This window comes from Periophthalmus magnuspinnatus, chromosome 6, assembly GCF_009829125.3.
Source record: "Periophthalmus magnuspinnatus isolate fPerMag1 chromosome 6, fPerMag1.2.pri, whole genome shotgun sequence".
Classification (NCBI taxonomy): domain Eukaryota; kingdom Metazoa; phylum Chordata; class Actinopteri; order Gobiiformes; family Gobiidae; genus Periophthalmus; species Periophthalmus magnuspinnatus.
The window spans coordinates 9,898,999-9,964,753 of NC_047131.1; the positions used below are offsets into that span (position 1 = coordinate 9,898,999).

A 65,755-nucleotide genomic window follows, 5' to 3' on the forward strand; every position below is an offset into this window, starting at 1 on the left:
GAACTCTAAATGAGCCACACCCACAAACTGAAGAGCTGTCCAAGCACTACCTGAAGGAGATTGAGTACCACCAATAGTACACAGACCACATTTTGAGAAACACTGATCTGATGAGTCATTATTAATATTTTTGTCATTTTTAAGAGACATGTGGGCATCCTCTTTGATTATATTTAGTGTTATTTGTTTAATTTTATAATAGTTTGTGCCTGTTTTGTTTCCAGTGTTTCCAGGTGTCTGTGCGGATGATGGAGGCTTGTTCTGGAGGTGCGGCTCAGCTTCAGAAACACGACTTTGATCGAGAGGTTTTCCACCAGCTCAGAGAGGAGGCGCCAGAGAGCAGCAGCAGCCCAGTGAGTGTGGAGACTGGTACAGAGCTCCAGTGCCGCTGCTCTGAAGCTAAGGAGGACTGTTGTTGTGTCCTTAGGCAAGACACTTCACCACATTTTCTAGTATGAATGTGGCGTATGAGTGTTGGTGGTGGTGGGTGGGGCTGATGGTGTAGATTGACAGCCTCACTTCTGAGTATGGAGTGAATGATCCACTGTAAAGCACTTAGGCCCAAGCTGAAGGACAAGACTGGTTAAATATAAAATTATCAAACTTTTATATAGCCCTCTTCCAACTTCAAGGCTCAAAGCACTTTACATTTACAAGGAACCACTCACCCATTCACACACCCATTCATGCACCAGTGTACACAGACACAGGGGGGTGAGGTGGGTTAAGTGTCTTGCCCAAGGACACAACAACAGCATTCATCTGTGGAAGCTGGAATTGCACCGCCAACCTGGGGGTCAGTGGATCTGACCTCTTGACCAATGGTGTTTATGTTGAGAGCGGCATTTGAACGAGCTACTAACTGATCTCCTGTCTACTGTCTTTTAAAATTGCATTTGGAGCCTTGATAATTGCAAAAATATAAATTTGTTTTGATTGTCTTAGATCTTATTTCTGATCACAAGTCACATCAGTTGAGCTTTTCTTTGTTACAGAAGAAAAATATGGTCTAAAACTAGTTTTCTAAGCCTGAGCCGAAGGACAAGGAAGTACAGTGCATACACACAAAGAGACAGGGTCATGCAGGCGAGGATGAAAGGCTCTTTGTCATGGCATGTAACCCGCGGTTGCAAGGAAGGTGGGAGCTTTTAACGTGGACTGCAGGTTTAATTATTATTATCATTATTAGAAGCTGGCATCTCAGAAGTGAAACAGCATTTTAGCAACACAAATGGCATAACAGAGTGTGTCCTCATTTGTTCTGAACTCACTCTGTACATTTTGTGTCTTGATCTAATTTTGTCCCATTAATTTACACAGAACATTCCACACTTTCATTATCACTGACATCCTGGAGACTGATTCAGTAACACTTTGGTCCTGAAGTGAGGAGAGGTCATTTTAACCACATTACAAATAATAGACCAGCACTGAAGGATGAACTAGGACTAGACTAGATCAGGACTAACCCAGATGAGGTGGAGCACTATTCAAAATAGTTCTTAAATTCTTACAATACTTGAAAACTCACAATAATCTTGTACTGTAAAACAGGACTAAACCAGGACTAAACCAGTAATAAACCAAGAGTATGCTGGGTCTAAACCAGAACTAAACCAGGACTGAACCAGTGCTAAACCAGTACTAAACCAATAAAAACAAGGACTAAACCAGGTCTAAACCAGGACTAAATCAAGACTAAACTAGGACTAAACCAGGACTAAACCAGGACTAAACTGGGGATAAACCAGGTCTAAACCAGTACTGAACCACAACTAGCACTAAACTAGAACTAAACCAGGACTGAACCAAGTCTGAACCAGAGTTAGACCAGGACTAAACCAGAACTAAAGTAGAACTACACCAGGCCTAAACCAGGACAAAACCAGGACTAAACCGGGACAAAACCAGTTCCTAATCCTGCTCATATCCCCTCTCTCTCAGCTGCGTCGGACCGCGTGCCTGGCTCTGTCTAAACTGTGGGCTGACTCCGAGCTGCACTCCTCCATGTTGGAAAAGGCCTGTGAAGAAGGAGACACAACGATGGCCGAGTGTTTGATTGAGCTGGGAGCAGATGTCAATGCCAAGACCAAAACAGAACCACTGATATACCAGGTCTGTGGCGCAGTGGTTATCTGGCTCCTCCCTTTAGTAAGGAGCTTGTGAGTTAGACTCCAGATCTCTCTGAGTGGAGTGTGCATGTTCTCCCTGTGACTGTGGCAGATTGGTTAGCCTGTCTCCTCAGACCGGCACCTTGTAAAAGACATGAAACCATAAACTGTATAAAGAAGTGAACTAAGGGAGTCTGATATTGTGCCGCTCTAACGAAATGAAGCTAATTGAAGCTAGCAATTATAGAGGCTAATTTCTTAGCAACCAAAAAAAATCAAAAGTGAGGCTGTTCAAGGCACTGTCCCCTTCCCTTAACAATGAGGTGCGTTACCTGTTCATTTCACTTTCTGTTGGATATCAAGACATGAGCATTAATAACAGACAAATCAGGCGCCATCTTTCCCCAAGGTTGCTCCTGCTAGTGTTGGCAACAGGTTTGATTGACAGCGTTAACTTCATCAGCCTCTCTCTGAATTGGCTCTCGAAATTCCAAATATGGAACTTGGTTCCAGATTGGCCCCTATAACTGCTAGCCTCGATGAGCTTCATTCGACTGGAGCTGAAATCCATGGGCAACGTCACACTCACTTAGTTCATTCCTTTATATAGTCTATGGTTAAAACGAACATCTTAAGGTTAGAATGATGAGTCTGACAGCAGCAGTTACAGAGAGAGGGGTGATGGCTTTTCAGTAGAGAGTGAACTGGAGTGCTCTCTCTCTCTAGAGAGAGAGAGAGAGAGAGACTCTAGACTAGATTCTAGTCATTTCCACTTTCATTCACCCTCTCCTCTCTCCTCAGGTCTGTGACCGTGGAGGCCCTCTGGATCTCCTGGAGCTGCTGGTGAGTCGAGGGGCCCAGGAGCAGCACTTGCGTCGGGCTTTGGGGGTGAGCGTGAGGAGAGGGGACGGAGCGGCGGTGGTGCAGCTATTGAGCAGGCTCGGGCTGGACGTTCACAGCGCCTCCTTGTGTTTGGGGGGATTCAGACTTGGGCGGCTGGACGCAGCCTGGCTAAGCGCACTATTGGCCGAGAGAGGGCGCAGTCACAGCTTCAGCTCACGATTCAACAGTATGTGAAAACTTTTCTAAAATTCAAATATTATAAGGTTGTTTACGTAATGAACAAAGATTGAATGAATTATTTGTTATAATGTTGTTTCCTTGTTACAAACATACCTGGAATTGTGTTTTGTTTCATTCACACATGTTTAATACACAAACCCTGCATATTTAGGCTTGCGAGTTCTTCTCTCAAACAGAAAACACTCTGTGATAACACAGGAAGTGCTCCACTGTGTTTTTAAACTCCATAAACCTTCACTAGAAGCATTTGGGCAATTTCAGCCCTGGAATTGCCAATCTCTACTGGACTAAAGGTAAAAGGAGCTAGTAACTTGAAAACTATCACTTCATGACATCACAAGGTGGAACAGAGCATATTGAGCTTTGGAGATGTTTTGAAGGGTTACTCAAAGATGTGTGAATGAATCAAAACACAACTCCGGGTAAGTTTTTGAGGAGGTAACAACATTATAACATGACTTAAAGCTCACAAGAGTCAACGCTGTGTAATACAGGACCGTTAAAGTTGCACTGTGTAACTTTTCAGGTTGATGAAATTAAACATATTATTTATGGGACAAGATCTCGCAACTCCTAGTTTGTTTACATGATAAAGTGTGAAAGTGTGGCTATGGTTTACAGTCTCCTGTCTGAAAGCGCCATTTTGAGGACTTTTGAATAATACTTCTGAACTTTTGGTTGCTATGGAAATTGTGCTTATTTATCATCTCATGGATAGAGATCTGGATTGTGTCACCATAGTTACCCTCAGGTCAAACTGAGATGGCAGATTGAGCAATTCATGAATCTTCTGTTATATGCAACATTTTGAGGACATTTTCCCTTTTCTAAACATGTAATAGTTTGTTTTGAGTCTCCCTCTGATGTGTGAATGGCTCCCAGGGACTTCTGTTCTGTAGCTTTGCACCGAACAACACTTGTACATTGAAATAGAGTTTTAAGATTGAGCATCTAATCCAAAGTATATACTTCTGAAATGATGAAATAAAAATAACGTGTTCTGACCATGACTCTTCTCTGTGTCTCAGGTAAAGGAGTTATCCTAGCACGCAACGTTCTGTCTCTGCAGCGTCTGAAGAGTGTCTCTGGGCCTGTGCGCTCCCACACTGACCCCTGTCTGACCTCCGGGTACATCTCCGACGAGAGCGACGACTCCTGTTTCAGCTTCATATCTATGGACGAAGGACTGGTGCTCTGTGATGATCTGGAGAGTGATGGTAAATACTACTACTACCACTTCTATTACTGCTACCACTACTACACGGATGAAGAGCTACCTTGTACTACTAGTACTGCTACTACTATTAATACTATTACAACTAATAATAAAACTATTACTCCTACTCTTACTACTATTACTAATACTACATAAAGGGTTGGTCCTCATGACGAGTTGTTACGACCACAGCACATTTCCATTAACAGTGTGATATACTGACTGAATGAGTGATCTTTGATTGACAGATGGTAAACGTGATGTCATTTTCTCATTATCTTGTTTCAGGCAGTGACTCTTTGGCTGGACCTTTGTCCCCTAAAGCTCAGAGCGACTCTTCAGAGGAGGTGAGGAGCAGGAAGCAGAGCCGCCGCAGACACGCAAGTGCAGAGGTCATTTCTTTTTCTGTAGACCTTTTGAAAAAGTCTTTTTCGAATTTTCAATTCTAAAACGGAGGGTTTGTGTTAACTATTGTCCATAACGGTGGTTTTCACTCTAAACTCATTTAAAAGTTGTTGTTTTGAGAACTCTCCAGTGTCAAAGGTTTTATAAAAGTCTAAATATATATTCTCAAGACCAAAACCAGCCAAATCTCCATTCCACAGTGTTTGTGGTTACATGTCCACTCAAAATCTGATTAATATCAGATTTTTGAAATTACTATATAAAATGAAATGTAAACTGCAACATCATCTGGTTTCTTTCTCATCATGGTCCCTCTGATTACACAGATCACATTTAGCAGTTTATGTCATCTATGTTAATCTTAAAGGTCCAGAAATCAGATTATAATCAGATTTTAGTAATTCAAAGTGCTTTACAGAATAAGAAAGACATTAAAATCACACAAATCAAAACGTAAATAATCACAAATAATCATCATAAAATTAACATTAAAACAGAAGAGTGCTGAATAAAAAACCTTTCAGTCATATGCACCACTAAACAAAACAGTTTTGAGCCTGGATTTAAACATTGTCAAATTAGAGGCCTGTCTCACATCTTTGGAAGATTGTTCCAGGTCTTAACTGCATAAAACAAGGCCCTGACAGACAGGTGTATCTATATTAAACATAAATATAAATCTCTGTTTGTGTTTTTCAGAGCGGAGCCATAGAGACAGATCACCCTGAACCTTTACAGAAGAAATACGGCCGCACTGGATCTTTGCAGAAATGTAGGATTTTTTTCTTATAAAAAACACATTTTATTTTTAATAATAAGATGCATGAACAAAGGCAAAGAATATATTTTAAAAATAAACCCCTCTGCTGTTTAGCAGACAACAGACAAAATAGTCAAATTTGTCTGCTCCTAACCCCACATTTATACTTTTATACTCACAGTAAAAACCTAACATACATACATACATATATATATATATATATATATATATATATATATATATATATATATATATATATATATATATATATATATATATATATATATATATATATATATATATATCCTGAGGACTCCTGAGCCCTTTATTAACACCCCTTTCTGTCCCAGTGCTGCTTGAGTCATCGTCCCCCAGAAACCGAGACAGGATCCAGCTCCTAGACCTGTCCGGGAATGAGCTGGACTCTCTGAGCTGTTTAATGGATGACGACTCGGTTCAACAACAACTGGAACATCTGCAGAGACTGGACCTGAGTCACAACAGTCTGCTGGAGTTCCCCTCACAACTCTGCCAGGTATGTACTGGGTTAGACCTGGTTTAGACCTGGTTTATACTTGCTTTAGTCCTGCTTTAGTTCTGGTTTAGACCTTGCTTAGTCCAGATTTAGACCTGGTTTAGACTTGGCTTAGTCCTTGTTTAGACCTGATTTGGACCTGGTTTAAATTTAGTTTAGACCTGGTTTATTCCTGGGTTCGTCCTGGTTTAGTCCTGGTTTAGTCCTGGTTTAGTCCTACATTAACCAGGTCTAAACTAGGACTATTTCCACGAAATACATTCTTACAGTGAGTGGGCTCACCTTTCCATAGATCTGACCTGTAACTTGGACTGGCAGAATAATCCTCCTCATTCTTACACGTTTGAGTAATCTGTATTCTGTTGTAGTAAACGCTTAAAGTTAAATCTGTCAACTGGACAAAAAGTTGTGAGGGCTTACACAGACATCTTGTATTCTCCTGTATGGAAAACGTTATTGCTATTAAAATCTATGAATCAGTGCCACAGTTTTCATCAGGAATTAAGCAGACCTGTTGGGACCTGTGGTTTTAGATGAATATTGCGATTTATAATGTGTAAATTATAACATAATGATCCACAGGTGTCAGCGATTATGACTATAGAGCACACACACAAGCACAATAGGTCTGTTTTAACCTCGTCATCTCTTTGTCCAGAGCCTCAGGAGCCTAACTCGTCTGGACCTTCAGGGAAATCAGCTGGACTGTTTCCCTGTGGACCTGCTCACCCTGCCCTCATTGAGCATGCTCAATGTGTCCCGGAACTGTGTCCACACCCTCTCTCTGCACCTCAGCCAATCAGCTGTCTGTCCCTCTCTCAGACACCTGAACCTGTCCTTTAATAAACTGCAGGAGTTTCCTCTAAACATTGGAGAGGCCATGGGCAACTTGGAGGAGCTGCTCTTAGAGGGGTAAAACATGCAGAAATAGGACCTCAACTCAATGTTTTTTATTACTGTAATGTGTGCATATGTGCAACTAGGGATGTCACGGTATCAAATGTTAGTGTTATGATCATAGACTCTATAAAGAAGTGGACTAAGCAAGTGTTACGTTCAGCTCCAGTCAAATGAAGTTCATTGAGGCTAGCATAGCGGCTAATTTGGAGCAGCATTAGGGTTTCATAGCAACTGAAGAGCCAATCCGAAGGGAGGCACTTGAAGGTTAACAAGGAGCGGGATCAATGCTGTCAAACCTGTTACTAATGCTAGTGGGAGTGACCTCAGGGAAAGAAAGTGCCTGATTTGTCTGTTATTAATGTTCATATCTTGATTTACAGACACAATAGTGAACTAAAAACACCAGGATCAAGTACAGCGGGTTAATACAAACTTTAGCAGCAGCAGTTACAGAGTGAGGGGTAACAGTTCTATAAAGTCAATTGGAGACAGAGTCGATGTAGCCGGAAGAGCCCCCATGCTCCCTTTCTATTTGGAACGCCTAATTTATATATACAGTCTATGGTTAAGATTTTTGTCAGAAAAAACACCATGATGGGCTTTTTAAAAGCTTGTCATGTTCCTGTCTACCAAACCTATTTAACACATATACAGATATAGAGGATGAAAGTAACTGCACACACCACATTAAATTTGAGACTAAACCCTGTCAGTACCGGTACATGTTTATACAGATAGCAGTTTTATGCAGAATAAGACCTCATTGAGACACAGGAAGGCCATCTGACACACAGGGGCATTTCAGAACATGTTTGTAGAGATCTCAACTACAGGGTTAGCAGCTTTTGTTGTTTGTGGAGGAAATTATATTACTTTAAAAACTGCAGTCTTTTCAATTTGTTAACAGTGCCCCCTCAAATTGTAATTTTGATTTGATTAATCCTGCAGCTCTGTTACTTACATATGTTTTTTTTGTCTATAGGAACAGTGTCGTCTCTCTCTCCACTCCTCTCTCTTTACTTGAGCTCAAACTCCTGGACATCAGTAAAAACAATGTGGAGGAAATGTCCAAAGACTTTCTGAGAGACTGCCTCAAACTGGAGGTGTTCAGCGCCTCCACCAACAAACTGAGTGAGTCAAACCAGACATGTTTAAAATGTTAAACTGTATAAACAGGTTTTCATGTTTTTCTAATTCTAACTTGGTTTGGTGAGATAGTACCTGATAGTATATTGTATACACAGCTCTTGGGGTCAAAATAAGTCCACTGTGTACTGTCTGTCATCTAATTATGAAGAGGTTTATTATCAGATAATCAGGAAGTACGCGTTAGCATGCTAGTTGTTGTTAGCTTTACCGTGAGAATTGTGAAAAATGCTTATAAACTCATGGTGAATAATTAGGATGTTCTGAATGCATAAGGTAAGTGAGGAGTAACTTTGGACCACTGCAATCTGTTTAAAATGAACAAATGAATGTGCAGTTTTTCATGTTTTTAAAAATCAAGTACATCGCCTTTAAGTGGCAGTTTGCAGAAAAAAATTGTGTGAAGAATAGTACAAAAATACAGGAAGTAGTGCTGAGTTGTCAAACATAATTCCTCTGCCTATGTCATCAACAGAGAAAACTCCTTCCAAAATACAGAGATCATTTACGCACAAGGAAGTCATTTTTCTGACAGTTTCAACCTTCATTTAACTAAATAAAGGTTTTTATTTTTTTGTATAATAACTGTTGTGTAATTTAGACAAGGTTTGTCTTCTCTTGTTAACATTACGGTTGCTAAGTAATGAAGTAAATTACTCCACCAAAATTGTTGAACTGAGGAAAAACTAGGCAAGTCTTGAGTATAATTTTTCTAGCTACTTTTCAGTCAAATATGTAGTCTAGCCTATCAAATGCACCTTTTATGGGTTATTGTCACAGGGATTTGGTTGATTACATATCAGAATAATTGTATAAATAAACCATATGTTCTGTGTTTCCTGTCTCTTCTTTCAGCTGATCTCCTTCTCCTGCCTCTGAAATTGACCACTCTGAAATTAGCAAACAACAACTTCAGCCATGTCCCTGATGCCATCCTCCAACTGCCAAAGTAAGAAACTCACTCGGACTAAGTTCTGTTATTGTGTTCTTAGGCAACACACTTAATCCCCCTTGCCTAGTATGAATGTGAAGTTGGTGGTGGTCACTTTTGACAGTCTACCTCAGGGCTTTTTTTCAAATTCAAATTCTTGTATTAGCTTACTGTTATAAAATTGTTCCCTCATCAAAAACATGCCTGAAGATGTTTTAGATGTCATCCATGCATGTTTGAGTAATCTAGCGATCTCTCCCTGGCTCTATTCAAGCCTCCCCTTACAGTTGGCAGTACAAGCTTGTACAAGGCTCCACCCACAAGCATACGTCACCCATGCTCGCACACGACGATTAGCAGGATGCACGCTGAATGTGTCAGAGCATCAAAAATGAAAGGGAAACTTCTTAAACATGTTTATATGTTGTTTTGGGCGAATATAGCATTTTGAAAACAATAAAAGGTAACACAGTGATCTAAATGTTATGTTAGCAGTAAATACCCCATAGAAGTAAAATACCCCCTCTGTAACACCCCATAGAACACCCCATAGAAATAAAATAACCCCTCTTTAAGTCCATAAGCCATCACCACTCACTCTCTATCTCTCTCTCTATGCAGCTTGCGTTCAGTGGACTTGCGTAACAACATTATCTCCTCACTCCCTCCTCCTTCTCGCTGGTCGTCCTTAAACCTCCGTGAGCTCATGTTCAGTAAAAACTGCATCGACTCTCTTGACCTGAGCTCAGACGTGTTTAGATGGTGCCGACTCGAAAAACTGCACCTGAGCGACAACAAACTCACACAGGTACAAGGCTGTTGTCAGATGCCCTTCCAGTGTGTCAGAGGCCCTCCTTGTGTGTCAGATGCCCTCCCTCTGTGGGCTCTTATTCTGTGTTAAAGCTGCTAACCCTGCAGTTTAGATCTCTACAAACATGTTCTGAAATTAAATATGTTCTTCTTGTCCAGTTGCCAGCGGAGATCGGGCTCCTGGAGGGCCTCACCTCTCTGGATGTGAGTAGGAACCTTGAACTGCGCTCGTTTCCGGATGAGATGGGTAAACTGGTGCGCCTGTGGGACCTTCCTCTGGACGGACTCAAACTGCAGCTCGACCTGAAGCTCATCGGCTCCAAGACCAAAGACATCATCAGGTACAAGACAGGGAAGTTCAGATAAATACAACTGCTATACTGTTCAGGTGTGCTCAAATTCGCAAGTCTCTGGTTTAGTCCCGAAAGCCCTCCCTATATGAGCCATTCTTCAGTGTCTGTGGGTTACACCTGTGTTTGACCTATCCTTCAGTGTCTCTTGGTTCAACCTCCATTTGACCCATTCTTCAATGTCTCTGGGTTAAAAGCCACCTCCAGATCTTGAGCTAATTTTGATTAGGACTACCCTGGCTAGAGGACCCAGCACTATAACAGGATTAACCCAGGACTATCCCAGGACTTAAAACAGATCTAAAGTGAGTCTAACCCAGGACTATATGTTTGCAGGTTCCTGCAGCAGAGGCTGAAGAAGGCCATGCCGTACTACAGGATGAAGCTCATTGTTGTGGGAAACTCAGGCTCCGGTAAAACCAGTCTGATCCAACAGCTCACCAAGGCCAAAAGGTCACAGGTCACAGCCAAACGGAACACTAGCATCGACGTCTGTGATTGGACCATTCGTGAACGAGACAGGAAGAAGATGATATTCAGCGTCTGGGACTTCTCAGGTCAGAACAAAGCACAAACTTCTCTTGGTGTGACTGAAGTGGACTCTGGCTCCATGGAAGTGTTATCGTGTTGCCTGGGATGTTTCACAGTACAGCATTGGGCTGCCTTTTTGACTATAAGAGTGTTTTACAATATACCTGTACTGAAGCTAAACTCAAAATTGGGTACAGTCTCTTTAACTTATAGAATCTAGTGAAATAATAAGCAGCTGTAGTGGCCTGAAGCCTCAGATGATGTTGAATAGTGAAATGTTGTGTCCAGGTGGAGAGGAGCTAAGTGGAGCCCTCCCTCACCTCATGAGCTCCAGAGCTTTGTACCTGGTGGTGTACGACCTTAGCAAAGGCGTCACTCAGGTGGACGCACTCAAGCCCTGGCTCTTCAACATCAAGGTAACACGCTATGGTTTCATTTAACACTTAACTATTCAAATATATCAAGACCTGGTTTAGTTATGGTTTAGTCTCGTTTTAGACCTGGTTCAGACCTGTTTTAGTTCTGGGTTAGATCTGGTTCAGTCCATTTTTAGACCTACTTACATCTTTCATTATCGTTCATATCCTTGTTTTCAGGCAGTGGCCCCTCTGTCCCCTGTGGTCCTGGTCGGGACTCACTTGGACCTGAGCTCTGAAGACCAGGTCCAGTCCAGTCTGGTTACAATCCGAGAGGAGCTCCTGCACCACCAGGCCTTCCCCTCCATCAGAGACTACCACATGGTCTGTGCGTGCGAGGACTCGGATGCTCTGAGCCGACTGAGGAAAGCCATTGTCCGAGAGGCCACCAACTTCAAGGTAACACTGAGGAACCTGGGATTTATGTGGGGCTTGGTAAAAACATTTTTATAACATTCTCTCTACCAAATTTTTACAGTTTTAAAAACATGAAAAACAAAACAAGTTCATTTTAAACGGCTTGCAGTGGTCCAAAGTTACCTCTCACTTACCCTATGTATTCAAAGCATCTTAATTATTCACCACAATGAGTTTTTAAGCACTTTTCACAACTTTCAGAGATGAATTTTGCCTTTACAGTAATCCTAACAACAACTAGCATGCTAACAGTGCATCATATAATAATAATTGTCAATAATTTCTATGGAGATGCACTGTTTCTGAAAGAAATATCCAAACTTGTTCTTTGACTGTAGTCACTCGTGTGGCTCAACTAAAATATGTTCAAAGTTTGACAATTCCAGCACAATCTTGTTTGACCAGAATCATCAAACTTCTGTTTTACTGAAGTCAGATTTTACCCAGCTCTGCTCTGTTTCATAACCTTTATAACAGTTTAAATACATGATTCGCTCTGTCTATCTCTCTCTCTCTGTGTCCCTCAAATGTAAAAATCTTTCTCTCAGATGTTAGTCTCTCTCTCTGATGACAGTCTCTCTTTCAGATGTTAAAGTGTCTCTCTCTCTCTCTCTCTCTCTCTCTCTCTTTCTCTTTCTCTCTTCGGAGTTTAAAGTCTCTCTTCCTCTCCCTGTCCCTCAGATGTAAAAGTCCCCCTCTCTCTCTGTACTTCAGATGCAGGGCCAACCGGTGTTGGGGCAGTTGGTCCCAGACTCTTATGTGGAGCTGGAGAGGAGGATTTTTCAGGAGAGGAGCAGAGTCTGTCCTGATTTTCCGATCCTGAGACGCAGAGACCTGGTCCAGTTCATCCAAGAGGCTCAACTTCAGCTGGAGGAGAGCGAACTGCCACACGCCATCCACTTCCTCTCAGAATCAGGTCAAAGACGAGACTCCCGTTTGGACCTGGGTTACACCTGGTTTAGTCCTTAGTTTAGTCCTGGTAAATTTAGCCCTGGGTTACACCTGGGTTAGACCTGGTTTAGTCATGGGTTTAACCTGGTTTAGTTCTGGTTTAGTCCTGGTTTAGTCCTGGTTTAGTCCTAGTTTAGTCCTGGTTTAGTCCTGGTTTAGACCTGGGTTAGACCTGGTTCAGACCTGATTTAGACCTGGGTTTGACTTGGTTCAGACCTGGGTTAGAAATTATTTAGACCTGGGTTAGACCTGGTTTAGTCCTGAGTTTAGTCCTGGTTTAGTCCTGGGTTACACCTGGGTTAGACCTGGTTTAGTCATGGTTTAACCTGGTTTAGTCCTGGTTTAGTCCTGGTTTAGTCTTGGTTTAGTCCTGGTTTAGTCCTGGTTTAGTCCTGGTTTAGTCCTGGTTTAGTCCTGGTTTAGACCTGGTTTAGACCTGGGTTAGACCTGGTTCAGACCTGATTTAGACCTGGGTTTGACTTGGGTTAGACCTGGGTTAGACCTGGTTTAGACCTGGTTTAGACCTGATTTAGACCTGGGTTAGACCTGGTTTAGTCATGGTTTTAACCTGGTTTAGTCCTGTGTTAGACCTGGTGTATACCTGGTTTAGACTTGGGTTAGACCTGAGTGAAACTTGGAAACTAGACTTGCTTGTGCCGTATTGAGTTTGACCATAAACCAGACGCTCCTGAGGCAGCGATCTGAACACAACATAACACTGTGCAGTCTTAACACTTTATAAGAGTTACTGTTTTTATGTTTTTATGATCTGTTTATCTCTGGTGTTTGCACTTTGTCCTGCTGTTTACACTTGATACCTCAGCTCCATACCTCCTCAGCTGCAGGAGTCAGGATTTACCCAAAGTGGTAGAGATGGAGCAATAGTGAGTAAATTAAGCCAACTAGTCTTAATGTTCTGTTTTCTACAGGAGTTCTGCTACACTTTGATGACCCTGCTCTCCAGCTCCAGGACCTGTATGTCATCCAGCCCCAGTGGATCTGTAACATCATCTCTCAGGTACCAGGCCTCTGCAGGATTAACGCATTCACACTGTTTGTGAATGCAGACATATTGTGTACTCTTTATCTTTGTGTTTTCTTCAGAAGCTGTCTGTGAAGAGCTCTGGGTCCCGGGAGCATCCTAAAGGTGTGCTGCAGCGCCACACAGTGGAGAAGCTTCTATCTGACACCAAATGTTTCCCAGAGTCTCACAGCGCACAGCTCTTCAAACTCCTCGAGAAGTTTCACATCGCTCTGCCCTTTGGAGATGACCAGCTCCTAGTGCCCAGCAGGTGGAGCTCTCCTCTGCTCCGTCTGACCCTGTCCATCCTCTGCTCCTCTGACCCTCCCCTTGAATAATAATTATTCGTGTAAATAATTATTCTTATTTACACGAATAATTCTTGTTTTGTAATATTTGTGTCTTTTCTGTCCCCAGTCTATCGAAGCATCGTCCCGTGATAGACCTGCCTCACAGTGAGAACTCTGAGGTCATAGTTCGTTTGTACGAGATGCCTTATTTTCCGATGGATTTCTGGTCCAGACTGATTACCCGCCTCCTTGAAGTCTCCTCTCTGCTGCTCAATGGACGAGGTACAATTATTATGCAACAGAATATAGGCCTCCTTTTTGATATGGAGGAGAGGGTCAGATGGAGCAGAGGAGAGTCATTTATTGTTACACTTAAATGTTGTTTAGAAAAAAGCTCTCGTCCAAACCGGATCTATTGGAGGAGAGGAGTGTATCTGTGCTGGTCTCCTGAAGCCTACTGTTTAGTGGAGGCAGCATCTCTGGACCAAAGCTCCTCTAGCTACGTCAGGATAACTGTTCCCTCCTCACACAAAGGTAAACAGCTCTGTGCTTAACAGTGCCCCCACTGGTCACTAACAGAATTATGGTCTCCTTTTCCACCCTATTACATTCCTATAGCCATTTCTGTAGGTGAAATAGCTTTTGAAGTAGGTGCAATTGGGCTGAGCAATATGTTGATCAAATTATGGTCTCATTCTTGGGACAAGCAGGAGCTCTATGTGCAAACAAAGACACTTTTCCCACACATCCCGTTGGTCAGCCTCAGCAATGCTCTGAGAGAGTGACATTTAGGTTTAACCAAATTCAATATTGGGTGCTCCAATCTGGCTCCAAGAAAATCGTGATATAATTTTTTTGGTATATCGCCCACCCCTGGCCATAGACTGTACTGTATATATAAATGGACATAGATAACCTCGTAGCCGCCGTCTTCCAAATAGGAAGGGAGCATGGGCACGCTTTTGGCTTCATCTTCTCTGATTGCTGTAGCTCCAAATGCTGCAGTGAGCCTCGTCATTTTGGTCTTAAAATGTTTGTATTAAACCTCTCTACATGACCCCTGGGTTTTTATTTTGCTATTGTGTCTGTGAATCAAGATGTCAACATCAATAACAGACAAATCATTCCCCAGGTTGCTCCTGCTAGTATTAGCAACAGGTTTCATTGACAGTATTGCTAAGCTCCTGCTCCCTGCTAAACCAGCGGTGCAGGTGAGAAGAGACATTACCTTCAACAGCCTTGCTCCGAATTGGCTCTTTAGTTGCTATGATATTCACCGCTAGAACTGCTAGCATCGATGAGCTTCATTTGACTCGAGCCAAACACTCGTTATGCAGTGACATCACACTCGGCCCACTTCTTTATACAGTCTATGCCCCTAGACAGCTAGACAGCTTGTTTTAGCCTTGTTTAAACTGCCTCAAGCCATTTTTAAAAAGTAATAGCATTGTTAATCAAATCTGCAGTTTTCAGTAGGAAGTCAGTGGACCATTTTATGTGAGACTTAATCACTAAATACTATGAAAATGCATAAAAAAATGAAAACACATGAAACACAAAATTGTCCAAAATGTCCAAACTTATATGCAAAACCCTCCTTATAGTACAGCTGATTCATGCGAGTGCTCTCTGTGCTGCCCCCTTCAGGCCGTGTGCTTCTGGGGCAGGTCGTTGATCACATAGACTCTCTGTTGGAGGAGTGGTTTCCAGGGTTATTAAACACAGACATGCACGGCAGTGGAGAGGCGCTGGTGAAGAAGTGGGCTCTGTACAGCTACGAGGACAACCAGGAGTTTAAGAGGGTCCTCCTGGAAGATCTGTTCAAGTACTTCGACAATGGTACCACAAATACACTGCATACATGTACTTATACTAGTGTAGTCATGATACTAACATTTCAAACTCAATTTGGATACTAAGGAATAGACTCGATACTCAATCCCGATTCCGATACCACAACAATAATAAAAAACACTCTGTCTTTAGGCAATAGAATGTGATTTTTAACATTAAATGGTGCTATTTTCTTTTATATTCGCATGTGGCCTCATATCTGTGTAATCCCTCAGTGGTCCAGGTAGGTTCCATAGTGGTCCATGGGTGTAAATGGGCACTTTTTTTTTTTTTACCAACAGAAAGTTTGAATGGTGACATCGGGTGGGCATCTGACACATAGGGACATTTCAGAAAATGTTTGTAGAGGTCTAAACTACAGGATTAGCAGCGTTTACACAGAATAAGACCCCATGGAAACACAGGGAGGGCATCTGACACACAAGGAGAGCATCGGGTACACAGGGAGGCCATTTATATTACCTAACTAAATCCATTCTTTCTATTCAAGTTTTAGTTTAATTTTTGGTTTAGAGCTGATTCTATTCCTATTCCACTCTTATATTTCTATTTTTACCCATTTTAGATTAAAATTATTGAAATATCTATATACTTATTTTCAGATTTCTTGATGGTGAACCCGGAAGACCCACGATGCACTCTCCCTCTCTCTCAAATTGCTCCTGACCTAGTTCTGAGTGACCAATCAGCAGCCACAATTTTGGACAGTGAGGAGCTGGAGGTGGATATGTCTGTGGAGAATCGTTTGGGTAAGACTCCTCTGCATCCTCTGCTCCATCTGCCCATCCTCTACTTTTCTGACCCTCTCCTCTGCTCCTATCACCTGTTCCTCTGCTCCATCTGCTCATTCTCTGCTCCTCTGACCCTCTCCTCTGCTCCTCCTGCTCCTCTCCGCTGCTCCTCTGACCCTTTCCCTTGTATATTTATTGTGTTCCAGGTGATGGGGGCTTTGGTACAGTTTACAGAGGGATGTACAGGAATGAAGAAGTTGCAGTGAAGATTTTTAACAAACACGCGTCTGAGCTGTACGTCTACAGACTCCTCCGTCAGGTAACACCAGACAGTCATTTTCAGTTTTAGCCATAGCTGCTGTGTACCTGATGCCCTGTATTGTGTTGTTTCCAGGAGTTGGCGGTGCTCGGGCGGCTGCGACACCCCAGTTTGGTGGGTCTGTTGGGGGCCAGCTGCTGCCCTCAAGTGCTGGTGATGGAGCTGGCTCTGCGCGGGTCTTTGGACGCTCTGTTGGAGCACGAGTCTTGTCTGAGCCGCAAACTGCAACACCGTATTGGCCTGCAGGTGGCAGACGGACTCAGGTAACACTGACAATATCTGACATCTTTAAGTTAAAATGGGACTATACACATAAGCGCCGCCTACAACCACATTTCAAATAGATTTGCTAAACTGAGCAATACCTGGACTAAACAGGAGCGTGAGGGGGGAGAAGGGGCAGGATCTGGAGGACTAAAGGGGAGAGGAGGTCTGGGGTCTGTAGGTATTCTTGGATTTCAAGCTATGGCAACCGTCCTCCCTGGTCATAGCAATTAAGCAATTAAAATTAAAATATTATATCTTTTATATTTTAACAGAAAACTATCCAGAACTCACATGAAGTTAAACTGGACTCTTTTAATGGGTTGTGCATTTACAGGTACCTCCACTCATCCATGATCATCTACAGGGACCTGAAGCCTCATAACATTCTCCTGTTTAACCTGAGGACAGATTCTGAAATCATCGCCAAGATCACAGACTACGGCATCGCACAGTACTGCTGCAGCATGGGAGTACGCAGCGGTGAGGGGACGCCAGGTGAGTTTATAAACAGGTGACACATTTACAGGTGAGGCACTGTGGCTGAGTGGCTAGTAATCACACCTCACAGCAAGAAGGTTCCAGGTTTGATTACCAGGCATGTTTGTGTGGAGTTTGCATGTTCTCCCTGTGTCTGTGTGGAGTTTGAATGTTCTCCCTGTGTCCGGTGTCATCCATCAACCCAAAACATGCACAACAGGTCACATCCTTCAGCTAAGGTAGTCCTGACCTAGACGTCTTTTTCTCTGTAGGTTTCCGCGCTCCTGAGATGGCTCGTGGAGGACTGACCTATGACTTCAAAGCAGACGTCTTCTCTTTCGGGCTGCTCATGTTCGACCTGTTCACCTGTGGAGAGAGGATCATTGAAGGAGTTAAGTTCCCCAGCGAGTTCGACGAAGCAGCTGTGCGCGGGAAACTACCAGGTACACACAGTCAGGTTAAACTCACGATTCACAAGTTCAAAGTTTAGTCTTTATATAAATACATATGTTCCTAGTACGTTTTTCTGCATAAATAGTACTTCTTGCATGAACTCCCCCTGCAGGTGTTGTCTTGTGATTGTAGTTTGGGTCAGATACATAGAGATACAGAAGGCAGCATGTCTTTAGTCGACTACAGCCCTATAAGTGAATATGAATTATAGAGTTAAAAGGAACCAGTTCTGTTTGACATGTTTTAATACAGAGAAAATTAGGTACAGCTCCTTTAAAATGAATGTGTATTCTCTTCTTTCAGACCCGGTGAGGCACTACGGTCTGAGTCCTTGGCCCCGGTTCCAGGATCTGATGAAGGACTGTCTCAGAGAAAACCCCAAAGACCGACCCTCCTCTGCTCAGGTGTGTCCCCTCCTCCTCCTCCTCTGCACAGCTGAGCTTTACCTGTCCCTAAATCAATGTTTGAAATCATTATCAGCCGAACATCAGGGCACCAAAAGTACAGTAAATCTGTGTAAATGTCTCACCTGTTTTGTTTTTATTTCAGATTTTTGATCGTTTGAACTGTGGAGACATGCTGTGTCTGCTCAACAAGCTGGTGCTGCCTTTAAATGCGGAGTGCCTCATTCTCAGCTCTGGTCCTGGTCCGGTCTCTGGTCCTGATTCTAGTCCAATCTCTGGTTCTGGTTCTAGTTTGGTCTCTAGTCCTAGTCCTGGCTCTGGTCCTGGTTGTGGTCCTGGTTCTGGTCCAGTCTCTGCTCTAGGTGGTGGTTCTGCTCCAGTGGTGTGGCTCGGAGGGGGGAGCAGCTCCAAACGACTGGGAAACCTCAGTGCAGTGAATCTGGAAACTGTCAGTGTCCAAACTCGGGTGAGATTCATTCACTCCACATGTGGGTGAACTGTCTTGCCCAAGGACATAACTTTATATAACATAACTTTGCCCATAACCATAACATAAGTGTGAAAAGTTGACGGATGAGTGCTCTGACCCCTGAACACAAACTTTTAAACAATTTGGCATTATTCATTATTCGTACCTTGGAGACATTTATCCTGGTGTTTGATTTAACTGAACTTAAAATATTTTATGTGCATAGAAAATACCTCTGTGGCTCTAGTTACAATGAGGGATACAAACAAAACAGCAAAACGTCATCTCTCCCTCTCTTCCTCCTCTCCTTTCTCCCTCCTCTTCTCTCCCTCAGGTGGTAGACTCAAGTCCAGTGTTGTGCCTGGTTCTGGTCCCGAGCCCACAGGAGGCGAGCTGTGATTGGCTGGTGGGTGGTACTCAGTCCGGGTCCCTGTTTGTTCAGAACACTCAGGACTGGACCCAGAGGCACCATCTACAGAGAGTGTCTGACGCCGTCACCTCAATGTACTTCCACCTGCAACCCAAACGAACGTAAGAAACATTTAAGAGGGGGTATTTTACTTCTATGGGATATTAAAGGGGGGTATTTTACTTCTGTGGGGTATTAAAGAGGGGGTATTTTACTTCTACCAGATATTAAGGGGGGGGGGGGGGGTATTTTACTTCTACCAGATATTAAGGGGGGGGGGGGGGGTATTTTACTTCTACTGGGTATTAAAGGGGGTATTTTACTTCTGTGGGGTATTAAAGAGGGGTTATTTTACTTCTATGGGGTATTAAAGGGGGGTATTTTACTTCTGTCAGGTATTAAAGAGGGGGTATTTTACTTCTACCAGATATTAGGGGGGGTATTTTACTTCTACGGGGTATTAAAGGGGGTATTTTACTTCTGTGGGGTATTAAAGAGGGGGTATTTTACTTCTACAGCGTATTAAAGGGGGGTATTTTACTTCTGTGGGGTATTACCTGTAACAATTAACATATTTAGATCACCATGTTTCCTTTTATTGTTTTGAAAATGCTATTAAAATTAAAATATAATTTCACCAACAACATATTAACATTTAAATGAGTTTTACTTTCATTTTATGCTCCGAGCCCCCCCTCCCTGTGCTCCCCCTGCTCAGGGCACTATCACAACAGTTATGGGAACTGTGCAATATTTTGGATGGTGCAATAATGGGAACTGAGCAGCGAGTGTAATGTGCAATTTTTATTTTGACCCTTTTGTGACCCGAGCCCTTGGGACATGAGATGGAAATTAGCCTTTGGCAATAATCTGGGGTGTTTACGTAAATACAATAAAAAACACAATCAGTGTGTCATGTGCATGGACGATGTAGGCTTGTGGGCAGAGCCTTGCACAGAATCTTACATATAACTGTAAAAAGGGTTTGAACAGGGCAAGAGAGAGATCACTAGATTACCCAGACATGCATGGATGCCATCTAAAACCAGGTTTTTGATGAGGGAACAATGTTATAACAGGGGAGAAAGCTAAAAAATGTCACTTCAACACACGTAATGTCTTTTTCAGGCAGAGGAGGAGCTATTTGCTGGTGGGGACAGCAGATGGCGCTCTCACTGTTTATGAAGACTCAGTTCTCCTGGTGAGTATGAATCATAGTGGGACTAAACCAGGACTAATAATATGATATAGACCAGTTCATTTTTCTAGCGTTCTTGTTGTTCTTGTGTCAGGAGGAGAATGGTGAGCCGGTGAAAACCTTGTGCTTGGGCACTATAAACACTCCAGTGCTGGGACTGGGACAGTGCAGTCTCTGTATGAACAGCCGGGGGGCACTGTGGGGCGCCTGTGGCTCCAGGATCCTCTCGTTTACAGCAGAATATGACGTGTGTAAAAGTATCGATACCAGACCCAGCCCCACACTACAGTGAGTACCACTTTATGTGTATACAGACTATGGCTGTTTCTGTCTACACTCCGCACACCTGACGGGGCAACAGGTGTGTCAGAGGAGAGGCACTTGACTGAAAGGTTTTAAAAAGTCTCTTGTTTCACTTTTATTAATACTTTTCGGTCCCTCTGACCTTCCTCAGGTATGAGGACAGCCCCTTCTGCTACTCTTATATAAGTTAAGGGACTGCATCCCTAAGAGTAATCAACCAGTCACTACAGTGAATAAATACATTCACAGTGAGACCCCAATGGAACTGCAGTATAGTTCATAATTCACTTCACACCAGTCTTTTATGAGTTAAAACACATGGACAATGACTAGAAAAATATAAAGATCATTAACACACTAAAAAGTTAATAGTTGTATTCCATAATTCTGAGTGAGTATCAGGCGGACAGTTAAGTTGTTGTGGAAATTAGTTTTGTATCATTAGGTATAAAATGCTGAAACATTGTAATTAACAGTGTCTCAAGTCAGTCTCACGTGTTTGGCCTCAAGCAGAGACTCTCTATATAAAAGGACATGGCTAATCTGCTAGAACAGGAAGTGAGCATGTGCACGCTTCCTGCTTCAGTGTTGGAATTGGATCCACTTCACTTTCTGTTGAATAACTATGGCCCCTCTTTCTATAACTGGCGCTGTCAGGCTCGTCATTTTGGTCTTAAATGTTTGTATTAACCCGCTCTACAAGATACTTATATTTTTATTCAAATTTTGTTTGTAAATTAAAATATGAGCATTAATAACAGACAAATCAGGTGCCTTCTTTCCCCCGAGATCGCTACCCCTAACAGGTTTGATTGACAGCGTTGCTAAGCTCTTACTCCCTGCTAAACCAGTTTTGCGATACATTCGTCCTAACACACTGCTGTCTTCTCTGTCCCAGGTCTCGTGCGTTGAGCTCTGAGGCCTCTATCTCGCGGTTGGCGTTGGACAAACTGGTTTATGTGAGTAAAGTTGGAGCATGCTCAGTAGAGGTTTGGGACAGACGCTCCGAGAGGATGGTGGACTGCATCGACTGTGCTCAAGTCATCAGGTAAATAAAATACAAACACTACCTCTAGTCTTTCTCTGAACATTGACTTTTCAATGGTCAAGAGTCCTCAAAATGGCGCCTATAAACAGGAAACTGAAACCCATGAGTAGGTTGTGTTCACGTGACATCAGCACATGGTAGAATCCTCATAGTTTAAGCTGTTTGAGCACTTCATTTATCCAAGGTCCAAGTTCCTGTCGTGAAAAGAAAGCAGCATTTATATTTGGGACACAAATAGTTCATTTATGTACACTTTATATCTATTTACCCTATCCTCTCTCTCCTCCTTTTCTTTCTCTCTTTCATCCTCTCCTTCTCTCTCTCACCTCTATCTGACATCTCTTTCTTTCTCTCTCTCTGCTCTTCTCTCTCACCTCTCCCCTCTTCTCTTCTCTTTCTCTTTCCTTCGCTCTCACCTCCCCTAACCTCTCTCTCTAATCTCTCTCTCCCTTTCCCTCCCCCTTCTCTTTCTCTATCTCCTCCACCCTCTTTCTCTCTCCCTCCCTCTGTCTCACCTTTCTCTCCACTCCCCCCTTCTCTCTCACCTCCCCTGACCTCTCTCTCTAATCTCTCTCCCTTTCCCTCCCCCTTATCTTTTGTCTATCTCCTCCACCCTCTTTCTCTCTCCCTCCCTCTGTCTCACCTTTCTTTCCCCTCCTCCCTTCTCTCTCTGACCTCTCTCTCTGCCCCCTCTCACCCCCTTCTCTTTCTCTTCCCCTCTCTCTTACCTCTGCCCCTCTCGCTCTATCTGTCTCTCCCTCGCTTTCTGTCTCTCCATCTATCTCTCCTCTCTCTCTGCCCTCCTTTTCTCTCTCTCTCTGCCCCCTCCTTCTCTCCCTTTCTCTCACATTTCTCTGACCTCTCTCTCTGTCCCTCTCTCTTTGAACTCTCTTCCTTCCCTTTCTCTCCCCACTCCTCCCCTCTTTCTCTCTCCCCCTTTCCTTTCTCTCTCCTTCTCTCTCTGTCTCCTCAGACAGAGCAGCTCTCAGGGGAGGCCCTCACACAAGCCCTTGGACAGCGCCCCCTCCTGGGCTCAGGTGAAGTCTCTCCTGGTCCAGTCTGGGGTCTGTTTGTGGGTCGGGACCAGAGGAGGTCACGTGATCCTGGTGGAGCTCAGCAAGAACCAGGCTCTTCAGGTTCTGGGGCCACACTGTCAGTCTGTGCGCTGCATCGTCCCCTTCAGCAGCGGTGAGGAAACACAAAGATTATTATGGTGGAATTATACGAAAATGTACAAACTAGACAGAAATACTAAGGAAAAATAATGACATCATGGAATTACATCAGGTCCAAAGTAGAGCGTATCCCTATTTCAAAGTATTTGAGCACTACAACACACTGACCAGTACTTAACCAGGTCTACACTAAGACTAAACCAGAACTGAACCAGGACTAAGCAAGGTCTAAGACATGAGGAATACTACACAAATAAAACCAGACTAGACATAAAACAGGACTAAATCATAATCATAATCCAGACCAGCACTAGATTAAAACACACACGCATTTTTTTGTACAATAATCAATAAGTGCATTGTTGGCATGTTCTTAGCATTACTGTCACATCAAAACTCTGGTCTCTGAAAGTTGCAAAAAGTGCTTATAAACTCATTGTGGTGAATAATTAGGATGTTCTGAATGCATAACTTTGAACAGTACAAACTGTTTAAAATGAACTTCCACATTTCGTTTTAAAATTTTAGCCACCACCTTTTAGAATGGACAAAACATTAATATAAATCAAACTTTTCAGATTTACCAAACTGGAAAAATGTGGTGCTCGTTTTGGGTCGAAAATTTCCTCAGGACAAGACTCAGTTTGGTGAGTGCATTTAACACAGATTTGACTCAGTTACAGCGTTTTTGGGCCTATATTAAAGAGAGTTACATACTTTTAGAAAATAGATACAGTACATTTCTGGCTAAAATCCTGTGTGTGTCTGTGTGTGTGTCTTTGTGTATGTGTCTTTGTGTGTGTGTATGTGTGTGTCAGAGGAGGAGTCGGTGCTGTCTTTGTGGAGCAGCGCTTTGGCCAAAGAAGTGAGAGATCTGAGCCGCGTTTGTGAGAAGAGAGACAAGATGGCTGCCCGCATGAGGGAGCAGCTTCTGCACTGAAATATACAGGTAAACAAACAAATCAACAAGTCAACAAAAATAAGCAAATAAATAAACACTGGTTTTGTTTGAACCTGCTGGGGAATTAAAGACATATTAGGAGATTTACGCAAAATAATATCAATGAATGTACTAGTTTTTCCAACAAATTTGAGGAAAACCAGAGTGCCCTTATTCCTGTGGCCTGTAGAGGGCAGCATTCACTTCAACAAATCTTCAATTTTAATTATGTTTTGGTCATTTGTACATTTTTAAAATATATATTTGGTGGAGTGCTCGTCTTCATGGAGATGTGATTGCTTTTCCTGGAGTGTTTCACAATATGGCATTAAACTTATCTATCTTGTATTTATTCAAGTACAGGTGTTTTTAATTGCTAAATAAATATCTTGAAAAGAAAGTACATGCATCCTTACTATCTGCAGTGTCCCCCCTCTCCACAGATCTGACCTGTAACTTGGCCTAGCTGTGTCAGTGCTGTCTCCAAGGAGATAGATATAGAGATAGTGATTTTCATTGTATTTAAAGGTAATTATTACAATTTTTTGTTTTTTTCCAGAATGTACTTCAAAAGGGATCAGCTCAAAATGGATGGACACACATTCAGAAAGTTACCTCAGATTCTCAAGTAAAAATGAAAGATTTAGCAGCAGATATAGACTTTTTTTTTTTTTTTAGTTTACAAACGTTTAAAAAGGGACACAAACAAAACCTGTCTCTAGATCCTCTGACACTGGAATCAAACCCTCTCATTTTGTATTTTTTAAATGATTTTTATTTTTTTGTGAATTTTTATGTGAAGCTTGAGCACTCCAGTTTTTATGCTACAAAATTATATTTTTTAGATTTTTGAACTTTTTATGCTTTTTGTAAATTATAAATGTGTAAAATACTGTTTTGTAATAAATAAATACAAACTTTGAGCCTGTGTATGAGATTTGATATAATAATGGCTGTTCATTCTTTTGGCTGGGTCACATTCTAAGAGATGATCATAATCTCAGAGGGCGGGGCCTTTATGTATTTAACTCTGTAGAACTCTAAGTGGTATGGGAATATGGGAGATTCAAAGTTTAAAAAGAAAAATCTCCAAACTTCTTCTCCTCAAATGTTGAACCTTCTCATTAGTTTAGGATCGGCTTCACAAACTTGTCATATTAATCTTATATTTTAAATTCCTTTGACGACACTGTTTTTGGGGCTGACTAATGGCTTCACTTTCTGAAACTGTTAAACTGTCACTTATGTTTTGTTTATTTAAACTGACAGTGAAGACACTGAACTTTGAGCCAGTTTTTGTTTCATGCGGATAGGCCCAGAGATTAGAGACATTAACCATAAACCATAGATCTAAACCAGGTTCAAATTAAGACTAAACCAGGCGTGAACCAGATCTAAACCACGACTAAACAGGATCTAAACCAGGACTAAACCAGATCTAACCAGGACTAAACAGGGTCTAAACCAGGACTAAACCAGATCTAAATCAGGACTAAACTGAGTATGAACCAGGACTAAACCAGGTCCAACTTAAGACTATAGCAGGACTAAATGAGGACTAAATAAGAACTAAACCAGGACTAAACTAGATATCCACAAACCACACAGTTAAACTTGTTTAGGACCAGAATTTGATCTTTAATTTGAGAAAAGAAAAAGGCGACACTGAATTTAAAGCCGTTAGAGAAAAAGTTATGTACAGAGTGTGGGCCATGTTACAAAACAAGAAAACAACTTCCCCCAAACCTCAAAACACCAGGACCTTGTTACAGTTACAGAGTACTTTAAATAAAAGCCTTCATTTACCTCATACGCTGAAAAAAACTTAGGACTAAACCAGGTCTAAACCAGGTGTAAACTAGGACTAAACCAGGTCTAAACCAGGACTAAACCATACAGAATTCTATAAATAAACAGCCTTCATTCCCCACACATTTATAATGACTTAGGCACATCGTCTCATACAGGGGCTCAAAGAGTTAACAGCGCCCCCTGGACTACAATCGAAGAAATACAAAATCATATTAAATAACAGTCAGCAGAGGTGGGTAGGACTGTTACATTTGCTTGAGTTGCTTTTTAAAGAAACTGCACTTTTCAAAGTACTTTTCCAGCAGCATACCTTTACTCCTACTTGAGTAATATTTTATTGAAGTAACAGTACTCTTACTTGAGTAATATATAGTATAGTACAGTGTAACAGTACTCTTACTCGGGTAAAAGTTGTGGTTCCTCTTCCCACTGCGAGTAAGTCTAAAGTGACTTGAGCTTTATGTCGACAATGTGAAATTATTTGATTGTGTTTTTTTCCCCTTCAGACATGATTTAATTTGGATCATTTTATTTGCCTCTTTGAAAAGACCAAATTTTTGTGACTTATTTTAAGTTTTGTCACATTCTCTTCAAATTCTAAATCAGACTGAGTACTTGAGTAGTAATACTTTTTAATTACTAATTTCTTGGACCACTACTTTGTACTTCTACTTGAGTAATATTATTTTTGAAGTAACTCTTACTTTAGTACAATGTTTTGGCTACTCTACCCACCTCTGTCAGAGAGTGGAAAGAGTTAAACTTGACTTGAGATTTGAGTTCACAACTTTGATTTGAGTAATTCTGACTTAAATAATCCAGAACAAGTTGATACATAAATTAACTTGTTTCAACAGATTTACAAAATCAAATACATCAAAATGATTCAGAATGGCTCAAGTCAAAATTAAATTCAAACTGACATTATGATGTTTAGAGTCTGAGTCTGTGTTGTACTGCATAAATCACATTAAAGGTGCACTCTGGAACTTTCTCAAGTTACATAAGTTTCAAGTATCGCTCATGAAAAACATTGGACTTCACCAGGACGTGCTTTTATCAAACCTGTGATGTATTTAACAGAACACAAATCCACTGAACCAGGGCTGAACCAGAACTAAACCAAGACTAAACCAGGACTAAACCAGAACTGAGCCAGGACTAAACCAAGACTAAACCAGGACTCAACCAGGACTGAATCAGGGCTGAACCAAGACTAAACCAGGGCCAGACTAAACTGTTGCAGAAGTAAACACAGTTGGTCCAGGCCGCAGACTCCTGTGCTCCTCATGTTCTGATGTGTTCAGTGAAATATGACACAAAGCAGATTTTCAAGTATCAGACGTCCAGGAGATGCTTCACTGAGACCGGATCAGTGTTGGGAAGAATACCTCCAAAATATATTTACTTACACATACTGAATACTTCCTTCAAAATGTACACGGTAAATCACAGTACCTCATTCTGAATACTTAGAATACTTTCACATTCAGTGGGCCACAACATGGGTTTAAAACAGAGGCCAGTAGTACTTTTCTAGCAGCATACTTTTACTCCTACTTGAGTAATATTTTGTACAGTGTAACAGTACTCTTACTTAAGTAAAAGTTGTGGTTCCTCTTGAGCTTTATGTCGACATTATGAAATGATTTAAACATTTGTGTTTGAGTGACACTGATGTAAAAAGGTGTTCTCCTCATACGAGTTTGAATGTTTGAACACTGCAGTCTGAAGTATAAAGATGCACTATGTAACTTTTTCTAAATGAACAAATGCTAGCTAAATAAACTTTGGAACATTCCAGGTAAAGCAATAACGTCTCCATGGAAACAAGTAGGTGGCAGATCCCCCACTAGAAAAAAAATTACATAATGCACCTTTAACATGAATAGTCATATATCATTGATTTTTGAAAAGTAACTGTATTTTGAAAAGGACATGTGTTTTACTTCCCAACACCGTAGCCTGAAGAAGCAACTGTAACAGACAATAGAACTGGAACAGCCAATCAGAGGAGCCGAAAGATAACGGCCAATCAGAGCAGCCAAACCATAACGTCCAATCAGAAAAGTCAGACTACAACAGCCAATCAGAGGAGCCAAACTGTAAAGGCCAGTCAGAGGAGCCGAACCACAACAGAGCTGAACGGTAACAGCCAATCAGAGGAGACGCTACAAAAATACAATTTTCAGCAGGACTTGAACTCAGCACCACCCAAAGTCACCTCTAAACCTTTAAACTTTACATTTGATCACATTTTACTGTCACAAGACTAAAAAACATTTTCAGACTTTGGTGCATGAAATTTCAAAATGATTAAAATAAAAAAATCACTGAACATTTGAAATAATGTTAGTGTACAGGCTTCTTGGGCACAAATCTCCTATAAATTAATACTAATAAGAAACAGTTTTATGAAAACTCTTCAACACGACTAAATGTGTTCTATTATTGAAATGCACGGGGCACTATGTTTCAACACAATCTACTACACAAACTGTTTTTCAACAGGATTTAACAGGATTTCAAATAAAAAATGATGCTAAACTTTACCAGGGCACAAACAGTTTAAGTTCTTACTTTTATAGGTTCAGTTTGGTTTGGTTTTAGCATCACCCAAACAGATTGTCTGTCTGCACATTAACACGTATTCTGTCGTTTTCTATTTATTTTGTCAATAATTCTACTAGAATTTAGTGCAAGAATCAAAGCATAATTGAGTTTAAATTTAGTCTAAAATACAAAAATATATATATAGCAAATAAGCTCATTTCAGAATTTCAAGATGCTTTCAAATTAGTTTAGTTTTAAAATTCCAGTTATTTCAGTCTTTTTGTAAATTATTCCAACTTTATCTACTTTTTAAGCACAAAAATTGGTCACAGTTAGAGCTTGAAGCGTGTTTTGGTACAGGCTCAGGAGAGCATCTTATTATCAGAAGGTTGCAGGTTCAAATCCCTCCTCCTTCCATTGTGCCTTTGGGCCAAGCACTTCACCTTCATTGCCTGTATATCTTCTATTTTAAACTGGTAAAAGATAAATCAGAACATGTTTGGTGCCAGTTTGATGGACTAAAAGAAAATGACTATGTGTCACAGTCCACTGGTCCATTTTCTGATGCTAACTTTTTATTGCTAACTCAAGCTAGCAGCGAGGTGTAGAGGTGATTTTGGGTTTTAAAGACATTTCAACATTTTATTTCTTACATTTTTTTCAGTTTAAACTTAAAAAAACGCCCTAAGTTCCACGTTGACGAAGCATTGTATCTACAGACACTTTACAAACGCAGAAATTTGTACACAATTTGACTGTTTTGAACTTTTGTATTTGCGTTTACAAGTCTGACTCGGGCATGTCGCGCACCTCTGCCATCAGGTAGCCGATGCCGTAGCGCCCGTTGGGAGCCATGTCGACCTCTGGGGGAACTGCTGTTGCGTTAGCATTGTTAGCATTGTTAGTGGCATGTTTGCGGTAGATTCCGGGCATCGGGGAGGGCTCCTGACTAGGACTTTTTCCGTGGATGAGGCTTGCGTCGTCCGCGTCGTCGGTCTGTGGCGTCTCCGCGATTATCCGGCCTTTTTTGTACGACACGGATGACAAACCGCTCGGACCGTCTTCAATGATGTTACAGAAGCGGAGGCAGAAAACCACGGGAACGGGAAGGATCGCCATGATGACCAGAGAGATGCACACCACAATGCCCCACACAGGAAAACCCAACTTCTGCTCCACCGCCTGCAGACAGATGGAGAACAATATTAATAATTTGTCAAAAAAAACTTTGTTGTTTCAGTCCTACAACGCGAGTCTAAGACTTTTAAGTGGGGTCAAGGCCCTCGAATACCTCTTGCTCCTGCCTCTCTCATCTCTTCTCCTGTCTCACCTGTCGATCCTGCCTCTCTCGTCTCTGCTCTTGTCTCACCTGTCGATCCTGCCTCTCTCGTCTCTTCTCCTGTCTCACCTGTTGCTCCTGTCTCTCTCGTCTCTGCTCTTGTCTCACCTGTCGCTCCTGCCTCTCTCGTCTCTTCTCCTGTCTCACCTGTCGCTCCTGCCTCTCTCGTCTCTGCTCTTGTCTCAACTGTCGCCCCTTCATCTCCCCTGTCCGCCCCTGTCTCACCTGCTCCTGGCTCCAGGCGCTGTAGCTGGGAGGAGTCATGACCAGTTGGATGAAGCTGGACCCGAGCAGAACCAGGAGCAGGATCGGAGTGACGAACTTCCACATGTAAAAGTAAAATCTGTACGGAGAGAATCCCAGCATGTCCCGGAGGTCCTCAAAGAACCTAAACACAAAAAAGACACAAAATATTAGATTGACAGGTCCTCAAAGAATGTAAACACATAAACACACAAAATATTAGAGCTGCAGGTCCTCAAAAAATGTTAACACAAAAAACACACCAAATATTACAGCTGTAGGTCCTCAAAGAACGTAAACACAAAAAATACACAAAATATTAGATCTACAGGTCCTCAAACACAAAAAAAACACACAAAATATTAGAGCTGCAGGTCCTCAAAGGAACAGTGTGATTGGTCTAACAGGTATCCACACTTCAAACTTCTCCCCTGCAGCCAAGTGTTTTCAGTCAGAAACACCTGGTTGTAATCAAGGCAGTCCTGTGTGTTGTCACATAGTACTTAAAATTGCAGAGGCCACTGGAGGCAGCACACACTTAGATTTAAATGTTTTTGACCAGAAAGCTGCAAATTTACCCAGTTTAACCTAAAATTGCCAAAAGAAAATGACTAGGAACAGTAGAGGATGCTGTTCTCACTTGTCGACGCCGTAGACCCAGGCCACAGCCACGTTCTCCAAGATCACCACGATGAGCAGAGGCAGAGTGGCAGAGTAATCGTCAAACATGGCAACAAAGTAGTTCCCTGATCTCTGCACGAAGAGGAGCCCGATGGAGAACGCCAGGACACAGCAACCCACTGTAAAGAGGGAGAAGAAATATATAGCAACACATATAACAGAGGGAGAGAGATGGACAGATCTCTGCACAAAGAAAAGTCACATAGAGACAGCAACTCACTGTAAAGACAAGAGAAAAGAGAGAAGAATCAACCATAGACTGTATAAAGAAGTGGACTAAGGGAGTGTGACATCACGACAGCGTTCGGCTCCACTCAAATGAAGCTCATCGAGGCTAGAGCAGTTATAGGAAGCCATATTTGGAATTTCAACTGCGAGAATCATAGCAACCAAAAAGCCAATCTGGAGCGAAGCAGTTGAAGGTAACGCTCCTTTTGCTTAGCAACGCTGTCAATCAAACTTGTTGCTAATGCTATTGCGAGCAGTGGATTTGTATATTATCTATTGTTACTAATATTCATATCTTGAGTTAGGCAGATAATAGTGAAATAAAAATAACAGTTTTTGTTTAGCAAATGTATAGCGAAAGTGTAGCGCATTGAGTCAGAGCGCAGCCATGATCACTTCCTATTTGGAACGCGGCGGCTAGTAGGTTAGCTATGTCCACTTATATATACAGTCTATGATAACAACCAATATAAGAGAGAGAGAGGGAGAAAGAGAGAGATCGAGAGCAGAAAAATATATAATAACATGTCTAATAGAGGAGAGGTTGAGAGAGGAAGGGAGGGATACAGACACAAGACCAGTGTAGAGTGAGAGACACAAAAGAGGGTGAGTGGGTTTTTATACAGGGGCATTTCTAGGCTCGCTGAGGTCAGACGTGTGCACATCCAACTGTGCACGTGAGTCTGGGGTCCTTTTAAAAAAAACAAATACTTGATGTATTCTAGTCCATTTTAAGAGTGTTGGGCAGTTTCAATGTAGGATAAATGTGAAATAAACATATGCAACCATTTCTACAGTTTATCTGAGAATTATAATTACATTTTCAGTAGTTGTATTTGTGTCTGCACTGTAAAAAAAAAAGATCCACGTAAATACATATAACACTAGTCCAATGTTTTGTCCCAGTCCGACCTTTACTAAGTCTCTTGTTTACGCCTGTACCTGTTCTTCCAGCCCTGGTGTAGTCCTGGTTTAACCTAATTTAACCTGGTTTAACCTGGTCCAAACCTGGATCAATCCTACTTCAGTCCCAGTTCAGTCCCGGTTCAATCCCAGTTTAGACCTGGTTCAGTCCTGGTTCAGTCCCGGTTCAGTCCCGGCTCAGTCTTGGTTCAGCCCTGGTTGAGCCCTGGTTCAGTCCTGCTTCAGTCTCGGTACAGTACCTGTGAGCAGCTCCTTGCGGACTTTGAAGGTGTCGATGAGCGGAGTGAGAATTCCCTCGATAGTTCCGAACATGCTCCCGAGCCCCAGGTTCACCAGCATCAGAAAAAACATGACAGACCAGAATGGAGAAGCCGGGAAGTGCGTCATGGCCTCTGTGAAGGCAATGAAGGCCAGACCTGTGCCCTGAACAGTCTGAGGAGAGACGGAGAGAGAGAGGGTTAGACCTCCAGGCCCAGGACCAACTGTCCTGTTTAGGAGTTTGATTTTCAACAAAAAGGTGAGAGTGACTCACTGAAAAACTGTTGGATAATGCTAGCTAGCTTGTGACTGTAATATTATTTGAGAGGGATTTGTTTAACAGCACAAATCAGCTCATCTGTTATAGTTCAGCTAAGTCAGTTCTTTATGGTCAGATTGTGTTAAAATAAAACTCAGATTATAACAAAGCCTCTGAAAGAGCAGTGCCTACTCTTAGCATCACAGCCACAGGGAATGGCCAGCTGCAAAGTATCAAGAAAATACATCTAAAAGGATTATCTCCATGGTAATGTTTGGTATCTGACACCCACTTCCAGTGGCCATGTTTTTACTTTAATATAAGTTTTTTCTATTTGTGCATTATCTGATGTCCAAGTTGAACTAAAATGAAAGTTCCAAATGTAACCATGGCTCTATTTTATCCCTACTGACCACCAGAGGGCAGTGTGACTGAGTGAGCCTGTTCAGGTTCAAGGCTCATCCCCTCAGTGGGGATGAAATACAACCATTTTTAACCCCTTTCCTTTAAAGTCTTTGTTTGTGTTTGTATATTAATGTATTGCGTGTATATATTTAGTGCTACCTGGTTGAGTTCCAATGCTGAATGTGTTTGTGTGTCTATATGTGTGTGTTTATATTGTGTGTATATATTTGTGAGTGTTTATATTTGTGTGTATATTAGTTGTACCTGGTTGAGTTCCTTCTCGATGCTGCACATTTCCAGCCCCAGTTTGTTGAAGTCCTCCTCTTGCACAGCTCTTATAACAGAGATGATCTGGTGATAGTCGTCTGCAGTGATGCTCTCTGGAGCCGACAGGTTTATGTGGTGAGGAATCAGACTGGCCTCGATACGGGAGCCCAGGAGGGACACCACACGGTTTGTGTTTCTGCAACCACAACAGCAACAACATGGACAATATTAACTAACTATAGGATCAAATTGATAGGTCACATATGAATCAGTGGATCTTCAGAGTGTGAAGTTTTCAACTTTTGTAAATCTAAAAGAAAGATCACTAGATTACTCAAACATGCATGGATTATCTAAAACCTCTTCAGGCGTGTTTTTAATGAGGCAACAACATTATAACATGGAAAAATATACAAAAAGTGCATTCTGTGTAATACCCCTCTTTAATATATGACATTTTATATCCAGACATAATATACAGATGCTAATATCAGTATTGGCAGTCTTCCATGTTTTAATATTTGAGGTTCTTCTCTGTTATAATGTTGTTTCCTCATCACAAACAGACATGGAGTTGTGTTTTGCTTGATTCACACATTTAACACACAAACCTTGCACATTTAGGTTGAGTTATTGTCATAAACAGAAAACACTCTGTTCCCCCTTGTGATGTCATGAGGTAATACAGGAAGTGCTCCACTGTGTTTTAAACTCCACACACCTTCACTAGAATCATTTGGATGATTTCAGCCCTGGAATTGCCAATCACTACTGAAATAAAGGTAAAAGGAGCTGTTAACTTGAAAACTACCACTTCACGACATCACAAGGTGTAACAGAGCATTTTGAGCTTTGGAGATGTTACAGACTAAGAATAAAGTGTTACTCAAACATGTGTGAATGAAACAAAACACAACTCCAGGTCTGTTTTAGAGGAAGTAACAAGTTTATAACATGGCTTAAAGCTCACAAGAGTCAGTCTTGTGTAATATAGGACCTTTAAGGAGTGAGTGACTATGTTACACATCATTCATATTACTGTGTAGAAATGTTGCCGATCTTTGTGTAGATGTTTTTTTTACTCACGTGGCGATGCATTTATCGTTCATGATGTTGGCCTTAAACCCGAGCACGGCGAAGACGACCAGCGTGGCCAGAACTGAAGTGAAGAAGTTTATGAAGGAGACCAGCACGGCGTCAAAGTGGCAGTTATTGTCTCGTTTGTTGTAACTAGAAAACGCGATGACGCCTCCAAACCCCAATCCCAGAGCGAAGAAGACCTGAGTCGCTGCCTCCCTCCACACCTTAGGGTCCGCCATGATGTCGATCTGAAAATACAAGAGGGTCAGTGTTTAGACTGGGTTTAGTCCTGGTTTAGTCCTGGTTCAGTCTTAGTTCAGTCCTGGTCTAGTCCTGCTTTATTCCTGGTTTAGTCCCGGTTTAGTCCCAGTTTAGTCCAGGTTTAGTCCCGGTTTAGTCCTGGTTTAGTTCCGGTTTAGTCCCGGTTTAGTTCCGGTTTAGTCTTGGTTTAGTTCCGGTTTAGCCCCGGTTTAGTCCCGGTTTAGTCTTGGTTTAGTCCTGGTTTAGTCCTTGTTTAGTCCTGGTTTAGTCCCGGTTTAGTCCCAGTTTAGTCCCGGTTTAGTCCCGGTTTAGTCTCGGTTTAGTCCAGGTTTAGTCCCGGTTTAGTCCCGGTTTAGTCCCCATTTAGTCCAGGTTTAGTCCAGGTTTAGTCCCGGTTTAGTCCCGGTTTAGTCCCGGTTTAATCCCGGTTTAGTCCCGGTTTAGTCCCGGTTTAGTCCCGGTTTAGTCCCGGTTTAGTCCAGGTTTAGTCCCGGTTTAATCCAGGTTTAATCCAGGTTTAGTCCCGGTTTAGTCCCGGTTTAGTCCCGGTTTAGTCCAGGTTTAGTCCCGGTTTAGTCCCGGTTTAATCCCGGTTTAGTCCCGGTTTAGTCCCGGTTTAGTCCCGGTTTAGTCCCAGTTTAGTCCAGGTTTAGTCACGGTTTAGTCCAGGTTTAGTCACGGTTTAGTCACGGTTTAGTCACGGTTTAGGCCTAGTTTAGTCCCGGTTTAGTACCTGTGGAGTAAACATGTGCTTGATCCCGTCCACAGATCCTTTGAGGAGCAGAGATCGGACCAGGAAACAGATGAGGACCAGGTACGGGAACAGAGAGCTGAAGTACATCACCTGAAACAAACACAGGAGGTTAGTGCTCTCTCCTCACAACAAGAGGGTCCCAGGTTCTACTCAGGGGTCTTTGTGTGTGTGTGTCTGCGTGTAGTTTGCATATTCCCAATGTCTCTCTCACTGAAGAAAATTTACTCCAAAAACAGTAGGGCTGCAACTCACTATTATTTTAGTAATCAACTAGTCAAACGATTATTTATTTTGTAATAAAAAAAAATACATTTATAGCCATATTCATGTAAAAATATGTAAACAAAATGTTAAAAGTCGTGGAAATCCTCAGGGTTCAGTGCTCGGGCAATATTATATATTATGATTTTTTGTTAAATGAAGTCCTCTATGAAGACCAAAAGCAGCTTGTACAAATAGTAAAGTGGGAGTTTGATATATTTGAACACATAATTTCACAGAAAATTATGTTCAAAGTGAAAAAAATATCTTTAAAACCCAAACTAGCCGATATGATCGGTATGATCAGAGATACAGCCTTGTTTACAAACAAGAAAATCTAAAAAAATATTATGAAATGTGGCTTCACCACGCCCTGATGAAAGAGCTTTCTCGTTAAAACGTGGAGGTCTGTTATTAATGAAGAGTTCAAGCATTACCATTACTTTGATTTTTCAATTTGAGAAAAGAAACCATGATTATTTTGTGTTGGCATATCAGCACTAACTTTAAATCACATGCAGATCAAACTGAACCATAGTGGCAGTGTCTCAGGACTAACCATTCATCTGATCCACATCTTTGTTTTTGTTTAACCTGTGTGTGTCGTGAAAACAGCATTTTACTGTTAAACCTACACCTCTGCACATAATGACAGAACAGGAGAGACAGACGTGACTCAAGTCTGACTCGCTTAAACCCAGATTAGAGATCAATTTAACCTGGATTAAAGAGAAAGCACAGAGTCATCTCAAAATGGAGCCTGTGGGTTTGACAATGGTGGAACATAACCAAGTAAAAGTAGTAAAGTACTGTACTTAGGTATACATTTTAGGTATCTAAAAATATACAACTAATTTTGTTCTGTTGAACAAAATTCAGCAACAATCTTCAAATCAAAATCGCTACATTTGAAGCTTTATTAGAGTTTATTAGAGAACACCTGCGTGAAATACTTTTACTTTTTACTCTTTAAATACATGTTTAATGTTTTTTTTTACTTGAGTAGATTTTTTCTTGTGATACTTTTACTTTTACTTGAGTATTTAAGTACTCCAGTATCTGTACTTTTACTTAAGCAACAAAGTGGAGCACTTCTTTCTCCTCTGGGTCAGATGGCTGATCTCTCTGTGGAGTTTGCATGTTCTCCCTATGTTACTGTGGCAGAGTGGTTAGCCTTTATTCTCCTCTGTGTCTGTCGTCTGCCTTTTCTTAGTGCCACACTTTTCACAATCGGAGCCAAGCTGAAATGGGCGGGAGTTGCCGTGGAGACGAGTCCGGACCGCCCACCCACGAGTCCAGGTCTAGACCGGGTTTAGTCCAGACTCAAAGAGGAGGTCTAAGAGGGGCATTAGGATTCTTTTGTGGTGATTTCAAAGCCAGAGAGGCCCCAGCCGAAGCAGAGGGGGGGAAAAAACTACAAAAAACCAAAGGGATTCTGGGTAATGTGTCCAGTGTATTACATATAGAGTTAAAGGGTTTTTACAATGTTAAATATGCTTTTTTAGTTAAAGGTGCTGTACCTCATTTTTCCCCTTGTATTTGAGTAAAACTGAGTACAGATATTGTACAAGCAAATCTACAAAATAAGTCTGCTGTGTGCTGCCTGCATCTAATTATAAAGAGTGTAAACATATAAAGCAGGAAGTGCAAGTTAGCTTGCTAGTTGTTGTTAGCTTTACTGTGATGGCAAAACTCCACTCTGGTCTCTGAGGGTTGTGAAGTGCTTATAAACTCATCATGGCGAATCATTAGGATGCTCTGATTGCATAAGGTAAGTGAGTAGTAACTTTGGACCACTGTTTAAAATGAAAGATTTTTTTTTCACATTTTAAAGACAGTAAAAATTAGGGAGAGACTTTAATGTTGTATTCTCCTATAAAAATTATACTTGGATCTTCAGTCTCATGTTTGAGTAAGCTCCCTGATTTCTATGTAACATTTCTAGTGAAGGTTCCATCACCTGCTTGTCTTCATGGATATGTTATTGCTTTACCTGAAATGTTCCATAGTATAGCATTAAATTTAGTTATCTCCTTGGAAACAAGCTGTGACACTGACAGGTTACAGGTCAGATCTGTGGAGAGGCGATGCCGCTCACAGTGGGAATCCATGTTCTTCAAGGTACCGTATATTTGAGCTTTAAAACCTCTGTGTGTCAGATGCCCTCCGTGTGTCTCCATGGGGTCTTATTCTGTGTAAGAGCTACTAAACCTCATGTTCTGAAATGTCCGTGTGTGTCAGATGCCCTCCCAGTGTGTCAGATGCCCTCCCAGTGTGTCAGATGCCCTCCCTGTGGCTGCATGGGTCTTATTCTGTGTAAGAGCTGCCGACCCTGTAGTTTAGACTCTACAAACATGAACATGATCCTACTTTTTAAACATATATATCGCTAATCTATTTCAGTTTCAGTTTTCCTAAATTGTGTAGCCCTGATGGAGGCTACGGTAAAAAGCTAAAAGTTACATAATGCAGCTTTAAAAAAAAACCCATCTAAATTAAGGGAGCATTCACATTTCTCCTGGATTGATCCCAGTTAAGTCCTGGTCTAGACCTGGTCCTGTTCTATTACATTTGGTCCTCACAGTTTAATCCTCCCTTTGTCCCTCTTATCTCTGTGTCCAGCTCTGGCCTGGTCTGTCCTCCTGTCACTGCTTCTGTCACTGCTCCTGTCGTCAGCTCCTGTCGTCTGCTCCTGTCACTGCTTCTGTCACTGCTCCTGTCGTCTGCTCCTGTCTCTGCTCCATGTCTCTGCTCCATGTCTCTACTCCTGTTGTTTGCTCCTGCCATCTGCTCCTGTCTCTGCTCCTGTCGTCTGCTCCTGTCGTCTGCTCCTGTCACTGCTCCTGTCTCTGCTCCATGTCTCTGCTCCTGTTGTTTGCTCCTGTCACTGCTTCTGTCACTGCTTCTGTCTCTGCTCCTGTTGTCTGCTCCTGTCTCTGCTCCTGTCTCTGCTCCTGTCTCTGCTCCTGTCTCTGCTCCTGTCTCTGCTCCTGTCTCTGCTCCTGTCTCTGCTCCTGTCTCTGCTCCTGTCTCTGCTCCTGAATGACAAAGGTCTGGTAGAATGTGATTTTCAGCATTAAATGGTAGTAGTTTCTTCTCTATTCCCATGTGTCCTTATATCTGTGTGATCCCTCAGTGTCCAGTTGGTTCCATAGTGGTCCATGGGTGTATAGTAGTCTGTGTCTTATACTTGTTCTGATGCAGCTCAAGATCATTCTAAAGATAGGAAAGGTTCATTTCTGTCCTGTGACTGGGACTTTTTTTTTAATCATATCTGAACGCACATTTTTGCCCTCATGAAGGAAACAGAGGGGTCTAAATTAAGGGAGGCCATTTTAACTAATCACATGGACCTTTAAGTGTTTTCGAAATGTTTCTGGAAGAGAGAGTTTAAAGTTAGACTGCTTAACTTTTCTGGTAAGAGGGAGGGGATTGTCTGCCATCTGCTTGTCTCCATGGATACTTTATTGCTTTGTCTGGAAAGTTCCACAGTAGGGCATTAAACATATCAATCTTGAACTGAAATGAATAGATTACTGGTGTTTTACTGCTTAAAAATATACCTTGAAAAACTTGTATTCTTACTGTAAGTGGGGTGGCCTCTCCACAGATCTGACCCGCACATTGGCCAGTTTAATGCCATACTGAGAAACATTCCAGTCAATACAGCAATATATCCCCACGGAAACCTGAACCATGAAGACCCTACCTTAAAAATATTAATTATTTTTACCCATTTTATAAAGTTCCCAGTCTACGTCCAGTTATAGTCCACAGAGTCCACACTTCTGGTCATATTACACCGGACAGGACACTGTTTAAGCCTCTGATATGAAACTCATGTGATGTTAGCTTAGCATCAGCGCTGACAGTAGCGTGACAAGCACCTGAGCGGATTAGTATAGCGGCTAAAGGTTAGCGCTGGCTCTTCTCAGGTAATCCTCATGCACTTCCTCTTTATTTCCTCCGTAACTGTACAAAAGAGAGTTTAACAGTTTATCTGCAGAGGTCAGAGGTCGACATCCAAATGAAGATAATTCCGCAAAATGGCCTCTGTTTAAATCCTGGGAAATGCTTTGATTCTGGCTGATCCTTCTTCTGATCTCGGCTTACTCCAAATCCACTTAAATCCACTTTTTCATTGATCATATATAAAATCTGACCCCATAAACTGTACCGAGGGAAACCTACTTCCAAGAACTGGGTCAGGAAGGAACAGGGAAGAACAAATCTCATTTCTATTGAGATCATTCACTCGTCCTACTGCCACCAACACTCACACACAGCTTTCATACAATGTGGGTGAATCATCTTGCCAAAGGACATAACATTTTCAGATTATCGCCATCGCCTCTTCCAGCTCACTGTTCAATAGAGGGTTTAATAATGCAAGCTGGAAAAAGCTAGTACCTTTCCCAAGTACACAGTGTTCTTTAGATGGTATAGTCAATACACTTGTTTATAGTTTGTACATTTCCGGAGGACTGGATGTTCTATAGAAGTTTTTATTAACGTAAAGGTTAAGGTACAGTACAGTAGTTTATTTAGTACCTTTCTGGAGGACTGGATATTCTATGGTGTAGCCTTTACAGTATTTATAACTTTTTAGTACTTTCCCTGAGGACTGTACGTTATAGTATTGTAGATCGTTAGTACCTTCACTGAGGATTGTATGGTCTATAAATGTTATTATAGGTGCATTCATGTGATTCTAATACCTTCCCAGAGGACTGTGTCGTATGTACATTTCAGTAGTATATTTTTAGTACCTTCCCCGAGGACTGTGTGTTTTATTGACAGTATAATGTTGTGTTATTCCAGTACCTTCCCAGAGGACTGGATGCCCTTGATCATGGCCAGGCACACCATGGTCCATGCAGCCAGCAGACACAGGGTCATTTTCCAGTTGAGTCCTCCACTCTCAGAGATGTTGTCGGAGATGTTCAGAGCCACGCGGTACCAGTAATATGTGGTGGCAGAACTCTTATCGCACTCAGGGACCACATCTGAGGAGAGGAAGAGAAGGAAAGTGAGGGAGAGAGGGAGAGAAAGAGAAGAGGGGAGAGGGGGGGACTGTACTTCTTAATTAGCTTAAATAGGTCTATACATTGGTAAAAGATTGAGTTGTTCTGAAATCACTGCAAGTATCGCACATTTGCAGCTGTTGGTATCATCAAGTACTCAAAACAATTCACCAATCTGATACCACACAGTATTTTTCTAAAGTAGGATGAGTAGAGCTGCAGCTGTTTGCAGCGTGGGGCTAATGCTAACATTAATGCTCAGAGCATCTTGAACACAGGCTGCAGAGGCTCTGAGGACACTGTGCTTCTTTTTCATGCTTTAGCCTGATGCTAACACGGACTGGTACCTGGAACTGCAGATTCTCTGAGGCCAAGAGTCAGTACTGGATTGTTTTCTTTTCAAGTATTGAACCCCAGTCTTCATCGAAGTGAAAGCATTACTTTACACTTTATAATCATTAGGTCATAGCTTTCATATATTACGTAAAGATTTGTTTAACACTCAAAGATGTAGATTCTGTTCAATGTTCTGTGTGATAAACTCACATGTGGAGGTCTTGTTCTTGATCAGAGGACACTCGTGCCAGGGCAGAGGCTGCTGGAATGACTGAGAGAAATAAAACAGGCTCCAGCCAATGATCACGTTGTAGTACAGCGCCACGAAGAAGCACACCTGAGGAGGAGACGACAGGTGAGTTTAACACACCTGAGGAGACCACAGGTGAGTTTAACACACCTGAGGAGACGACAGGTGAGTTTAACACACCTGAGAAGAGCGAGACAGGTGAGGATAACACACCTGTCAAAATACAGGCAGGGAAGGTTTCACCGATATAGAGAGAGACAGGTGGACATTATATACACCTGTACAGAGACAGGTGAACTTTGAGTGAGGAATGGTCAGAACAAGTCTGGTCAAAGAATTGCACTGTGCATTTTTCATTCCCTTCACACTTGGTGGTGGTAAGACACTACTGTAACCACAGCTGCCCTGGGACAGACTAGGACTAACGCCAACAGACTACATTCATACTTAGCAATGTGTATGAAGTGCGTTGGACACAACAACAGTTTGCACTAGAGACACTGCTGTTCCACTGTGGCACCTGGTATTCTCAGCAGTCTCCCCTCCAAGTACTAACCAGGCCTGGCCTAGTTAGCTTCAGAGTAGTAGTATTTGTAATAGTATTTACAGTAATAGTAGCAGTGGTGGTTATAGACACAGCTGTAGTAGTAGTAGTAGTAGTACTTTATCTGTGTACTCACCACACAGCTCTAGTAGTAATAGTACATTATCTGTGTACTCACCACACAGCTCTAGTAGTAACAGTACATTATCTGTGTAATCACCACACAGCTGTAGTTGTAGTGGTACATTCTCTGTGTACTCAGCACACAGCTGTGGTAGTAGTAACAGTAGTAGTACTGTATCTGTGTACTCAACACACAGCTGTAGTAGTAGTAACAGTAGTAGTACTGTATCTGTGTACTCAACACACAGCTGTAGTAGTAGTAACAGAAGTAGTACTGTATCTGTGTACTCAACACACAGCTGTAGTAGTAGTAGTAGTAACAGTAGTAGTACTTTATCTGTGTACTCACCACACAGCTCGCGAACCCGATGCCTCCGAGTCTGGGGCTGATGTAATTCCAAACGCCGATGCTGCCGCGGCGAATCCTCTGTCCCACAGCGAGCTCCAGGAAGAAGAGAGGGATCCCGATGAGGATAAGCAGGATCAAGTATGGGACCAGGTACGCTCCTAAAGTACACAGAGAAATATAAACCAATGAGCCAAAACAATACGACCACAGACAGGAGGACCAGGTACGGGACCAGATATGGGACCAGGTACACAGATATACAAACACGAGCCACAACAATACGACCACAGACAGGAGGACCAGAATAATGAGAAATCCTGCTCTCATTATTATAGCATTTAGCAAATAGAAATGATTTTGTTAATCCTGATTAAGATAAAAAAAAAAAGAACTGTTTAGTCTGATTTCATGTTAGACAGTGAGGAAAAAGCATATGTGTCTTTGTAAACTTCTGGTTTCAACTATATGTTGTATGAAACAACATTATAACAGATCAGAGAATAGAGTAATACAGGCCCTTTTGTGGTAAAGTGTAATTCCAAACTGCACTTTAAGGAGCAAATTTACATAAGACTCATTTCAGACAATGCTCTGCACACGCCCCTTTACTGTAATATTGACTCTGGATCTCTATAGTAAAGTTCTTTGTTTACAGCTGATTTCACTTTCTACACCCCCCAAAATCAAACAGCACAAAACATCACTTCTTCAGTCTTATTTTGTTTCATTGGAGTAAAGAGTATGAAACTAAGGTATTGATTACTTTTGTTCATCATATACACATCATAACATAGATAATGTAAAAACACGCAGGAGAAGTCCATGTCTGACTCGTCTGGACCTCTTGTGTTCTTGTTTTGGCTGATAATCAATCTGTGTATCTCCAAATCTCTGAATAATGAAATGTGACATAAATGGACCCAGGGCTGAATGATCCAGGAAAAAAGTCTACTTACGATTCTTATGAAGTATCAACAAAAAGACTGAAATCTGAACTGACAAACTAACACAAGAAAACATGTTTGCACAGATCTAAACAACAGGGTTAGCGGTTTTTATGCAGAATTAAACCCCATGGAGACACAGAGAGGACATCTGACACACAGGAAGGGCATCTGATACACAGGGACATTTTAGAACATGTTTTGGCAGATCTAAACTACAGGGTAAGCTGTTTTAATACACGACGTTTTGATGTTTAGTGTGATTGGTTCCATCTTTAAGTGTCTTGCCCAAGGACACGGCAACAGCATTCATCTGTGAGAGCTGGACTAGACTACACCAGGACTGGACCTAATCTGAATCACAATGTTTGTCAAAAAAAAAAATCACTTTTAGATATTTTTTCCAAATCCTTCAGGGATGATTTATGGACCTGAGTTTTGTCCCCATGATGTGGTAAAGACCCGTGCACACAGGCCTGAATATGTCCTCACTTGTACATAAAAACACTCTCACACACAGAGGCTGCTCAGGGTTAATCTAATTATACAAAACACAGCGAGACAGTACGAGGGACACACATGTACACACATCAAGGAGGGAGGGGAGGAGAGAGGGAGAAGAAAGAAGGAAAGAAGAGAGGAGAGAGGGAGAGAGAACACAGTGAGGTACTGAGGGAGTTAAACAATATCAGGGACACACGCAATACAGGAGAGAAAGGGGCGAAAGAAGAAGGAGAGTGGGGCAGAGGACACAGAGAGAGAGAGAGAGAGAAAGAAGGAAAAAGAGAGAGAAAGGAGAGAGAACACACAGAGATTAAAAGAGCAAAAACAATATCAGGAAATACACAATACAGAAGAGAGAGGAGAAGAGAAGGAGAGAAAAGAGAGAATGAGAAGATCAAAGGAGGAGGATGGAAGGAAGGTAAGAGAACACAGAGTGATCAGTGAGAGGCTGGAGAGTGTCTAAACAATGTGAAGAACACAGAACATATAGGAGAGAGAGAGGGGCAGAGGAGAGAAAGCGGGAGAAGAGAGAGAGGAAGGGGCAGAGTGAAATGATTGTAAACCTACTGTTAAGCATCTCTTGAATCTTTAACAGATCGTGGACATAAAGTAAAGAAGAAAGTAAAACATAGCGCCGAATGTGGATTTAATGAGGGAGTTACACATAAAATGGTTCTAACATGAAGAGGACAAGCCTCTGTAGTCAATATTATTCACTGATGGTAAGACACTTCTGTAGCCACTGCCGCCCTGGGACAGACCACCTGAAAAGAGGCTACCAGTGTATGCCATCAGCGCTCTTTACTTCAGCAATCACTCACACATACAGCACATTCATAACTGGGCAAAGTGTCTTGCCCTAGGACATAAAAACAGCATGAACTGGTCAAAACTGGGATTGAACTCTTGACCTTTGGGTTAGTGGGCACTTTTATGTTTAAAGGGAGTATAGCAGTACAGATATATTGCATATGCAGTGGTCAAAAGGAGTCTGCTGTATACTGTCTGTGTTTTATTATCTGCAAACGAGGAAGTGCACTGTTAGCATGCTAGATGTGTTTGGCTGTGTTGTGATGCCCAAACTCCACTATGAAAAGTGCTTATAAACTCATTGTTGTGGATAATTAGGGACTCAGAACCTTGACCAGAACTTTGGACTACTGCAAATTGAACTAGTCCTGTTTTTCACATTTTTAAAACAGTAAAAACGAGGTACAGACTTTTAAATTTCAAACATTATAAATCGGTCTCTTACCTCCTCCATTCTTCTGGCAGAGATACGGAAACCTCCAAACATTCCCGAGCCCCACGGAGAATCCCACCTGCGCCAAGATATACTGTAGTTTACTGTTCCAGGCTGGACGCTCCTCCTCCTCCTCGTCTGATCCCGCCTCCTCTACATCCTTGGCCCTGCCCCCTGGTCCGTCACCGTTGACAATGAGTGCGGCCTTCTTAAAGGGTTCGTCGGTGCCGTCTTCGTTGGAGAGCAGGTCACGGGCAGACTCTGTGGCGTCATCGTCCAAGTCGCCTCTCTTCACCGACTTGCTGCTTTTGGGCATTGGGCAGGAGCTCGAGTCCAAATAAGGTGAGGTGGGAGGGGCACAGGAAGCAGGAAGTGATGCAGATAGTGCAGAGGCAATGCAGAGGTGGGCTCAGTCTTTTTAAATGTTTTTAGATGAGTTTGTTGAAAGAGAAGAGAGGAGGGTGTGGCTTATTTGCTCATTTTCACCTCAAAACCTGTGACACAGAGGAAACAAATATCGGTTTAAATACGTCTATGGTCAAAGATGCAAAGTTTCACATCTTCTCTGTTAATTATCGCTTAAAAAATTCAAAATGGCTGACTAAAAAAAAGTTACATTTTTTTGTGGATATGTGTGCTCAATTAAAGCTACAGTATGTAGCATTCTGGAGGTAAAAATTCACCTGCATGATTCTATAGAAACAGAAAGTTAAAACCATACTTCGGAACATTCTCCATGGAGATGGATATGTTTTATGCCATACAGTGGATTATAGCCAAAGGGACAACATTTCCATGGAAACAAGCTGGAGATGCAAGCCCGCTAACAATAAGGACATATTTTTAGAGGAATAAACAAAAACAAAATGAAAAAAAAGAGAGAAGCTTTTCTTTTAGTCCGTTTTTTGGCTAAAAGTTGCACTCATAATAAGTTGGTAGTTGTAGTATCTAAGATCAAAGGATGTTCTCATAACTGTATCAAAAAGCTGAATTTTTCCATTACAAAGAACTTGATAACTATGAATTACATTTTGGATATTTCTTTCCTAAACTGTGACTCCCCAAAAGCCCTTTGAGTTACACCGACCCCTGTCCTCCATGTGAAGTTATCGCATCATCAGATACCAGACACGACATATAAACTAGTTATATTTACATTTTTTGAACAAAAAATGCAATATTTCTCATTTACTGAACTCTGTGGAGTGTTTTAACTGGATGACCTCATATACAACACAGTGTAAGGAAAGTATTTAGTGATAAAAGCGTGATCCCATCACATGACATCACCTGACCCAATGCTGGAGCTCAGAGCAGCACTCACACAACACACACAATACAAGAGAACATGTACATGTAATGTACTGGAGGCACTGCTCTGTCTGAGGCTCTGTTAGATTTTAATCTTAGTTTTGTTTTAACACAATCTGACCATAAAGAACTGACTTAGCTGAATTACAACAGGTGAGCTGATTTGTGCTGTTTAACAAGTTGGTTGGTGGGGTTGGTTAAGCTAACCTTAACCAACTGTTTTTCATTTAGTCACTCTTTTGCTGAATGAAACTCCTAAACAGGACCCTGGAAACAAGACACTTGGATTGATCACAGGCTCTTAAAGGTGTGCTGTTTAAATCCTTTTAGTGTTTTTTGTTGAATCTAAAAACTGTTTTTGGCAGTGTTTACTAATGTATGCACTGAGGGAGGGAGCTTAAGATATGAAATTTTTATATATATATATATATATATATATATATATATATATAAATCAGATCAAACACATGATTCACAAGTTTAAAGTCTTTATATAAATGCATAAATGTGTTTCCTAGTACTTTTTTTCTGCACAAATAGTCATTTTTGCATGAGCTCCCCCTGCAGGTGTAGTCTTGTGAGTGCAGTTTGAGTCAGATACACACAGATACATTATAGTTTTGAGTGCTTTTGCCACGCCCCCTTTTTAATCAACCAGTGGATGGGCAGCACATGTGTTTAGTCCAACCAGAGTTTCTTTAGTGAACCATAGGCCTATTCTAGAGCACACGGTGAACACAGCCTGAGGAGCTGTGTCCTGAGTCTCATGTGTCTACTGAATTATTCAAGATGGAGGATTTGCATAGGAACCCAAACACTGAAGGGAAATCCCTCAAATATTTAAAACAGATCAGATTCCACAACAAACGGCACAGGTCCCGAGGAGGCAATGTGCTCCTTTCCACCTGAGTTTAAAGAGGAGTCGAAGAATTCTGTTCAGAGTGCACACTGTAAACAACACTGTCCCAGTAAACAGGACTGCTTTAGTCCTGCTTTATTCCTAGTTTAGTCCTGATTTAGTCCTGGTTTAATTCTGGTGTAGTCCTGTTTTAGTACTGTTTTAGTCCAGCTTTATTCCAGGTTTAGTCTGGCTTTAGTCCTGGTTTAAACCGGGTTCAATCCTGACTTTGATCTCTTCCTAGTTTAGTTGGAAATCTGAATCTGATATTTATTGGTATTGAACTAGAACTAAAACTCACTGTATCACAACAGAAATCTGCATTTGAACAATATTTACTTTATCTGCTCTCATCTGTTTTAAACCTTATGGGCTCTTTATATTTTTTTTCGTTTCACGGAGAAAGTGAATTTGTTCTTGGAAACACAGCCTTCGTCTGACAGCTCTACAAATGAGGTCACGACAAGGACATGCACCCTCCACTCAGACATTAGGAGTCTAACCCGCAACCTCCTGGTGAGAGGTAGGAGACAGGACAACCACTCTGCCACAGTCACACAGGGACATCATGCACACTTCATTCAGAGATCATGAGTCTAACCCGTAACCTCCTCGCTAAAGGGAGGAGACAGGACAACCACTCTGCCACTAACACCCACCCTTCACTCAATAATTGTATATACTTTACATGCTATTATTTTGTTATAATTTTGAAAAATGCATTATTTATTTTCATCCTGTGTCCTGATGTAACCTTTAAAAACACACAGAGCTCCAGTCTAGACGCCGGCGTGGGTGAAAAACAGAACCAAACCTAATCCTATAAATGTCAGCGTTATTTTCATTTGTCTAGTTCATTTTTGTTTGGTATTTTAACAGAAGCGTTTGTCCACACATCTGAAGGTTGCCGGTTCGAATCCCGCTGTCGAAATAAACATCACTGTCAGAGCGGTCACATCCACTGACCCACAGGTTGGAGGTAAGATCCCAGCTCCCACTGATAAATGTTGTCGCTGTGTCCTTGGGCAAGACACTTAACCTCTCTCCCAGTGTCTGTGCGCACTGGTGTATGAACGTGTGTGTGAATGGGTGAGTGGTTCCTTGATGTAAAAATGTGACCCTTTACCATGAACAGTCGATTTATTTAAAATATCAAAATATTCAAGATGGACAGAATTCACATTTTGACGCTTCGTTGCGCGTTTTCAAACCACAAAATTAACCACATCCGCCGATAAAGGACGTGCATTTCTTTGTAGAGCGCGCGGGTATCTTTTGTATCATTTTTTGGATCACCTGACTTCACCTCCTCCGAGCGAAACAGCGCGTACTACTCGAGCAGACGTGTCCATTTTGATTAGAACGCGCGCACTTCACTTCGCGTTACTGGAGGCGACTAGTTTAACGACGAAAACGGTGAGCCAGGCGCGCCGCGTGGTCAGAGCGCGCAGAGGGAGTGCGCCAGGGAGGAAAGCGCACCATCATCGCAGCATCACCCGAGCCACTCAAACCGAGCAGACTCCACGACCCGAGCGCCGGTTCTGGAGACGCCTTTGCGCACCGGGTTAGCGGATAAAACGGTCCCTACGCTTGGTCACATTAGCTGGTTTTATGGTTGGTTTGCTGGAGAGAAGAGGAGAGGCCAGAGTCGTTTCATAATCAGTTGAATCGACTTGGCGATAAATCCAGAACACTGCAGTGAACACAGCGATCAAAAGCCGGTAAAAGGCCGGTAAACGTCAGAAAAGGGAGTGGATACTTCGCTCTCAAACGAATGGGCGTGAATAATTTGAAATGCTTGAGGTTTAATCTACTGGGATAAAAAAAAAAAATTAAAACAATCTTGCTTTGTAAAATTGGTCGAAACACAAACGTCCATGCATCATAATTGAAACATGTTTAATCACACCTCACATTTTATGATAACCCCCACGCGCCCTCGCCTCGTGCGTGTCATCCCCGCGTAAGGTTTCATCATCTACCGCCACTCTGTCCGCATCGGCCCCATTCAAACACGCGCACATCCATTTGGAACATGTTCATACGGGGGGGAAACGTATTTAAATCCTCACCTGTGCGTAAAAGGAGCGTGGTGTCCAAATGGCGAGGATCAGGGGATGAAATTGTGGGAGCACATGCAGGGAGCAGGCATTGTCACGGGCGGGTCGGTCTTGGATGTGGTCAGACACCGGTGAGACAGAGGCGAGTGATGCGAGAGAGGAGAGTGCGGAGTCTAAAGCACGGAGAGGAGGCGAGGGGAGGGACAAGCAAAACCAACACACTGTTCTCGCGATAAGTCACGTTTTTACACAAAGGGTGGACTCGTGAACGTTGTAGCTCGTGCGGTATTGAAGTGAATTGTAAATATTTTGTGCGTTTATGCGTGTTTCTGGGTTAAAATCGTGCTTTGGAGCGAGCACACCCATGTTTTAGACTTGGTACGGTCCACTACTCCACTGCAACACGGAGAGAGGCTGAGCAATGTGCTGATGTTTATATAGGGCTTTAAGCGGGTTTGTTGAAGATATTATAAGAGGAAGTGTAAATATTAATTCTGGTTTGTGAGGTTGAGAGGTTTTGAAAAAAAAAAAGTAAAGTTTCTTTTGGGGAAAAGTTGAGTTTATGGTTTTAGTTCAAGGTCGGAGTTGTCTGTGCGTCATCGCCCGCGTGAAGCGACATGTGGAACAGACAATAGAGAGGCTCCCGGCTCTTGGGAGTGGATTAGAGTCAGAACAGTCTGCACATGGTTAAAAGGAAGAAAAAAATACAGACACCTTTACTTTTACTTTGCTAGAGAAAAATGATCTGGCCCACAACCTCCTCACTGAAGAATAACCACTCTGCCACAGTCACACAGGGAGAACGAGCACACTCCACTCAGAGGCACCAGCAGTCAAACCCACAACTTGGTGAAAGGGAGGACACAGGATAACCACTCAGATATCAGGAGTCAAACTCACAGCCTCCCCACTGAAGGGAGGAGACAGGATAACTTCTTAGGTTTCATTGGAAAGATAGTCAGCCATCTTGATTCCTGGAGTTGTAATCCTGTTCCTCGAGGTTCACTGCTTTTGAACTTTAGAAAATACACAGTATCACAAGAAGCAAATTCTGAGAACTAAAGTGGATTGAAGGTTTCAAGGTTTCAACATTGTGTTGAGACATAAGCTACAGTAAGAACTCAATGTTTCTCAGACCTTTACACCATGTACCTCCAACTGAGATAATATTTGGCCTTCTGAGTGCCACCAGATCTAAACCAGGACAGGACTATTCTAGCTTTAAATAGGACAGAGGAGCAGATGAATCGGAGGATGCAGAGGAGAGGGGCAGAGGATGCCTGGTTTCACCCTTTCTCTTTGGTTAGTTGATCTGTTGAATTGTTGATGACTTTAGTGACTTGAGCTGATGGTGACGAACAGGAGTAAGAGGCTGTGGAACATGTGGGCAGATCTTTGTACGTATCACAGGAACTCTCCACCAATCAGAGGCCAGCCATGTACACATCACCTTTACATAGATTCAACTCATGATGAAATAGTGACAGCACACACAAAGTACTGAAATGTTTCTTCTGCATTTGACCCATCCTTCAGTGTCTCAGAGTTAAACCTGTATTTGACCCATCCAGTGGGACCCATCTTCAGATCTTGGTCTAGTCTTGGTCAGGACCTTAGCTGGAGGATTTGATCTGCTGTGCCTGTTTGTCTGTGTTTATCTGATCGTTCGACACAGTGACACAATCACATTTGAAACATTTGACCTGGTTCAGTCCTGTTTAGTGTTGGTTCAGTCCTCTTTCAGTCCTAGTTTAGCCCTGGTTTAGTCTTGGTCTAGTTCTGGCTTAGTCCTTGTTCAGCCCTGGTTTATTCCTGGTTTAAACCTGGTTCAGTCCTGGTTTAATCCTGATCTAGTCCTGGTCTAGTCCTGGTCTATTCTTGGTCTTGTCTTGGTCTAGTTCTGGTTTAGTTCTGGTCTAGTCCTGGTCTAGTCCTGGTCTATTCTTTGTCTATTCTTGGTCTAGTCCTGGTCTAGTCCTGGTCTAGTCCTGGTTTAGTCCTGGTTTAGTCCTGGTTTAGTCCTGGTCTAGTCCTGGTCTATTCTTGGTCTATTCTTGGTCTAGTCCTGGTCTAGTCCTGGTCTATTCTTGGTCTAGTCCTGGTCTAGTCCTGGTCTAGTCCTGGTCTATTCTTGGTCTAGTCCTGGTTTAGTCCTGGTCTATTCTTGGTCTAGTCATGGTCTAGTCCTGGTTTAGTCCTGGTCTAGTCCTGGTCTAGTCCTGGTTTGGTCCTGCTCTAGTCCAGGTTTAGTCCTGGTTTAGTTCTGGTTTAGTCCTGGTTTAGTCCTGGTTTAGTCCTGGTCAAGTCCTGGTTCAGTCCTGGTTGTAGATGTAAGTCTGAGTTGTGAAGGTCGTGAGGAGCTTGTATCAGGTCCACACAGAGATAAGATCATGCGAGTCGGACTTATCTGAGCCTATGTTTTGTCTCAGCTGAACTCAAGGTGCTCAAGCTGATTTCACCTCACAAACTTCACAAAGCGGAGACTAAAATCTGGTATTTTCAAATAAGCACAAAAATAAGACAAACTAAATTAAACCTGAAGGAGCTACAAGAAACACAAATGTTCAGATCATTTCATATTGTAACATAAAGCTCAAGTCACTTTAGACTCACTCACAGAGGGAAGAGGAGCCACAACTTTTACTCAAGTATTTTATTTATTTTTATTTATTTATTTGATAGGGACAGTGCATATTAATGAACATCTGTAAACACAGTGTAAATATGCCAGATTATAGCAAAAAATACTAATTTCCATCTGTTGTCCCTAGGCAGGTACACAGACAACAATTAAAACATAGACATTACAAAAATACAATAAACGCAGCTAAAGGTGCTCACAGACCTGGTTTTCCTTCAGCCACAGTTTAAGGTGTAGTTTGAATGTGGACAGAGATGAGCGTTCTCTTATTGTCTGAGGAAGACTATTTCAAATATGAGTCCCTTTAACAGAGAGCACGGTTTGTCCAAATTTAGTGCGTCTGTGTGGTACATCACAATCTCCTCGAGATGTGGCCCTGGTTCCCATCCCAGTCACAGTCTTTAATTTGATAAAGTCTTTCAGCGGAAGAGGAGCAAGTCCGTGTAGAACTTTAAATATAAAACAAGCATTTTTAAACTGTATAAAATTATCAAAATTCAACCAAAGTAAGAGTACTGTTACACTGTACTATATGTTACTCAAGTAAGAGTACTGTTACACTGTACTATATGTTACTCAAGTAAGAGTACTGTTACACTGTACTATATATTCCTCAGTCGATGTAAAACTATGGGGTCTGTAAAGTAGGGATGTCCTAAATGTTGGCCACTGATCTAGGGATTTTTAGAGAATTGGTCTGAATCTGGATTTGGTGAATACATTGTCACAGGGAACAGAATCCTCTGCACCTGCCGCCTCTGCACCTGCCGCCTCTGCACCTGCCGCCTCTGCACCTGCCGCCTCTGCACCTGCCGCCTCTGCACCTGCCGCCTCTGCACCTGACGCCTCTGCACCTGACGCCTCTGCACCTGACGCCTCTGTTAACACTAGCTAACGCTGCAGCTGGCGGCCAGAGCATCTTAAACACAGACTGAGGAGGATCTGAAACAGCTAAAAACATTATTGGCAGAGGCAGTATTTGTTTTACCTCTGCAATGTTGTCACAGAGCTTTAAACGTGAAAACCAAACTTTGAACAAACCAGAGTGGGAATAGAGCTGAATGTGCTAACATGTTTTTCTGTGAAGTCTCCGTGTGCTTCAGGCTTCTGTCTTTGTACATGCCTCAAATATGAAGAATATGGAGAAAATATACTGGCTTTAGAAACAGAGGTTAGACTTCACTAATGTCTCTGTGTCTGTCTCTTTGTTTGTGTCTGTCTTTATGACCGTCTGTCACTAATTATCAGGCTATTTCAAATATGCTTTTTAAATCTGGCAATACTTTTATTAAACTGGAGCTAAATTCACTAGAATACTTCATTATTTCAGGCACAGCCTGAAATGTAAAATTGGTCCTGGGATGAGATTGGTATCAGATCGGTATCGGGAATTGCAAATATTAAAAAATCATATTGGACCAGGAGCTAAAAAACCTAGATCAGGACATCCTTACTGAGAAGTTGAGCGCTCACCCAAAGTGCAGTGGTTTGATCCCAGCGTGGATCCTTTTTTTGTGTCTTTAAGCAAAACAAATTCACATCACGAGTATGAATGTAATGGAGTGAGTTTTGGTCACAGGGGCTGAGGGAGCAGATTGGCAGCCTCATGATCATCTTGTCCCAGGGCAGCTGTGGCTATCAGGGGTTTTAGTTTCCTGTTATTAGCATTAGCATATTTTTGTAACTGTTAATCCGTATGGCATAATAAAAGCCCATGGACAGAAGCTGCTTACCACAACTGAGCAGAACATTTCAAAACCTTGAAATTATTTTTATCTTTGTAGTTTTGGTCTATTAAACCTAACAAATGCAAATGTATATCTTTAAATCAAAATCATAATACAAATGATAATAAAACTCTAAAAATCTTCATCTGCGAGAGTTTGAAATGAAGCCAACAATTTTGTAACACAGAAAAACAGACTTTGTTTGTTTGACATGTCCTTCTCCCCTTGTCTCGTGTGTGGCCCTTATGAAAGACTCAAACCACAATCCCAGGACCTGTCTGGGATTTTTGACTGGAGTGGAGGACACAGAGAGGACACAGAGGGGGGACCCAGAGGGGGACAGAAGGGAACACAGAGGGGGACACAGCTGTGCACTGTGGGACATGTCCACATCTCAGGCCTTTAATAACAGCCGGAGCTCTTCTGTACGTGTCCGAACAGCACCAGAGCTCTCAGGAGGTCTGTGGTCAGAGGGGTCAGAGGTCAGCGGGGAGGAGGGGCAGTTGATGTCCAGACCATAGACTGTATGCATAAATGGACATAGCTAACATACTAGCCGCTGTGTTCCAAATAGGATGTGAGCATGGGCGTGATTCCAGCTCCGGCTCCGATTATCTTTCTTTTTTTTTTAAACTGTGGCCCCTCTCTCTGTAACTGCAGCTGTCAGATTCGTCATTTTGGTCTTAAAATGTTCATATTAACACGCTCTACATGATCCTGGTATTTTTATTTCACTATTTCTTTCCATAATCACGCCATGATTGACAATTGGACACAGGTATGTTCTAGATCCCAGGCAGAGTTAAAGGTGCATTCTGTAACATTTCTGGTTGAGTGTCCGCCTCCTGCTTGCTGCCATGGAGATGTTATTACATTACCTGGAATGTTGTCCAGTATAGCATTATCTATTTCCATGGAAAGATACACACATATATTTGTTCTGGCCTGAGTGATCGCGTGGGGCATGTGACTGCAGATGAGGCGGCCTCTGGTCTGTGAGGACTTTAACATCTCCAGGCTCTGTCCTTATGTTTGGACACAACAGAAAGGAAAAAAAAGAACAGAAAGAAAAAAACCCCAGAAAGAACAGAACGAACAGAATAAATAGAAAGAGCAGAATTGTATCATAAGTAAATGTTTGATGTGATACTATGATACACTGTTGAGGGCCACTGGGGCCACATGGAGTCAGAACAGGGAAGGGCCAGGGTGTGATGCTAACTGTAAGCACTGCTCTAGTCTTTAATCTGATTTTTATTTTAACACAATCTGACCATAAACTGACTTTCCTGAACCACAACAGGTGAGCTGATTTGTGCTGTTAAACAAGTCCCTCTCAAATAACATTACAGTCACAAGCTAGCTAGCATTAGCCAACAGTTTTTCAATCAAACTCCTGAACAGGACCATGAATGATCAGATTGATCACAGGATACTGAAAATGTGCTGTTTAAATTCTTTTTGGATTTTTTCTTGAGTTTTCAGAAAACTTTTTTGACAGTGTTTGCTAATGTGTGCGTTGCATTTCCGTGGTAACTGCTGAACATTCTACCATAGAGATACATGTAGAACGCCCCCAGCGTGATGTCACTGCAAAGTATCAATAGTGGGCTGCTGTTTTTATATACATCACCATATTACATTTGCATAATAATAATAAAACATTGCCTATAGCACTTTTCTGGAGACTCAGGATCCCGTCATAAAACAATAACAAATCAGTCTATGATTAATGTCTGTAAGTTTTAAAGACTTTTTGTATCTTGTTGTTGTTCCCTCATCAAAAGCATGTCTGAAGAGGTTTTAGATGTCATCCAGGCATGTTTGAGTAGTTTAGTGATTTCTCCTGGGCCCTATTCGAACCCTCCTTATGGTTGGCAGTATGAGTCTGTACAAGGCTCCGCCCACAAGGCAACATCATTCTTGCTCCCACACAACCATTCTCCATAAATACACAAAAACATGATACAAAACTGTACACTACAACTTCACAAACCTGATGTGATGTGCAGTAATTTCATTAGTGGGATGCAGCTGATTATGGGATGCTCCAAACGCAATTTCGTTGTTCTTCTGTGACAATGACTACAAATAAATTGAATTGAATTGAATTGAATTGTGTTGCGCTATAAAACATACTAATGCCTTGTTTTTGGCAAATATAGCATTTTCAAATCAATTAAAGGTAACATGGTGATCTAAATGTTATGTGTTATAGTTTACACTAAATAAGTAAAATACCCCATCTTTAATGCCCCAGAGAAGTAAAATGCCCCCTCTTTCACTACATAGTCAGTATATTTCCTGACTACAGTTGTGCCCATAGCCTCAGACACATGTGCATTATCTCATATTGTTGAAGTGCAGTGTTTCGAACAGCTCTGTACTGTTTCAGAGCTCTGTATTCTACTATAAAACAGACAGTCCATTCAGCCCAGTGAACACATCGCATAGTAGCGTTTTCTCCCATCTCTCTGAGTGCATTTGAAAGCACCGCAGTGAATCATGTGACAGAGACAGAAGAGCAAACGGGTCAAATGTTTGGTTTGGGATAAAGCTTCAGATGCTTCTTTATGTGAATGACTGAATGACAGATGACAGGTTTGCTCGTGTTCAACCTAAACATGTTTTAATCTGTTTGCTCTAACCCCACAAAACTTATGAATGAATTTTTGTTAAAGAGGGGGTATTTTACTTCTATGGGATATTAAAGAGGAAGTAGTTTGCATGTGTGGGGCATTAAAGAGAAGATATTTTACATGTGTAGGGTTTTAAAGAGGGGGGATTTTACTTCCATGGGGTATTAAAGAGGGGGAATTAAAGAGGGGGTACTTGTCAAATGACAAAAGTCAAACTTCAACAAACAGAGAAGGCACTGAATGTTGTTTTTTTTTTTCATGTGGGTAGGTCCAGTAATTACAGAGATATTAAACATAAACCAGGTCCACACATCTGCAGTCTGACAGTTACACAAAGAACATACTCTGTATAAAAGTACAGTTTGATATAGAGGCTCTAATGCCCCTGCATGTCGCCCGCACACAGACGCCACAGATGCCATTCACAAAAGCCTCATCAGAAACAACAACCAGAGTCTATCCAAACCAGACTGTGTTAGGCCTAGAGCCCCATTCACTGCTGTAATCTGCAGCTTACCCTCCTGTCTACTGCTGTCTCCTCCTCTTCCCTCTGGTTTTGCTCCTATCTGCTCCTGTCTGCTCCTCTGGCTCTGCTCCTCTGTCCCTGCTCCTCTGTCCCTGCTCCTCTGTCCCTGCTCCTCTGGCTCTGCTCCTCTGTCCCTGCTCCTCTGTCCCTGCTCCTTTGGCTCTGCTCCTGTCTGCTCATCTGGCTCTGTTCCTCTGCTCCTCTGGCTCTGCTCCTCAAGCTCTTCTCCTCAGGCTCTGCTCCTCAGGCTCTGCTCCTCTGCTCCTCTGGCTCAGCTCCTCTGGCTCAGCTCCTCTGGCTCAGCTCCTCTGGCTCTGCTCCTCTGGCTCTGCTCCTCTGCCTCTGCTCCTCTGCCTCTGCTCCATATTGTCAGAATACTGTGCACTCAAGGTAAAGCTGCACTATGTAACCTTTCTGGTGAGTTGTTCTTGCTTTTTTCCCAGAATCTCCTGTACCGTAGCTTTAAGCGTTTCTATCCAGGAGACAAGCAGGTCACACCGCCAGGCCAAGGGTTTTTATAGCCACAAAAACTGAAACAATGCAACGTGAATATTAAATGCCATACTCTGGAATGTTAAAGCCAAACCAAATATCTCCATAGAGACTAGCACATGGCAAACCTGCACCTGCAAAATAACACAGTACTAACCCCTCTAGAAACATGCGTCAGATGCCCTCCCTGTGTGTCAGATGCCCTCCCTGTGTTTCCGATGCCTTCTCTGCGTGTCAGGTTCCCTCTTTGTGTGTCAGATGCCCTCCCTGTGTGTCAGGTTTCCTCTCTTTGTGTCACATGCCACCCCTGTGTGTCCGATGCCCTCCCTTGGATATAATTGAAATGTGTCCTCCAAACTGATTTTTGTTTTTGTATTGTAAATCTAATGATGATCGGATATTTCCCAGAGAACAGTAGAGTTGTTCTACAGATGTGGGCAGGAGCCGGTTCATTTGGATCAGATGACTCAAACTTCTCAAACTGAAGCTTTGTTTAACACAGAAAACACTGGGGTTGTTCTGATCCTGTGGTTCACCTTTCGCTCCTCAAATCTGACCCTTTTTATGTCAGATGCCCTATCGCCCTAACCCAAACCCACCATTGTGCTGTACTCTCACGGGGAACACCAACTTCACAGCCACACAGTTCATTTCTATTGTTAAGCAAGAATTTCAGATGCATACTATTAATGGGTTCTATGCAGCCTTTTCAGGAATTTTCCCACTCAAAAGATAATAGTTTATGTTAAACTGTTATCGCTATTGAAACAGTCCTAATTTGTATAATTCAGAAACCCATGGATGACACTATTGTTTATATTCATTCTTATCAGACTTGTACTATGATGAGTCAAAATTTTAATGCTAACTGCCATGATTTTTTTTTTCTATTACCACACACGTAATCCATTAAATTAAATCACTTTTCCATATTAATTAAAGGTTTTATTTAATAATTTCCTTAATAACTATTTCATAATGTAGCATGTAAATCATACACCTACAGAAAACTGCTCTGTGCTCCTCACCTGGCTGGAAGTATGACATGACAAACAAATCCAATTATTTTATTTTGGCAAAACATTTTTTTTTAGACAACAATAATATATATATATATATATATATATATATATATATATATATATATATATATATATATATATATATATATATATATATATATATATATATATATAAAAATGAAAACAAAAACAAAAACACGGGCACCACTGATGCCTTCACCTTCCAGGCCTTCTCCAGCTCTTCTTTGAGCCCCTGGTATTTCTCTAGTTTCTCATGTTTCTTTTTCCTGACCATCACTTGGTATTGTGATGTCCACCACAACGGCTTTGCTCTGTTGTTTATCCACCACCATAATATCAGGTTGATTCACCAACCTGTATCTGGACGTCCCACAGGATCTTGGCTCGATCATTCTCCACTACCTTTGGAGGTGTTTCCCACCTTGACCTGGGGGTTTCCAGTCTGTACTCTGCACAGATGTTTCTGTACACTATGCCCGCTGCTTGGCTATCCATGTATGCTTCCCTGCAGCATCTTACACCCTGCAGTTATGTGCTGGATTGTCTCAGGGCCTCTTTGCACAGCCTACACCTTGGGTCTTCTCTTGTGTGGTAGATCTGTCTATGGTGGAATGTTTCCATGGTAACACAATGCACACATTAGCAAACACAGCCTGATATGATTTTAGAAATTACAATAAAAATTACAAAATGGATTTAACAACACAATTTCAGGGGCCTGTAATCAATGAATGGTCTTGCTTAGGAGTTTGATTTTCAACAAAATGATTAAATAAAGAAAATGCTCAAATCAGCCTAAATGAGGCTAAAATCCAGGCAACATGGAGAGAAGTGAGCCAATTGTCAGAGGCCCAGAGAGGTGCAATGAAAAAACAAGTACCGAAGAGGTACTGCCTGATGCCCATACCTGAAGCACTGGAAACTGCCAAACAAAGGCTCCATGCCTTGGGTAGCCATCTAAAGAGGTACACACAAGATAATGAAGCCAGATGAATAAACCAGCAAAAGTGTACGCTCAATGGCAGGGTAATAACACCAGAGCAGACCCACCAAGGCTGGAAAACAAACAGTACTGGAAAGACATATGGGAGAAGGAGGCATCACATAACAACAATGCACAGTAGCTGGTGCGCCTGAGAGAAGACCACAGCAACCTTCCTGAACAGAATCCAGTCACCATCACAGAGGCAGACATCCAGGGAAAAGTCTCAGGTATGAAAAACTGTACTGCACCAGGCCCTGACATGATCCAGGCCTACAGGCTAAAGAAACTTACTGATCTCCATGAGCGTCTGGCAGCACAAATGAACCAGCTGCTAAAGGATAGGACTCACCCTGAATGACTAACCGAAGGGTGTGCAATCCCGATCCAGAAGGATCCCTCAAAGGGTACAGTAGCATCCAACTATTGGCCAATAACCTGTCTCTCCACAACATGGACGCTTATGTCAGGCATCATCGCGGCTAAGATAAGTGGGCACGTGGATCAACACATGAGCGCAGCACAGAAGGACATTGACAAAGATACCAGGGGAGATAAACACCAGCTCCTGGTAGACCAAACAGTTGCCCGCATTGCAAACTCGATGAGGTTGTTGATAACCACTCTTGAGGCCAATGACCAGACTCTTGCACAAGTGACCATCAAATGTGGCATATACCAAGGGGACGCACCGTCCCCACTGCTGTTCTGCATAGGTCTGAATCCCCTCAGCCAAATCATCAGCAACACTGGCCATGGATACGACTCAAGAATGGGGCCACCATCAGTCACCTCCTCTACATGGATGACATCATGCTGTACATTTAGAATAAGCAAGGCGTCGACTCATTGATTCACACCACCAGGATCTACAGCACAGACACTGGAATGTGATTCGGGATTGAGAAGTGTAGCCGGATGGTGACAAAAAGAAGGAAGGTAGTCCACACAGAAGGGGTCTCAATCCCAGAAGGTACAATAGCAGACATTGAGGACAGTTACAATACCTTGGTATCCCACAAGCAAATGGCAACCTTGAAGAGAAAACAAGGAAAGCAGCCAGACATTATGGTGGTGGATAAATAACAGAGCAAAGCCGTTGTGGTAAACATTGCAGTACCAAGTGATGATAACATCAGGAAAAAAGGAACATGAGAAACAAGAGAAATACCAGGGGCTCAAAGAAGAACTGGAGAAGGCCTGGAAGGTGAAGGTCAGTAGTGGTCATCGGGGCACTTGGAGCAGTGACACCCAAAAATGGACTAATGGCTACAGCAGATCCCAGGAAAGACATCTCAGTCCAGAAAACTACATTACTAGGAACAGCAAAAATACTGTCAAAACCCTCAAGCTCCCAGGATGCAGGATCTCTCCTCTCTATCTATCTATCTATCTATCTATCTCTCTCTCTCTCTCTCTCTATATATATATATATATATAAATATATATATATATATATATATATATATATATATATATATATATATATATATATATATATATATATATATATATATATATATATATATATATATATACACACACACACACATACCATATATATATATATATATATATATACACACATACCATATATATATGTTTTTTTTGTTTGTTTGTTGTTGAAGAAATATCTCTTCGCATTTTCTTTGTTTGTCCTTTGTTTGTCCCTTATTGCTTCTGTAGACACGCCCCCGTTTCCAGGGTGACCACACAAACTCTGCACGCTGTTCTCTCCGTACTTTTATTTCTGCTAAAACATGACAAAAAATTATAAACATTTGATTTTCTTTAATAAACAAATCTCCGAAGAAACTAGGAATTATTTCACATACTTCAGCGGGTTAGACAGCTTTGATTAAACTTTAATGGACGCTAAAAAGTGAATTTTGCTCAAACTGAACCGCACCATGACCGAGGCTGATGGTACACAGACAGCGCCGCACTTGGACGATGATTTTAATATAATGGAGTCGTTTCATGAACAAGAGGTACGTTTCTACGAATTTCACGGCTAGCAAAGCATTAAAGCTGCGTTTATGTGTCAAGTTTAATGGTTTCTGCCATATCAATATAGGGTATTTTCCAAGAGAGTCTGGCTTCAGTTTTGAAGCTGTTTTTGGTCTTTTTATTTATTGCAAGACTACCATGTCTGACACTTGAGCTAACGTTAAATTCATTAAAGTATCTATGGCAGCCTTGAATGATCTTCTAATTTTGACTTAATCCGGTGTGATAAAACCTATTGTAAATATAAATTATAGTTCTACACCTATCAAGAAACAATTTGTGAAGAAACGTTGAAAAATATGTTGAAAATGACAGGAAGTAGAGAGTTCTCAAATCTGTCCAAAAGTTCGGCACATTACACATTTTTTCTGATGCTTTAACCATTATCTCAAAATAAAGGTGCTTTCTTATATTTTTATTTACCAAATAAAACAATAATATGTGTACATTAGAGCTTTGACCCAGTGTACAGCATGGTTGCTAGGTAACAGTTATGTAATTCCCTAGTGCGATGTCATGATTTTCAACCAGGAAGCAAATTTTAAACCTAAATAAATGGCCAAACCATGATTTCAAATAAATAATTAAATAAATAAATACATTTAGGTGAGTCTAAAATGTAATTGTGTGTTTAGTAAAATGAGTAGTCTAACCTATCATAGGCTCCCGTCAAGATTACTACTATTAATACTATTACTATTACTACTACTCTCCATCTGCAGTCCCATGGGCAGGTGCACACACACGAAAATACATTACATTAGATTTGCCTGGATTTACACAATAAAATGTCACAACTGCAAATATATGAAATGGTTTCCTAAAAGTACCTGCAAGTTCAGACAAACTTAATAATCATTCAAATAACTATGTTCTAGCTTTTACAGTAAGTTGTAATGTTAGTGCAAATTTTTATGTGAATGAAACAAAAGACAACTCTAGATATGTTTCTGAGGAGGTAAAAGCATTATCAAATGCCTTAAGGCTCACAAGAGTCAATTTTGTATAATATAGGACCTTTAAGGATCAGTTGTTTATGTGTAATAATTTATTTATTCATCCTGCTGTGTGGTACCACAGGCTGCAGATGAAGTCCCAGTGTCTCTCCTGAAGTACTTTGAAATGTCCCGTAGCAGAGCAGTGCTGTGTGAGAGACTCATCATGGGACAAAATGGTGATGATGATGAAGGAGGTGAGGTGTTTTACTGGTACTTTGAAGTGACAACACACTATAGGTGTTTTACAGCTCTCTCTATGGTGGAATGTTCAACAGTTATCATGGAGACACAATGCACACATTAACAATAACATACAAAATGGATTTAAACAGCATATTTTTAGAAGTGTGTGATCAACACAAGCATTCATGGTTTAGGTGAAAAACTGTTGGCTAATGCTAGCTAGCTTGTGACTGTTATTTGAGAGGGACATGTTTAACAGCACAAATCAGCTCACCTGTTATAGTTCCATATAAGTCAGTTCTTTATGGTCAGATTGTGTTAAAACAAAGCTCAGATTAATGTCTAACTTGAATAACAGAGCTTTAGATAGAGCAGTGCCTACAGTTAGCATCACACACCCAGGGAATGTTGGTGACATCAGCTGCAAAGTATCAATATTGACTGCTTTGTGCTCATGGTGGAATTAAAGGGCTGTATTTCCATTGGTCAGTGACTGTCTAGTTTCAACCAACGGAGTGCTGCTCCCCCTTATGGCCAAAACATGCATGAGCGCCATTTCGTCTCTTAATATTAATTTTCCAAGCTAATTTTTCCTTTGTGCATTTTGGTTTTCTCAGATGTCACAGAGCTGGACTGTGTCATGAGCAAATATCTGGACTTACGACAACAGCTGCAGGTGAGTGAACAAAAACATATTAAGTTTTATGTATATTAAATTTGAACCTAACTTTACAGTTGTATTATCCCTTTGAGCAGATAAACAGCTCTCTGGTTCCTGGGTCAGTTAACACAGGATCACTTTTTTCTCACAGATCCTCACAAAGTAAAGGTACAAAACATTTGACTTACACACGCTTTGTGCTGTTAAACAAGTTCCCCTCAAATAACATTGCAGTCGCAAGCTAGCTAGCATTAGCAGTTTTTCAGTTAGTCACTCTCAACTTTTTGTTGAAAATCAAACACCTAAGCAGGGCCATGAACGCTCAGATTGATCACAGGCTCCTGCAAATGTGCTGTTTAAAACCATTTTGTATATTTGTCTTGAGTTTCCAGACTATTCAAAACATTTTTAGTGGTGTTTGCTAATGTGTGCATTGTGTCACCATGGTAACTGCTGAACATTCCACCACAGACATACATGTAGAACCCCACAGCATGATGTCACTGCACAGTATCTGTTAGAGGTGGTGATATTGCTTACCTTTAAAAAACATGCATTCTTACTGTGAGCGCCATCGCCTCTCCACAGATCAGACTTTTGACTTGGCCTGGTGGCGTCACTTGCTTATCTCTATGGAGATAGATAAGTTGAATGCAATACTGTTTAAAATTTCGAAATAAACTCTCCATGGAGACAAGCAGGTAACGAGCCCCCCACCAGAAAAAATACTTAGTAGACCTTTCATATCTTCACTACTCTATGAGATGGAATAGTGACCAGGTGCCCTTTTTATACGTGTGTGTTTCAGAGGCTGGCGCTGCAGACGTACAGGAGTCTTTAGAGATGCATTTAATGGAGAGAGAAAGAAAAGAGAAGCAGGAGAGAGAGGAGAAAAAGATGGAGGAGCAGAGACAAGAGGAGCAGAGGAGAGAGAGGAGAGCGGAAGAGGAGAGAGAGGAGCAGAGGAGGCAGAGAGAGGAGGACTTTGAGCTGGAGCTGAGGAGACTTCAGGAGGCTGAGCAGGTCAGACATGATGATGTTTTCAGATTCAGTAGAATGTGGAGTGTCCCTCAGGTGGAGCAGGGGTCAGTGTTGCTATCTTCATAAAAAATCTCCAAAATTAAATTCCTTCAGTGGGTTCAATTTAAGTGTTTATAGTGACAAAAAACAAGGACATACATAACAATACATATGCATTCCTAGAGTTTTAGGGTCTTAGAATTGGACCCTCTTCCTATTCATTAATATTAGAGGGGGGCCCAAGTGAGGCTTCATACCCAACAGAAATTCCCCAAATTTCTGTCAAATGGCCTGATTCTAAGACATTTTACATTATAATATTTATGTATTGAGAGCCGATCTGATCCCCAATAATTACTAAAACAACACAAATCGGCAGGGTAGTGAAGTGTCTTGTCCAAAGACACAACAACAATCTGTACAGGCATTAAACCACTGATCTTCTGGTTGATGTGTGGATCTTCAAACCACTGAGCCACTGGTGCCCAAATGTCTTCTTGTATTTCCCCTCTATGTTTATGTGTATTTGTGTTTTTATCAGATACATTCAAGAATATTTAAATTAAAATAGCACTATTGTGATATAGTATTGATTTCCTTGTGGATGTGTGCGGGGGCGTGTGTGTGTGCATATGTGTGTGTGTGTGTGTGTGTGTGTGTGTGTATGCAGGAGCAGCAAGCTCAGCTGGAGTTTGAGGCACAGAGAGCTCATCACAGGCTGGAGCAGGAGATGGTTCTACAGCAGGTTCACACTTTAAGATCTACTTTACAGTTTCATACTGATTTATATAGCCATAGTATGCAAAGAATCTTTTAACTCAGAGACCTAAAACACTACTACCTCTATTACTCCTACTACTACTACTACTCCTACTACTACTACTACTACCACCCATTAATGCTGCATATATATATATTCCTTTTTTCTTACAATATTTAGATTTTTAAATTTTAGCTTTGACTCCTATTATTGTAAATACTTACCAACTCCTACCACTACTACTTCATTATTACTACACCTAATACTTACATATTTTTTGTACAGGAGATGCTGAAGTCCCTGAGGAAACGAGTGGAGGAGGAGAGCAGGAGGAGGTTTGAGGAGCAGGCCGAGTTTAAACTGGAGCTGCAGAGAAGACAAGAAGAAGACCGAAGGAAAACAGAACTACTACAACAAAATACAACCATTCAAATTCAAACAGAGGCATTTAAGTCCCAAGTAATAAACGATGATCAGGGTCAAATTCAGGGAGACGAACTACAGAGCCATACTGCAGAGGTGAACTCACTTTTAACAGAAGACGGAGTTCATTTGGAGAATTTGAAAGATACCAAAACCAATACTGAGACACAGTCTATTCACAAAAGGGTTCAAAAGTCAAACTGCGCATCGCTGACGAACTTAAGACCAGATTTCACTTGTAAAAATGTTGAAAATTCACAAGTAAATGTTGGTAAAAGTATGAAAGGTGAGATCGAACAAGTTGGTGCGGAGGTCAGAAAGTTCCCAGAAGTGTCCCAGGAGCTGCAGTTTCAACCAGTTCCAGAAAACATGATGGAATTTCAAAATAAAACACACAACGAGCCCAAAAATGATATTAATACACAAAAAGAAGCAGATGAGGAAGAGGAGCAGCCACATTGTGATGAAGACCAAATAAGTTTTTGCAAAGAGGAAATCATAAATATGAGCCAAAGTGGTTGTAACTTGGCGCTGCAGCATAATGAAAAAGTAATAAACATAAAGCAAAACACAGCCAGAATCTGCTGTCATTTTCTGCGCAATAGTTTCAAATTAAAAACAAACGCTGGTGCCAGAGACGTTAAGGAAAATACTGAGGAAATAAACAGTAAGGATGATATTACAACACGTCTGAATGCGTCACCAAACCAGCCCGAAATTACCCAAGGACCATTTAGTAACAGCTTTGTAAACACTGATATTGGTGAGGAAGAAAGCAGTGCAAACAAGATGTCTTCAATATTATTGCAAAATGAATTT

The 65,755-nt window shown here is 41.7% G+C and overlaps 2 protein-coding genes across 2 annotated transcripts in view; one reads left to right on the forward strand and one right to left on the reverse strand.

Moving 5' to 3' along the window:
* Nucleotides 1-24,742, forward strand: part of lrrk2 (leucine-rich repeat kinase 2) — a 46,286-nt gene extending 21,544 nt beyond the window's left edge. The window contains exons 17-52 of the mRNA XM_055222637.1: nucleotides 225-353; nucleotides 1,945-2,115; nucleotides 2,913-3,180; nucleotides 4,223-4,411; nucleotides 4,699-4,802; nucleotides 5,515-5,587; nucleotides 5,926-6,110; nucleotides 6,769-7,022; nucleotides 7,993-8,141; nucleotides 9,012-9,105; nucleotides 9,709-9,895; nucleotides 10,057-10,238; nucleotides 10,584-10,804; nucleotides 11,067-11,194; nucleotides 11,375-11,593; nucleotides 12,326-12,527; nucleotides 13,492-13,580; nucleotides 13,667-13,854; nucleotides 14,001-14,155; nucleotides 14,261-14,407; nucleotides 15,521-15,712; nucleotides 16,330-16,476; nucleotides 16,665-16,777; nucleotides 16,853-17,040; nucleotides 17,379-17,539; nucleotides 17,794-17,964; nucleotides 18,278-18,378; nucleotides 18,524-18,844; nucleotides 19,182-19,378; nucleotides 20,385-20,457; nucleotides 20,549-20,742; nucleotides 21,656-21,805; nucleotides 22,779-22,993; nucleotides 23,559-23,627; nucleotides 23,799-23,929; nucleotides 24,480-24,742. Of these exons, the coding sequence (XP_055078612.1) occupies nucleotides 225-353; nucleotides 1,945-2,115; nucleotides 2,913-3,180; nucleotides 4,223-4,411; nucleotides 4,699-4,802; nucleotides 5,515-5,587; nucleotides 5,926-6,110; nucleotides 6,769-7,022; nucleotides 7,993-8,141; nucleotides 9,012-9,105; nucleotides 9,709-9,895; nucleotides 10,057-10,238; nucleotides 10,584-10,804; nucleotides 11,067-11,194; nucleotides 11,375-11,593; nucleotides 12,326-12,527; nucleotides 13,492-13,580; nucleotides 13,667-13,854; nucleotides 14,001-14,155; nucleotides 14,261-14,407; nucleotides 15,521-15,712; nucleotides 16,330-16,476; nucleotides 16,665-16,777; nucleotides 16,853-17,040; nucleotides 17,379-17,539; nucleotides 17,794-17,964; nucleotides 18,278-18,378; nucleotides 18,524-18,844; nucleotides 19,182-19,378; nucleotides 20,385-20,457; nucleotides 20,549-20,742; nucleotides 21,656-21,805; nucleotides 22,779-22,993; nucleotides 23,559-23,627; nucleotides 23,799-23,920 (5,748 nt within the window). The 3' untranslated portion in view covers nucleotides 23,921-23,929; nucleotides 24,480-24,742. The remainder of the gene's footprint in view (nucleotides 1-224; nucleotides 354-1,944; nucleotides 2,116-2,912; nucleotides 3,181-4,222; nucleotides 4,412-4,698; nucleotides 4,803-5,514; nucleotides 5,588-5,925; nucleotides 6,111-6,768; nucleotides 7,023-7,992; nucleotides 8,142-9,011; nucleotides 9,106-9,708; nucleotides 9,896-10,056; nucleotides 10,239-10,583; nucleotides 10,805-11,066; nucleotides 11,195-11,374; nucleotides 11,594-12,325; nucleotides 12,528-13,491; nucleotides 13,581-13,666; nucleotides 13,855-14,000; nucleotides 14,156-14,260; nucleotides 14,408-15,520; nucleotides 15,713-16,329; nucleotides 16,477-16,664; nucleotides 16,778-16,852; nucleotides 17,041-17,378; nucleotides 17,540-17,793; nucleotides 17,965-18,277; nucleotides 18,379-18,523; nucleotides 18,845-19,181; nucleotides 19,379-20,384; nucleotides 20,458-20,548; nucleotides 20,743-21,655; nucleotides 21,806-22,778; nucleotides 22,994-23,558; nucleotides 23,628-23,798; nucleotides 23,930-24,479) is intronic.
* Nucleotides 24,743-29,050: 4,308 nt separating this feature from the next.
* On the reverse strand, nucleotides 29,051-45,003 carry slc6a15 (solute carrier family 6 member 15). The gene is made up of 11 exons (XM_033968758.2): nucleotides 44,575-45,003; nucleotides 41,872-42,029; nucleotides 40,816-40,942; nucleotides 40,070-40,251; nucleotides 34,964-35,074; nucleotides 33,976-34,217; nucleotides 32,887-33,085; nucleotides 31,940-32,132; nucleotides 30,508-30,667; nucleotides 29,850-30,012; nucleotides 29,051-29,467 (listed from the first exon to the last, which is right to left on the reverse strand). The coding sequence occupies exons 1-11, from the start codon at nucleotides 44,876-44,878 to the stop codon at nucleotides 29,066-29,068; spliced, it is 2,241 nt and encodes a 746-aa protein (XP_033824649.1). The 5' UTR covers nucleotides 44,879-45,003; the 3' UTR covers nucleotides 29,051-29,065.
* Nucleotides 45,004-65,755: the final 20,752 nt, after the last annotated feature.

Coding starts and splice junctions, on each gene's coding strand:
- slc6a15 (XM_033968758.2), bottom strand. CDS start 44,878: ATGCCCAAAAGCAGCAAGTCGGTGAAGAGAGGCGACTTGGACGATGAC. Junction 33,086..33,975: donor AACGATAAATGCATCGCCAC/GTGAGTAAAAAA, acceptor TTGTGGTTGCAG/AAACACAAACCGTGTGGTGT. Junction 29,468..29,849: donor GCGCCTGGAGCCAGGAGCAG/GTGAGACAGGGG, acceptor ATCTGTCTGCAG/GCGGTGGAGCAGAAGTTGGG.